Source organism: Bubalus bubalis, chromosome 11 (assembly GCF_019923935.1).
Source record: "Bubalus bubalis isolate 160015118507 breed Murrah chromosome 11, NDDB_SH_1, whole genome shotgun sequence".
NCBI lineage: Eukaryota > Metazoa > Chordata > Mammalia > Artiodactyla > Bovidae > Bubalus > Bubalus bubalis.
The window spans coordinates 21,114,900-21,181,438 of record NC_059167.1 but is presented as its reverse complement, the minus strand read 5'-3'; the positions used below and the strand labels follow the sequence as shown (position 1 = coordinate 21,181,438).

The window sequence follows — 66,539 nt, the reverse complement described above, 5'->3', positions numbered from 1 at the left end:
GGTGTGCTGCAATCCATGGGGTCCCAAAGGGTTGGACACGACTGAGTGACTGAACAACAACAAACTCACTCTCACTCTCACCTTACCCTTCCTCTGTTCCATCACACAAGCTAAACCCTCCCAACATTCCTTAGACCCAGAGGAGTATTTATAGACCTTAGCTACTGCCCACAACCCATCCTTCTACTGGCTATGCATCTCTGGAACTAGCCTTCAGACAGTATTACTCTGGCCAGTAGAAACTCAGTCTAATGTCTCATCTTACCCAGATGCATAATTTGATCCTAGGACCACAAGCTTTAAGTTAGATCATGTGGAGTCTATCTTTCTTCAGGTCCTACGAGAATGCCTAAATTTTATTCCTGTCATTCTGTCAACCCCACAACCCGGAAGCATCCTAACGAACCTAACCAAGGCTCCCATATACCCCCTCTTTTTTCAGGGCGGTCACCCGTGGGGGTATTCTGTTGGTAACATCTCCACACTGTGCAACCATACTTTCATCCTGATTTTTCCCCCAGTGAGTAAACAACATTGGAACAGCACCAACCAAACTATCCAAGCAGCAGTTAAACACAAAAAAACTAGCCCTCTGAAATATCTCAGCTTTTTGGTTTTCAAACTACAGATGCCAGACAAACCCCTCTTTAATCATAGATACCGACAGTACTTTCATTTCTACAGGATGGGTCTCACTAAACATCTCTGGTCACCCCTCACTTTTTGCACAATTACTGGTCTGGGGACAAAAAAAACCCCCACTTTTTAAAAGTCTATGCTGTTTCCAGCATCCACAGGGGCAAATTGGGACCCTCTGATCCATGTGGAGGTCGGCTGGGAGTCCCAGTAGCCAGTAACACCAAGCCCCCAATTACACTCCACTCCGACTCATATGGAGCCAGCTTACCCCCATCTCAAGGCCTCTTTTTCATGTGTGTGAGCTCAGCATACATGCGCCTGCCCCCACAGTGGAAAGGAAAATGTTCCCTGGGTTACATGCATGAAAATCTTTACCTGAAAATGTCTAATCATCTGAAGGCCTGTTAGCCCCTTTTTGTTTTTTGTTTTTTGTTTTTTCCCCAGAGCACACTGCCTAATTTCTGATTTCCACTTTGAGCTCCTTTCAGGAGGTGCTGAAGGTTAGCTGCTGCAGTGGCTATGATGTAAGTTTTGTAGAGGCAGCCAGCACGTGCCAGAGTCCAGTTGGCAGGGCCCCTTCATGGCCAAAAATTTGACCATGGTTGGGAGCATCTTATGACCATTGGTCCTATGGTGCTAGGAATGCTCGTTTGCTGGTTTGGCAGAGATTCAGCTGATAGGCAAGTCAGTGTGCTGTTACTGGATTAGGCCATGAAAGTAGCAAAAGTTCTGGACCATACCTGTCTTACTAGTAATCTCTTATGGTCCAGGAAAATATTCCCTCTGTTGCTTCTTCCCATGTCTACACTCACATTATTACAATCAGCGATCTCATGTGTGTAGTTTAATCCCTGTGTTGTGCCCACTCTTTTGTGACCCTATAGACTGTAGCCCAGCAGAGGCTCCTCTGTCTATGGCATTTCCCAGGTGGGAATACTGGAATGCATTGATATTTCCTTCTCGGGGAACTTCCCAACTGAGAATTGAACCCTCGTCTCTTGCACTGGCAGGCAGATTCTTTACCACTGAGCCACCAGGGAGGCTATTGATTTCGTATGGAACTGTATATTTATATATATACATCATCGTTTTATCAGAGGCTCAGCCACACACACTTGGTAGTGCAAGCAACAGTTTTGTAAACCAGGCAATGAAAAGAAAGGAGCCAGCAGTAGTAGTGTCAGAAGCAAGAATTTAAGAATTTTATTAGGTATAGTCCAGGATACCCTAGGTCATCTAACTTAGTCTTGTTACATAACTCTAGCCTGGTGTTAATCTCCTGGTTGTAAATGGTGAAGCATCTGCTTTTACCCGAAGGTTGATGATGAAGTTAGGCATTAGGGGGAAAAAAAAAACCCCACGACTTAGAGTATCCCTTTAATAATTTAGTTAAATATTGTTAACAGTATAACATAACAGCAAAGGACTGCCTGGGAAGTGAGTCTTAGTAGCACAGACCTTAATTAATAAAACTAGAATTTAATATTTAGTGAAACATAATTTTTTCTAAAATTATGCTCTTTTATTAAACATAGCCGACTAGTTTGTTCTAAAAATAAATTTGGTCCACTGACCATATAGGCTTTTTTTGTATTGACTCTGGCATAATCTTTCAGGAGTCTCAGACTAAATTCCCAAAGGCCTCTCAATGCCAAGAAGGTCATGCCAAAGTCCTGCCATCAGATTTTTCTCTTGTATCGGTCCCCCAAATATTTTGAGATATCTGTATTTTTTAGGAGACAGTCTTTTTATTTATTTGATGAGGTTTTTCAGAACCCAAGTGTCTCTAGTTTCTGGAGGGACAAGGCAGAGAGTAAAGGAAAATGTTTTAATTTTACCCACAGGTGTAAAATGCCAAATTGTTTTAAACCATAAGTAACTTGAGGAGAAGAGCTTTTTTATATCTGGGAAAAAAAAAAAAAAACCCCACAAAGATTAGAAGCCGGTAAAATATCAGACAAAAAGTCATGAAAGTTGCAACCATATTTAGCAGTTCATTTCAGTTCAGTTCAGTCGCTCATTCGTGTCCGACTCTGCAACCCCATGAATCACAGCACGCCAGGCCTCCCTGTCCATTACCAACTCCCAGAGTTCACCCAGACTCACGTCCATTGAGTCAGTGATGCCATCCAGCCATCTCATTCTCTGTTGCCCCCGTCTCCCCCTGCCCCCAATCCCTCCCAGCATCAGAGTCTTTTCCAATGAGTCAACTCTTCGCATAAGGTGGCCAAAGTGCTGGAGTTTCAGCTTCAGCATCATTCCTTCCAAAGAAATCCCAGGGCTGATCTCCTTCAGAATGGACTGGTTGGATCTCCTTGCAGTCCAAGGAACTCTCAAGAGTCTTCTCCAACACCACAGTTCAAAGCCATCAATTTTTCGGCGCTCAGCCTTCTTCACAGTCCAACTCTCACATCCATACATGACCACAGGAAAAACCATAGCCTTGACTAGATGCACCTTTGTTGGCAAAGTAATGTCTCTGCTTTTGAACATGGTATCTAGGTTGGTCATAACTTTCCTTCCAAGGAGTAAGTGTCTTTTAATTTCATGGCTGCAGTCACCATCTGCAGTGATTTTGGAGCCCCAAAAAATAAAGTCTGACACTGTTTCCACTGTTTCCCCTTCTATTTCCCATGAAGTGATGGGACTGGATGCCATGATCTTCGTTTTCTGAATGTTGAGCTTTAAGCCAACTTTTCCACTCTCCACTTTCACTTTCATCAACAGGCTTTTGAGTTCCTCTTCACTTTCTGCCATAAGGGTGGTGTCATCTGCACATCTGAGGTTATTGATATTTCTCCCGGCAATCTTGATTCCAGCTTGTGTTTCTTCCAGTCCAGCGTTTCTCATGATGTACTCTGCATATAAGCTAAATAAACAGGGTGACAATATACAACCTTGATGAACTCTTTTTCCTATTTGGAGCCAGTCTGTTGTTCCATGTCCAGTTCTAACTGTTGCTTCCTGACCTGCATACAAATTTCTCAAGAGGCAGATCAGGTGGTCTGGTATTCCCATCTCTTTCAGAATTCCACAGTTTATTGTGATCCACACAGTCAAAGGCTTCGGCATAGTCCATAAAGCAGAAATAGATGTTTTTCTGGAATTCTCTTGCTTTTTCCATGATCCAGGGATGTTGGCAATTTGAGCTCTGGTTCCTCTGCCTTTTCTAAAACCAGCTTGAGCATCAGGAAGTTCACGGTTCACATATTGCTGAAGCCTGGCTTGGAGAATTTTGAGCAAATCTTTACTAGCGTGTGAGATGAGTGCAATTGTGCAGTAGTTTGAGCATTCTTTGGCATTGCCTTTCTTTGGGATTGGAATGAAAACTGACCTTTTCCAGTCATGTGGCCACTGCTGAGTTTTCCAAATTTGCTGGCATATTGAGTGCAGCACTTTCACAGCATCATCTTTCAGGATTTGGAATAACTCCACTGGAATTCCATCACCTCCACTAGCTTTGCTCATAGTGATGCTTTCTAAGGCCCACTTGACTTCACATTCCAGGATGTCTGGCTCTAGGTCAGTGATCACACCATCGTGATTATCTGGGTCGTGAAGATCTTTTTTGTATAGTTCTTCTGTGTATTCTTGCCACCTCTTCTTAATATCTTCTGCTTCTGTTAGGTCCATACCGTTTCTGTCCTTTATTGTGCCCATCTTTGCATGGAATGTTCCCTTGGTCTCTCTAATTTTCTTGAAGAGATTCCTAGTCTTTCCCTTTCTGTTGTTTTCCTCTATTTCTTTGCATTGATCGCTGAAGAAGGCTTTCTTATCTCTTCTTGCTATTCTTTGGAACTCTGCATTCAGATGCTTATATCTTTCCTTTGCTTTTCACTTCTCTTCTTTTCACAGCTATTTTGTCAGACAAAAAGTCATGAAAGTTGCAACCATATTTAGCAGTTCATTTAATCCCCTGTAATTAATCTTTTTTCTGTTACCCTTGCCTGATAATTGAGGATGATAGTTTAAAGAAATTTGTAAAGTTTTTGTTAAGGCTTGTGTGATTGGTCCAGAGAAGTAGGGGCCTTGCTCACTGGCGATTATAGAAAGCATATCCCAAGTGGAAGACACATTGTTAACCATTTTTTCTGCACGAAGAGGGCATTAACCCTGTGCAGGCAAAAAAACAAAACAAAACAAAACAAAACAAAATAACCAACAATGAGGTTCGTCAGGGATCTGGGAAAAGCCAAGCAGCTGTCTTAGATTTCCCATGGCCCTGACTGTTTGATTTACCCATTTTAAATTTCCTGACTTAGGAGTAGACTGTTGCCGTGTTTTAAAGACATCAGTATGGCAAAAGTCTTAATTTTTGTAGAAGAGGAATGAACTTTATCCACATGTGCCATAGTCTTCATAGACCATTGTGAAATAATGCTTATTTACTTTACCAAAGTAACAAAAGATTTTAAAAACAAATATAAATCACTTAAAGGTAAGGAAATTCACATAGTCTGTTATCAAAAGCCACATTCCAAGAAAACTTTGTCCTCTTAGGAGAGAGAAAACCAAATTCCAGTCTGATACCAGGTTATATTCACTGTGGTACAATAGTTATTCACTTAGTCAAAGTAACAAAAGATTTCAAAGGCAGTCAACATCTTAAGAAAACTTTACCATGCACCCTACTTTTCTTAAGCAACCATGAACTGTTCTTTATATTAGCACTCTGTAGGTTGGTAAACAGAAATCACCCAGAGCTCTTCATTTTCTTTTCATTTTCTTTCCTTAAAAGTTTCTTCACGGAAAGTGACTTTCCCTGTTGACAAATTTGCAATAGATGTAAGAAGAATGTTATACTTATTGTTGATGATTCTTAAGACCTGTCCATATTAATTAGATTAGCAAACATTAATACCAGGTATTAATTTAACATTGAATATTTCCCAGTTCATGTGAACCTAAAATTCATTCAGCTTAATTTCTCTGTATTTAGAATTGTTTGATTTGTAAGCACTTTTCTTTAGGCCCGTTAAATTAGAACTCATTTACAAAATAACCTCAGCAATAGGATTCAAAGACAAAGATGCACACTGAGACATAGATTACTCCACATGGAAAGAGATCTCATAGTTTTCCACTTGAGATTTAAAATGTCTCTTTGCTTTTTATTTTCTTCCTTGGCTTGGAGTTCTACTAATTTGTCCAAGACTGAAATCTCAGGCAGTGTGGGCCGTGTATGTCAAGGATGTGATAACAGTTAACTTCAGGTTTTTTCCTAGGCATGTTTCTGAAGGTCAGAAGTCTGAAAGAAGTATTTTAACAAGCTAGCTTTCTCCAATTGCACATGCAAAAAGAACCGGTTTTGTAATTTCAAAAAGGTTTCATTTTGACCAGTTTTCTCCAGAGTCTGAAGAATATTATGACCAGTCTTTCTGCATCATGACCTCATAGCTAACATTTAAATCAGAAAGTGCTCAGATTGGTTCTGATGACAGGTGCAGACTGACTGATAAGATGTTGTCCCCGGAGAGGTTGACCCTCTGGGGAGGTGGGGTCTTCGTTTGATCAGAAGAATCGGAAGGAGTAAGAAAACTTGCAGGAGTGGGGAAAGCTTGGTTTCCCTTCCTTCCTCACCACACGCCCTGAGAGGTAGGAGAAGTTAGAAGGAGATTTTTTTAGAACGTTCAGAGAGTTTTTTCAGGCTTCTGATTACAGACAGAGTAGGGGATGGGGAGATAAGGCAGCCACAGAAAGACACATACAACATGAGTCTTTCAGATTTGGATTCTGACTTCCCGCCATGAAGGAGTTTAGTGTGCCATTAAGAGGCCATTTTTCTTTGGCCCCTCAATTTGTGTTGGGGCTAGGAAAAGAAAATGAGCCATTTCTTTTTGAGGTTTTCAGCATCAAATTTTTTTCCAGTTCCCTAGAATGTAGCTGAGAGGTGAGTCTGAGGGACTCTCCCTCCCTCTCCAAAACCCATTCTTAGCCTATATGCCATAGAATGGGGGTGCTGAGAGTCACCAGCCATAGAAAGGAATCCCTTTTGTCCCAGGGAGCCCTCCCTGAAACTGAGACACCATGTGACTAATGGCACAAATGGCCGATCACCCCAACAAGCGGGTCAAACAGTGAGAGGTAGCGCCTGAGCATGCAGCTAGGGCACAAAGTGTGAGGCTAGACACCATGCGACGCGGGCAGGAAAAGATAGGAGAGAAAGAGACTACTGGAACCAACTGGTGACTCACCCTTTGGCAATTCCCTGAAACACCGAGGCACTTTTTAGAATGACTCAGAGGTGATCCAGGGATCATTACATCAGTTTCAGAGGAGGGATCTCTAGTGCCTGCAGGATCTTGTCATGCCCTGTCAGAGTTGCCTCCCTCCTAGGCTCCTCCACCATCCCAGCAGGACAGACAACAGTAGCCACCCTTCTGTAAGGTACAGGCAGCTGGCTTTGGCAGTGTACACACTGGGCAGTCTCCATGGATGTGCAAATTCCACCCAGATTTTGAAGGATGGAGATTATTGGAGCCAAGGGCCCATTACCTTTGAGAAGCAGGGCTCCATAGAGAACACACCATAGGGCACTGCCCAGCAGAGCCATGAGGGCAGGCCACTTCAGAACCCCAGACTAGTAGAACCATTGCACATTATTTCAGCCACGGGCATTCAACTGTAGCCCATGAGAAGTACAGTGTAGGCTACGCTCTGCAAAGTGATGGGGTAGGCCTCTGGGAGTTGTGGGTGTCCAACCCAGAACTGTCACCCCAGTGTGTCTGGAAGGCAAGACCTCCACTTTAGTGGGTCAGGGAGTGGGACAAAATCCCCAGTGTGCCTGGAGGGAGGAAAGAACGTGGAACCAAAAAGGATTAATTATTCTCTTGCTTTAAGATTTTAGACATAAGTGGAAACTGTCACTCCTTTCTTCCCTCCTATTTCTCCCTTTTGGAATGGGATTGTCTATCTTATGCCTGTCCCACCATTGTATTTTTGAAGCATATAACTTTGGTGACTTTTTACAAAAATTATTCAGGAAGTTCCCTGGTAGTCTAGTGGTTAGGATTCTAGGCTTTCACCGATGTGCCCAGGGTTCAATCCCTGATCAGGGAACTAAGATCCTACAAGCCATGCAGAGTGGCCAAGAAAAAATTATTCAGGAATATCCATATATAGTTGAAAGATAAAGATTGAGGCTTTGACAGAAGGTGGTTTGAATTTATCTGGGCCATTATGTGACTGACGTCATCTTTTAATCAGCTTTTCTTCCTATTTGTTCCCGTTAGGATCTCCTAGTGTCCAGTATAGCATCTCACTTATTTTTGAGTGATATAACGTTCTGGAGGCTTAGAAGTCTGAGATAAGGATGCCATCATGTTTTGGGTTCTGACGCATGCTGTCTTCAGGGCTGCAGGCTGCTGAATCCTCCTTGTATCTCTGCATGGCTTAAAGAGATGTGTGTGTGTGTGTCCCATAATTTATTGCACCTTGAAGATCCTACAATGTAGACTCCTCTCACAGGGAAGCGTCTTTCAGAGAGAGAACCATTATCCACATGACTTGTTCATTTCCATTAACAGCTGGACTCCTCCTCTTGGATTTCCCGCTCTTGACTTCCCACGTGTACATGTGATAAAACACTGTACATGGTGACGTGATATGAGGGCTAGACACCCAAGAGCCGTATAGCACATTGAGGCTGCCCTTGTTAAAACACTGCAGGAAGCATGCTGTGGGAAAAGGCCACAAGGTCATAACATGACGCATCCCCATCAGATTTCCAAACTGGCAGTGACTCGGGCACATACTCACTACAGTCATGGGAAATCACCCACAGTTTTTTAAAATATTTTCTTTTCCACTTCCAAGGTAATCAAGGGAGGAAAAAGAGAAGCTACTATGTTATCAGAGAGTGGAAGGTATTTTGTTGAATAATATAAAGAATTTACAGTTTGGCACTTTGTTACCTTATATATGACAGGTTGTTGTAATGAGACATATTGAATATTCCAATAAAACTGTTGTGATTATAGCCTCTTTCTCCTAATAGACCCCCACATTTTTTTCAAATAAAAACTAACAGTATTTGAATATTGATATTTTTATTCCCATTTTGCCAAAAAGAGAAAATAGAACACGAAAAATCTACCTGGTCAGAAAAAAATGTTTATAACCAAAAAAAAAAAAAAAAAAAAAAACCCACAAAAGAAAACAATAAATCTTTATTCACCAAGAGCTGCTGCTGCTGCTGCGTCGCTTCAGTCATGTCCGACTCATAGACGGCAGCCCACCAGGCTCCCCAGTCCCTGGGATTCTCAAGGCAAGAACACTGGAGTTGGTTGCCATTTCCTTCTCCGGTGCATGAAAATGAAAAATGAAAGTGAAGTCACTCAGTCGTGTCCGACCCTCAGGGACTCTTAGCGACCCCATGGACTGTAGCCCACCAGGCTCCTCCATCCATGGGATTTTCCAGGCAAGAGTACTGGAGTGGGGTGCCATTGCCTTCTCTGTCACCAAGAACTGTTGACTGCTAAAATCACTTAAATTGGATATGTCAGTGGATTTTACCAATAAAGTAATTCCTACAGTTACAGAATATTAAAAACATACAAAAGTGCTGTTTTTATACACAGTGTAACTGAAATATAGTTTAACCAATGGTTTACAAGGTAGTCAAATACCACAACAGCAAACCATGGAAGGAGTCATAAATTATGTATTTTCTACATGTCTGAAAAGCTTTCAGCTGGGACCAATCTTGTGTTTTTATCTTTGAAGGATGACTGTTGTAAAATGACAATATTCATTAGCCTGCCCTCTAAAAAGCAATAAGCTTAATTTATAGAATGAACAAAGGAACAAATTTTCTATTGTTCTTAAAGTATAATACGATTCCTTTATTTAAGTGGAGGGTATAGGAAGTGAAAACCCATTGTGTGGATCTACCTCTTACTTCAGGGATGAGGGTACTGAGGCCCAGAGAAGGGCAGTAACTTGGCCAAGGTCAACACAGCACGGTCTCTGATTCCCAGTTCAGAGAGACCTGGGGCTCTGGGATGGTCCTTTCCCCCTGAGTCATAACATTGTAACAGACTTGATCTGGATGAGTATGTAGAAGTTTGGAACTCTTGGATCCTATCTATACCTCAGGTACAGTTTCTCTTCTTTTCCAGGAGATAAGGGTCACTTGTGTTGAATGGCTTCCCAGGGAGTTGATCTCTGTACAGCAACTCTGAGATGCACTCTTTGTACCTTCACCAAAAATCTCCCTGCACTGTTCATCATGGCTATTGCAGCTCTTTTGATAGAAGTAGGCTACCACTATAGGGAATCCCATTCTGCACATGGACATCTTCTGGGCACTGATGAAATCTCCCATTGTACCCCTCTGGAAGGTCACATTCATTGATCTGAGGTCTACAGAGCTCCCCTGATGGCATGAACTTGCAGTCTTTGCAACAAAGCCCGAAAGCACAAGCAGCCCCAGGTCTTAGAGTGCAGTTCAACAGACAACAGGGATCTTGTTCACACTGCTTTATAGATCCACAGTCACACTTCTCTTCTTCAATCACACCATTCCCACAGTGCTTCAGCATGAAGACTGTCCCTGGAATTGGAGGATTGTGCAGACATGATCCCTGGTTTAAAGTGGTCTTTGTAAATTCTGCATAGCTACAATTCGTGAATCTCTATGCTGGCAACCTGATAGCATTCATGATGCAAGCACTTTGTCCACACACACAGAATTCTTCTTCATGCTGCATACCAAGTTCAGTTCAGTTCAGTTCAGTCACTCAGTGGTGTCCGACTCTTTGCAACCCCATGAATTGCAGCACGCCAGGCCTCCCTGTCCATCACCAACTCCTGGAGTTCACTCAAGCTCACATCCATTGAGTCAGTGATGCCATCCAGCCATCTCACCCTCTGTTGTCCCCTTCTCCTCCTGCCCCCAATCCCTCCCAGCATCAGAGTCTTTTCCAATGAGTCAACTCTTCGCATGAGGTGGCCAAAGTATTCGAGTTTCAGCTTCAGCATCAGTCCTTCCAAAGAACACCCAGGACCAATCTCCTTTAGAATGGACTGGTTGGATCTCCTTGCAGTCCAAGGGACTCTCAAGGCTCTTCTCCAACACCACAGTTCAAAAGCATCAATTCTTCGGCACTCAGCTTTCTTCACAGTTCAACTCTCACATCCATACATGACCACTGGAAAAACCATAGCCTAACTCATGAGCTACAGTGAGAGCAAAAACACACCAGGGGTCTCCTTTGAAATTATTGACTCTACAGTTGAGAAAAGGACAACATATTCCTGCCATATATGCTATAGCAAGGACACTTAGAAGTGAACCTTTAACAAAAATATGTACAGCATCATACTGTAGTTGGGAAAGACTGCTTTGTTTTCTCTGTCTTTATTTGTAATTTGTGTCATCTTTCTCAATTTTTAGTGTGGAAAGTTTATAAGTTTCACTGATATTTTCAAAGGACCAGATTTGGTTTCATTGATTTTTCTCTATTAATTTTCAGTTTCATTATTTTCTGCTTTATTTAATTTCTTCTCTTCTGCTCACTTTGGGTTAAATTAGGTACCAGATTAGTACAGACCTTCTTTCTAATATATGCAATCAGTTTTATAAATTTTCATAAATACTAAATACTGCTTTCACAGCACCCCATTAATTTTGAAAAGCTGTGGGATTTCCATCTTTGGAATTTGTTATGTTTCAGAATGTGTTCTACTTGGTAAATGTTACATATGGGTTTCGGAAGAATGTGTTCTGCTGTTGTTGAATGAAATATTTATAAATGTCAATTATATCCAGTTGACTGATGGAGTTGAGTTCATCTATATCCTTCCTTCCTAATTCTCTGCTTGCTGGGTCTGTTGTTGTTGTTGTTTTTCACTTGCCCAGTGCTGTCTGACTCTTTGTGACCCCATGGACTGCAGCACGCCAGGCCTCCCTGTCCCTCACCATCTCCCAAAGTTTTACCAAGTTTGTGTTCATTGCATTGGTGATACTATCCAGCCATCTCATCCTCTTACGCCTCAGTCTTTCCTAGCATCAGGGACTTTTTCAATGAATCATCTTTTCGTGTCAGATGACCAAAATACTGGTGCTTCAGCTTCAGCATCAGTCCTTCCTGGTTTGATTCTTTGCTGTCCAAGGGACTTTCAGGAGTCTTCTCCAGCATCACAGTTCGAAGGTATCAGTTCTTTGATGTTCTGCCTTCTTTATGGTCCAGCTCTCACAACCATACGTGGCCACTGGGAAGACCAGAGCCTTGACTATACGGACCTTCATCGGAAGAGTGATGTCTCTGCTTTTCACCACACTGTCTAGGTTTGTCATCACTTTTCTGTCAAGAAGCAATTGTCTTCTGATTTCACGGATGCAGTCACTGTCTGCAGTGATTTTGGAGCCCAAGAAGAGGAAATCTGTCACTACTTCTACCTTTTCCCCTTTAATCTGCCATGCAGTAATGGGGACAGATGCCATGATCTTAATTTTTTTTAATATTTAATCTTAAGCCAGCTCTTTCATTCTCCTGCTTCACCCTCATCAAGAGGATCTTTTGCTGGGTTTACCAATCACTAATAGAGAGTTGTTGACATCTCCAAATATAATAATGCATTTGTCAGTTTCTTCTTGCACGTTTATCATTTTTTTTCATCTAAGTATTTTGCTGCCCTGTTAGGGATATACACATTAAGGATTGTCATGCCTTTTGGAGAACTGACCACTTTATCATTATTTGGTGCTCCTTTGTATACCTTATCATTTTCCCTGCTCTGAATTCTGCTCTGTTTGAAATTAGTATAGCTATTCCAGCATAGTTTTGATTAGTGTTAGCATAGTATCATTCTTCATCCTTTTACTCTTTATCAGTGTCTTAAAGTATGTTTCTTGTAGACAACATATAGCTGGGTCTTGTCTGGGTCTTGTATTTACTCTGATAGCTTCTTTCTTTTAAAATGTATATTCACATTTAAAGTGATTATTGATATATTTGGCTAATATCTACCATATTTATGTTTTCTGTTTATTGCTCTTGTTCTGTTTTTTGTCTTCTATTCTTTCTCTTTTTTTGCCTTTTGTGGTTTTAATTCTGAAAAATTTTCTCATTCAAATGAAACCTACAAAACTAGTTCCCTTGAGCCATTTTCCATCCCCTTTACAGTATAATTGTGTTAAATATTTCTTCTCTGTATATTGAGAACTACATTAGACAATATTATATTTGCCTTAGCTACTAAATATAATTTATAAAATTCAGGAGGAAAAAGAAAGTCCATTGTATTTACCCATATTTTAACTCTTCCATTACCCTTCTTCCTTCTTGATATTAAAAGATTCCTTGTTTTATAATTTCTTTTCTATTTCAAAAATTTTCTTTAGCTATTTTTTCAAGCAGGTCTGCTAGTGACAAATTCTCTTAGTTTTCCTTCATCTGAGTATGTCTTGGTTTCCTCAGCATACCTGATGAGTATTTTCAGTGGATATAAAATTCTGTATCGATAATTTAATTCTTGTGAAATATTTTGCTATTTCCTTCTGGCCTATGTGGTTTCTAACAAGAAATCTGCTATTTTTCAAATTGTCTCCCCCCTTAGAAGTAAGATTAGGCAATATAAAGTTTCTCTCAAATTACTTTCAAGATTTTTTCTTTCTTTTAGTTTTCACAGTATGATTATGATGTGTCCCAGCATGTTCCTTGAGTATATTCTGCTTGTGATTCTGAGTTTCTTAAATCTGTAGGCTATGACTCTTGCCAACTTTTAGAAATCTTCAGTCATTATTTGAGTACTTGGAATCCCTGCCCTATTCTTCTCTCCTTCTGTAACTGGGATAACATGAATCTTATATCTTTTGTTATAGTCCTAGAGGTTACATATTTTTTTCCACTTTATTTTTTCCTCTCTGCTTTTCAGATTTAGTAGTAATTCTTTCTCTGTGTTCAGTTTCACTACTTATTTCCTCTGTTAACTCTGTTTTATTTTCCAGCCCATCCATTGACTTTCTGCCTTCAGATTTTGTATTTTTCAGTTATAAATTTCCATTATTTTCTTTTAAAAAATATCCTACACTTCTTTGGTAGGACTTTATTTTCATGAAATTTTCTACTTTTTCCAATTGTTTTGATCATCCTTGTCATTGTTCATTGGAGCATTTTTATGTTGGCTACTTTAAAATTCTTACCAGATAATACCAACATCTGCATCATCTCAGAGTTGGCATCTGTTGATCGTCTTTTCTCCTTCAAGTTGCAACTTCTATACTTCTTTATATGACAGGTGAATTTTCATTGTATTCTGAACATTTTGGCTGTTATATTTTGAGGCTTTAGATCTTATATACACACCAGGACCCCTCTGACAGTGTACTAGCAGAGGAAGAGAAGTATTTCATTGTTGTCGCTATGATGGTGCATGCTTAGGTCTCCACTCTGTTTCTGTTGATGTGCTGAGGAGAAGGGGAACCTCATATTGTTAAAGTATGGAGCACATTAATTTCCTCTCTTGGTCTCTGCTGACAGCACCCTGACTGGGAAATTTAAGAATTCCACTGCCCAAGTGGCCTCCAAAAGCACTGTAATATGAGAGCCTCATTACTACATGGTGAGAATGAAAGTCCCAAAAGTCTATTTGACCTTCCCTGACACCACCCCAATGAAGGGGTGGCTAAGGCACGTCATGAGCTGGGTGACATTGGATATCTAATCTCCTCACCTGGACTTTGCCTGTGAGGATTCATGTGGGACAACAACTTTTCCCATGACATTTGGCTGGAGTAGGATGGTTATTTTCTATTAATGAAAGGTTTCTGTCTTTCCAGGCTGCTCATTTCTTGTTTCTTTGGCTAGTGAGAACAAACTTGCTTGGGCCTTTTGTTTGTTTGTATCTATTGCATTTTAGCATTTAACAGCCTTTTCCATACTACAATGAGGGTGAAAGAAAATAGAAAGAAATCATCACCATGCTGTTCTTAGGTTCCAGTGTCACTAACTGGTCTATAATTTTTGCTCCACCTTTCTGAACCTTCTTATGTTTGTTTTATATGTAAAGTACAGTACTTTAACCAGTACTGAGCATAAGCAATATGGAGACAAGTGTTTATCCTACCTTTTCAGGAACCAGAAGTCCTTAATGCTATTTTTAAAAAGCATTGCTCCCTGTTAAAGCAAGCAAGACCAAGTCAAAACTACTTTGGGAGATTTGAATTCTTTCTCACCTCTCAATCTCCTGGGTATTTTCTATTTGAAGCAGGTGCTCTAGTCTTCTTTCCTGAGTTGAATTTCCTTGCTCTGCTTACAGGTCCTACTTGTTTGTTACTAAAACTTTTCCATGATTGACTGTCTATAGTTTGCTACTTTCTTATCTCTTGGTTATATTTTCTTCATTGTTAATTACCTCATGCACAGGAGCAGACTTAATCCACTGAATTTAGCTGTAGACAAACTCTTTTTTTAAATCTTCCCTTCCTAAGAAAGGGATATCTCCAGTTCTGCGTGGTTGAATGAAACAGTTTATGAAAAGAAAAATCTCAAACAGATTTCTGAGGAAATCAGCATGGCTAGAAAGAACTTTTCCTGAGAGTAAACAGAAGAGGACTGTCACTGAAAATGCTTCTAATTGATAATTATTTCATAGAGCTCTGAATCCAGTTAAATTAGGAGGTGACAAGACTCATTTAGCCAATAATCCTTTTAAAATAGGATCTACCCAGATTTAGTATTTTATTGACTCAGTTTTTTTCTATGCAATATTTATAGAGTTGAAATCATTTTAGAGGTGATCTATTTTGTCAAATATTATACTCTAAATTATCTACCAAATCATTTTGAGTGTGTTTTTTGTCAAAATATTACAGTTTAATAGGAGATGCAACTTTTAAAACTTGTATACAAAACAAAATAGCAAAGTTATAAATTATATAATACAAAAATGTGTTGAATATGGCAATTATAAGGAGAATTATAGAATATCAGTGTTGTCTATATTATTTAGGAAATATGTAATATCTTGACCTACAATGTTAGTATAATTAAACCCAACAGTGAAAAGTGATTAGACAATCTGGCCAATACAATAGCATGGGTAAAATGATGAAGCAGAAATGAATCTACACAAATTGGAGGTGAAGAGGCTATCAAATTTCAATTATAGTGAAGTCAGACATAAATTTGTATAGAAATGGTGGAGCCAGAGCAAGACATTCTTGAGAGCCAGTTGTTTCTGGAGAAGTGAAAAATCCTTGTTGCTAAGCAGCTAAATCTAGAACTTTGTCACCTGAGAGACAAGAGCAGCAAAGCTTAAGTTTCCCTTTGTTATGTGAGGTCTCAACTACCCATCTTGGTTCACTGATAAGTGTGGTACAAATTATCTCGAAGGAAAAAGCATGGAAGCTACTGTTACTTCTGTTGGTAAGTCATTTATCAAATTTGCCTCTATGTGTAATTTGGTAATCAGAATAATATGTCGAATAATGGAAAGATTCTTAACTTTGGTTGTTTTTCCTTTTAAAAGATGCGAGAGACTTTAGCATGAGAAGGTGGAGCTATGTTGCAGCTAGGGTTTGCCTAAAACTGAGGGGGTTGCTGTGATGTGGGACTTTCAGTTTATAAACAAGATAGTACTGGGCAAAGCAAGATAAGTTGATTACCCAAACTGCTAGTAAAGAACAGGAAAATAGGAAAAAGTAAAGTTGAGAGTAGGAAAAATTTATAGACTTGGTGCTTTAGTAGATAGGAGATATGATCTGGAATAGAAGATAAGGGCTAATACCTGAATCTCAGGCAGGATCACTCTTCCATTATGACTGGAATATGGAGTAGGGTAGCGAAGTAAAAGAAATGGGCATACATTCATATAGGTTTGTAACAGTGAAAATCCTAAAAACCATTTGGTCTTTGAATTTGGCATCAGTATGAATATTTTTTTTCAGTCTGTTCTGGAGTAAAAATTCATTTTGTATTATGACCCAGTGGCCACACATACACAAATACCCACAAAATTTGTGCATCATTCACGTATGAGTTGCTAAGGAACTTCTAGGGATGTCCTCTGATACTTTAATTCAATTTTCTAAAAGATAAAAACTGCACGTCTGCCGGGGTCCAGCCCCGGTGGATCCAGGGAAACTCGAAGGAGAGACGGCATCGGCTTTGATCAGGAAACAACTGCTAGATTAAATATTAACTAGAGGGTTATAGAGTGGTAAAGTGAAGATAGCTCAGCAGGGAAATTCAGTGGAGAAAAGAGGCTGAATAACTTGGTTTACGCGGAAAACCAATAAAACTTCAAGACAAGAAGTTTGCACCACCCATGTAGGCCACAGGTGTCTTCCCATTCTCCCGAGGGAGAGGAGACACTAAGGCCTCCCCGGTCAGATCTAAGAAGCCCAGGCAAAATTAGTAGGCTTGGCGGGCCTCCGCACTCCAGATGGGAATTCAGCCAGAAGGTGAAAGAAAGAATGACATGAGGAGACCAGTCTTTCAAGGAACTGATCCCATTCTTTATTTTCCAGGGTCCACTTTTATACACTGAGATGTTATACAAAAGTCAAGCGGGATCAGCAGCCCTGACTTTTATTAAAGTCAGGTGCTTCATACAAATGTATACAAAGGTATTAGGGGTGTTACATCATCTTCTGGCCAGGGGGCCTGCTAACAATTTATGACCCTCTCCTTGTGACAGCGGTCAGTCAACCAGAACACTTATTTATCCAGGGGTAATTATTCTTAAAACAGACGCCACCTTCCGAAGGTACCAGATAAAGTTACATTCCTATAGGGTGAGGATGCAGTGGGTTTTAATTAAGGAAAGAATTTGCTTAGCCTAAGGTCTAACATGACTAATATCAAAGGTTAATACTTTTTTCTTCTATATATTCATCAATGTGTATAAGGGCAGGGAATGTGGAGACTTAGGAGCAAACATTGGCTCAACAAATGAAAAAACCCTTCACCAGTACAATTTCTAATCAGCCCACTATACTACACTAATAATTTCCTAACTTCTCAAAAGAATCTGTTTTTAGAAGGTTTAAAGCATCTCGTGCCTCTCATGGTTGGGAGGCTGTGAACAATCACATGTGGCTGGACAAGCCTGTCAGGCAGGCTAGAGAATTCTCAGAGGAATTTGTAGGTTGAAACACTCCTGTCACGCCTAGGAATTATTATTAACTGGAGCTCTAAGTTAACTCTTTTTCAGAGAGAGGTGGTGGAGGACAGCCCCTGTAAAGTCAGAGGTGTAGGTGAGAGCACAAAGCAGTAAAGTAGGCAGACTCTGGTTTTGGGGGTAGATGCTTGAGAATTTCCAGGGGGACTCCTGAGGCTCGATCCCGCCTTTGCGTATGTCAAGCCTCCTTTCTCATGACCTTTGCCACGGGCGGAGTTCCTCATGCTGGCTCCTGGCACATGTCAAGAACCATTTAATTGACTTCATGACTCTAATGAATCAGTGACAGACTGTGTATTCAAGCATAACAGAGTAAGAGAAGTGATGGGTAGGTAAAGGTTTTCAGAAATTTGAAATAGCTGTGGGGAAAAATTAAAAGTTGAAAAAAATATATGGAGGAGGGCTATTGTCTACTCCAAGTTTCCAATAATTATAGAGAATATGGATTTTTAATGGCACCACTTCACAGTATTAAACATTTAGAATGATGTTCTTTTAGGAGTTTGGGTCTCTGGGGTCCTAGAAATAATGAGGACAAGGATTATGACAAAGATACTTTGAAGCGTTTTCCTATTCCCTGCTCTCAAGATGAGCAGAATATGACATAGGTTGTTTGTTTGGCCTCAGGGCAGCTCAATATAAAAAAAAATTACAATAAAAAATGAGTGGAAGATCTAAACAGATACTTCTCTAAAGAAGACATACAAATGGCCAAGAAGTATATGAAAAGATGGTAAAAGTGAACGTCGCTAAGTCATGTCTGACTCTTTGTGACCCCATGTAGGGAATTCTTCAGGCCAGAATACTGGAGTGGGTGGCCTTTCCCTTCTCTGGCAAATCCTCCCAACCCACGGATCGAACCCAGTCTGATCATGCACATGCACTTCAATGTTCATTGCAGCACTATTTACAATAGCCAAGACATGGAAGTAGCCTAAATGTTCATCAAGAGAGAAGTGGCTGGATCATACCGTAGCTCTATTTTTAGGTTTTTAATGAACTTCTGTATTGTTCTCCATAGTGTCTGTACCAATTTACATTTCTACCAACAGTGTAGGAGGATTCCCTTTTCTCTGTCTCACTGTCTCCAGCATTTACAGTTTGTAGACAGGGAGGCGGGGGATGATTTGGGAGAATGGCATTGAAACATGTATAATATCATATAAGAAATGAATCGCCAGTCCAGGTTCGTTGCAGGATACAGGAACCTTGGGGCTGGTACACTGGGATGACCCAGAGGGATGGTATGGGGAGGGAGGTGGGAGGGGGGTTCAGGATGGGGAATATGTGTACACCCATGGCGGATGCATGTTGATGTATGGCAAAACCAATACAATATTGTAAAGTAAAAAAAATAATAATTAAAAAATTTTTAAAAAGAAGATGTAGTGTGGGTATACACACACACACACACACACACACACACACACATAATGGGCTATTACTTGGCCATAAAAAAGAATGAAACAATGCCATTTGCAGCAACAAAGATGGACCTAGAGATCATCATACTAAGTGAAGTAAGTCAGATAGAGAAAGACAAAAATCATATAATATCACTTATATGTGGAATCTAAAAAGTGGTTAAAATGAACTTATTTACAAAACAGAAATAGACTCATAGATTTTGAAAACAAACTTATAGTTATCAAAGAGAAAACATGGCAGGGCTGTAAATTAGAGTTTGGGATTAATATATATACACTATTATACATAAGGGCTTCCCTCATAGCTCAGTTGGTAAAGAATCCGTCTGCAATGAAGGAGACCCCAATTTGATTCCTGGGTCAGGAAGATCCACTGGAGAATTCTTGTGGATTCTTGGGCTTCCCTTGTGGCTCAGCTGGTAAAGAATCCACCTGCAATGTGGGAGACCTGGGTTCAATCCCTGGGTTGGGAAGATCCCCTGGAAAAGAGAAAGGATACCTACTCCAGTATTCTGGCCTGGAGAATTCGTCCCAAAGAGTCAGACACAACTGAGTAACCTTCACTTTCACTTACTATATATAAAATAGACAACTAAAAGGACCTATTGTATAGTATAGGAAACTCTACTCAATCTTCTGTAATAACCTATATGGGAAAAGAATCTGAAAAAGAATGGATACGTGTGTGTGTGTATATATATATATATATATATATATATATGAATGAATCACTTTGCTGTACATCTGTAACTAACACCGCCTTGTATATCAACTATACTCTATTATACAATTAAAATTAAATTAAGCAAAACCAAAAATACAACCTACTGAATAGGTGACAATATTTGCAAATGATATGACCAATAAGGGATTAATACCCAAAGTATATAAACAACTCATACAACTCAACATCAAAGAAATAAACAACTTTATTTAAAAATGGGCAGAGAACTAAACAGACGTATTTCCAAAGAGGAAAGGCAGATGGCCACAGGCACATGAAAAGATGCTTAACATTGCTAATGATTAAGAAATGAAAATCAAAACCACAGTGACATCACACTAGTTTGACCAGCTATCATCAACAAAAGACAAATAACTAATGTTGGTGAGCATGTGGATAAAAGGGAACCCTCATACACTGTTGGTAGGAATGTAAATTGGTGCAACTATTATGAAAACAGCATGAAGGTTTCTCAAAAACTAAAAAATAGAACTTCCATATGACCCAGGAATGTACTCCTGGGTGTATACCTTTAAAAACCACAACCATTAATTTGAAAAGATACATGCACTCTATTGTTAATAGCAGCACATGGGAACAACAGAAGTGTCCATTGACGGATGAATGGATAAAGAAGATGTGCTATATACATATAATGTAATATCACTCAAGTATAAAAAAGAATGAAATTTTGCCATTTGCAGCAACATGCATGGACTTTGAGTGCTTTATGCTATGTGAAGTCAATCAGAAAGAGAAAGATATATATTGCATGATATCACTTGTAAGTAGAATCTAAGAAAACACCAAACTAGTTACTATAAAACAAACAGACTCACAGATATCGAGAACAAATGGGTGGTTATGAGTGTTGGATGGAAAGGATGGATTTATAGGAACAAGGATGTGTGAAGTACAAACTATTTAGTGTAAGACAGGTTCAAAGATGCCTTGTACAACCCAGGGAATATAGCCAATATTTTGCAATAACGTTAAATGAAAAGTAACCTTTTAAAATTATATAAAAATAAAAAATATTAATCCAATGACCCTTGATTCAAACTGATATTTGCTCAAACTCTTAAAATTTAACAAAACAGATAATTCAATGTCTAAAATAAATAAATAGCAGATTAAGTGATAAAAAAGAACACATAAGTGATCTGGAAGATAGAATAATGGAAATCACCCAATCAGAACAGCAGACAGAAAGAACACAAAACAAAAGCAATCTATGACATCGTTGTTTGAAGCATCACTACCAACAAAGCTAGTGGAGATGATGGAATTCCAGTGGAGCTATTCCAAATCCTGAAAGATGATGCTGTGAAAGTGCTGCACTCAATATGCCAGCAAATTTGGAAAATTCAGCAGTGGCCACAGGACTGGAAAAGGTCAGTTTTCATTCCAATCCCAAAGAAGGACAATGCCAAAGAATGCTCAAACTACTGCACAATTGCACTCATCCCACACGCTAGTAAAGTAATGCTCAAAGTTCTCCAAACCAGGCTTCAGCAATATGTGAACCATGAACTTCCTGATGTTCAAGCTGGATTTAGAAAAGGCGGAGGAATCAGAGATCATATTGCCAACATCCAATGGATCATCGAAAAAGCAAGAGAGTTCCAGAAAAACATCTATTTCTGGTACATTGACTATGCTAAAGCCTTTGACTGTGTGGATCACAATAAACTGTGGAAAATTTTTAAAGAGATGGGAATACCAGATCACCTGACCTGCCTCCTGAAAAACCTGTATGCAGGTCAAGAAGCAACAGTTAGAACTGGACATGGAACAACAGACTGGTTCCAAACTGGGAAAAGAATACGTCAAGGCTGTATATTTCCACCTTGCTTATTTTACTTACATGCAGAATACATCATGCAAAATGCCGGGCTGGATGAAGCATAAGCTGGAATCAAGACTGCTGGGAGACATATCAATAACCTCAGATATGCAGATGATACCACCCTTAGAACTAAAGAGCCTCTTGATGCAAGTGAAAGAGAAGAGTGAAAAAGCTGGCTTCAAACTCAACATTCAAAAAACTAAGATCATGGCATCTGGTCTCATCACTTGATGGCAAACAGATGGAAACAATGGAAAGAGTGACAGACTTTATTTTGGGGGGCTCCAAGATCAGTGGGGACGGTGACTACAGTCATGAAATTAAAAGACGCTTGCTCCTTGGAAGAAAAGCTAAGACCAACCTAGTCAGCTCAGCTCAGTCACTCAGTCATGTCCAACTCTTTGAGACCCCATGGACTGCAGCATGCCAGGTCTCCCTGTCCATTAGCAACTCCCAGAGTTTACTCAAACTCATGTCCATTGAGTCGGTGATGCCATCCAACCATCTCATCCTCTGTCATCCCCTTCTCTTCCCGCCATCAATCTTTCCCAGCATCAGGGTCTTCTCCAGTGAGTCAGTTTTTCACATCAGGTGGCCAAAGTATTGGAGTTTCAGCTTCATCATCAGTCCTTCCAATGAATATTCAGGACTGATTTCTTTTAGGATGGACTAGTTGGATCTTGTAGTCCAAGGGACTCTCAAGAGTCTCCTCCAACACCACAGTTCAAAAGCAGCAATTCTTCGGCGCTCAGTTTTCTTTATAGTCCAACTCTCACATCCATACATGACCACTGGAAAAACCATAGCTTTGACTAGATGGACTTCATCAACAGGTTCTTTAGTTCCTCTTTGCTTTCTGCCGTTAGAGTGGTATCATCTGCATATCTGAGGTTGTTGATATTTCTCCTGGCAATGTTGATTCCAGCTTGTGATTCATCCAGCCTGGCATTTTGCATGATGTACTCTGCATCTAAGTTAAATACGCGGTGTGACAATATACAGCTTTGCAAAGTATAGAGAAATACAAATGAAAACCACAATGAAGTATCACTTCACACCAGTCAGAATGGTTATTATCAAAAAGTCTACAGATAAAAAAATTCTAGAGAGGCTGTGAAGAAAAGGGAACACTCCTATACTGTTGATGGGAATGTAAAGTGGTTCAGCCACTATGGAAAACAGTATGGTGTTTCTTAAAAAAACTAAAAATAGAACTACCATGTTATCCTGCAATCCCACTCCTAAGTATATATCCTGAAACACCAATTCAAAAAGATACATGCACCCCAATGTTCATAGCAGCAGTATTTACCATAGATAAGACATGGAAACAACCTGAGGACCCATCAACAGATGGCTGGCTTAAGAGGATGTTTTATATATATATATATATATATATATACACACACACATGCATGCATGTGTGTGTACACCCACACACAATGGAACACCACTCAAGCATAAAAAGAATGAAATATTGCCATTTGTAGCAACATGGATAAACCTAGAGAATATTTAGTGAAGTAAAGCAGACAGACAAATACTGTATATTACTTGTAAGTGGAATCTAAAAAACAGTATAAACGAATCTATGTACAAAATGGAAACAGACTCACAGAAATGGTAAACAAACTTATGGTTACCAAAGGGGAATGCAAGTGGAGAAGGATAAGTCAGGAATATAGGATTAATAGATACAAACTACTATACATAAAACAGATAAGCAACAATGATCTAGTGTATAGTACAGGGAACAATATTCACTATTCACTGGTAAACTACAATGGAAAATAAGAAAATAATCTTAAATATCCATCTATCTATCTAAATCATTTTGCTGTACACCTGAAACTAACACAATGTTGTAAATCAACTCTACTTCAATTTAAAAAGCTTGACTTAAATAACAAATACAAAAACAAAAAACCACATTGAAAAACCCTCCTGGTTTTCAGATGGGTTGTCTATATGCTTGCAAGCATTAGTTATGATGAAGGTAGGGTTTTTGATGCAGAATAATTATATCAGTCGGGTGTCAAAGTCTTGGAGTTTGTGCAAGAATGATAGGGACTGGTTGACGGAAGAGTGAGAAAGAAAGGTTAAAACTTTTTTTTTTTTTAAACTTTACATAACTGTATTAGTTTTGCCAAATATCAAAATGAATCCGCCACAGGTTGCCCACAGCTCACCAAGTCAAATCCAAACCATTTATCCAACTGCTTCCGACTACAGTAAGTTTTAACTTACTGTAGTCGGAAGCAGTTGGATAAATGGTTTGGATTTGACTTGGTGAGCTGTGGGCAACAGGAACCCAGCCTATGGACCATAAAGACATATGACTTCTATGATATGGGTTTCTCTAGAGTGAGCTTTAGGGCAAGCAGTAAACTGTGAGGAAGCTTAAGTTTAAGCAGGTAAGTATATGTAAGGAGTTTTGTGAAGAGGTGAGGGTTGATTTGGGTTGTCTTTCTCTGTCTGTCTGCCTGTCTCTTTCAACAAATGAAAACTCAGAAGTAATAGGGAAAATTGTATGTAGGGATGATATAGAGGAATCTGAATTAAAGTAAAAGAAGTATTGACTAGGAATGGATTTAGAATCCAGGAGATGATTGGTACTGGGTCAGGCATCTTCATTTTAATACCAGCTATGAAAGACTTCTTGGAATACAGAATGAAGCAGGGCAAAGACTAATAGAGTTTTGCCAAGAAAATGCACTGATCATAACAAACACCCTCTTCCAACAACACAAGAGAAGACTCTACACATGGACATCACCAGATGGTCAACACCAAAATCAGATTGATTATATTCTTTGCTGCCAAAGATAGAGAAGCTCTATACAGTCAGCAAAAACAAGACCAGGAGCTGACTGTGGCTCAGACCATGAATTCCTTATTGCCAAATTCAGACTTAAATTGAGAAAGTAGGGAAAACCACTAGACCATTCAGGTATGACCTAAATCAAATCCCTTATGATTATACAGTAGAAGTGAGAAATAGATTTAAGGGCCTAGATCTGATAGATAGAGTGCCTGATGAACTACGGACTGAGGTTCATGACATTGTACAGGAGACAGGGATCAAGACCATTCCCATAGAAAAGAAATGCAAAAAAGCAAAATGGCTGTCTGGGGAGGCCTTACAAATAGCTGTGAAAAGAAGAGAAGCGAAAAGCAAAGGAGAAAAGGAAAGATATAAACATCTGAATGCAGAGTTCCAAAGAATAGCAAGAAGAGATAAGAAAGCTTTCTTCAGCAATCAATGCAAAGAAATAGAGGAAAACAACAGAAAGGGAAAGACTAGAGATCTCTTCAAGAAAATCAGAGATACCAAAGGAACATTTCATGCAAAGATGGGCTCGATAAAGGACAGAAATGGTATGGACCTAACAGAGGCAGAAGATATTAAGAAGAGATGGCAAGAATACACAGAAGAACTGTACAAAAAAGATCTTCACGACCCAGATAATCACAATGGTGTGATCACTGACCTAGAGCCAGACATCCTGGAATGTGAAGTCAAGTGAGCCTTAGGAAGCATCACTACGAACAAAGCTAGTGGAGGTGATGGAATTCCAGTGGAGGTATTCCAAATCCTGAAAGATGATGCTGTGAAAGTTCTGCACTCAATATGCCAGCAAATTTGGAAAACTCAGCAGTGGCCACAGGACTGGAAAAGGTCACTTTTCATTCCAATCCCAAAGAAAGGCAATGCCAAAGAATGCTCAAACTACTGCACAATTGCACTCATCTCACACGCTAGTAAAGTAATGCTCAAAATTCTCCAAGCCAGGCTTCAGCAATATGTGAACCGTGAACTTCCTGATGTTCAAGCTGGTTTTAGAAAAGGCAGAGGAACCAAAGATCAAATTGCCAACATCTGCTGGATCATCGAAAAAGCAAGAGAGTTCCAGAAAAACATCTATTTCTGCTTTATTGACTATGCCAAAGCCTTTGACTGTGTAGATCAAAATAAACTGTGGAAAATTCTGAAAGAGATGGGAATACCAGACCACCTGATCTGCCTCTTGAGAAATTTGTATGCAAGTCAGGAAGCAACAGTTAGAACTGGACATGGAATAACAGATTGGTTCCAAATAGGAAAAGGAGTATGTCAAGGCTGTATATTGTCACCCTGTTTATTTAACTTATATGCAGAGTACATCATGAGAAATGCTGGACTGGAAGAAACACAAGCTGGAATCAAGATTGCCGGGAGAAATATCAATAACCTCAGATATGCAGATGACACCACCCTTATGGCAGAAAGTGAAGAGGAACTAAAAAGCCTGTTGATGAAAGTAAAAGTGGAGAGTGAAAAAGTTGGCTTAAAGCTCAACATTCAGAAAACAAAGATCATGGCATCCGGTCCCATCACTTCATGGGAAATAGATGGGTAAACAGTGGAAACAGTGTCAGACTTTATTTTGGGGGGCTCCAAAATCACTACAGATGGTGACTGCAGCCATGAAATTAAAAGACGCTTACTCCTTGGAAGGAAAGTTATGACCAACCTAGATACCATGTTCAAAAGCAGAGACATTACTTTGCCAACAAAGGTGCATCTAGTCAAGGCTATGGTTTTTCCTGTGGTCATGTATGGATGTGAGAGTTGGACTGTGAAGAAGGCTGAGCGCCAAAGAATTGATGCTTTTGAACTGTGGTGTTGGAGAAGACTCTTGAGAGTCCCTTGGACTGCAGGGAGATCCAACCAGTCCATTCTGAAGGAGATCAGCCCTGGGATTTCTTTGGAAGGAATGATGCTGAAGCTGAAACTCCAGCACTTTGGCCACCTTATGCGAAGAGTTGACTCATTGGAAAAGACTCTGATGCTGGGAGGGATTGGGGCCAGGAGGAGAAGGGGACGACAGAGGATGAGATGGCCGGATGGCATCACTGACTCGATGGACGTGAGTTTGAGTGAACTCCGGGAGTTGGTGATGGACAGGGAGGCCTGGCGTGCTGCGATTCATGGGGTCGCAAAGAGTCGGACACGACTGAGCGACTGATCTGATCTGATCTGATCTGATGAAAGACTTCTTAGTTTAGCTTGGCCTAGTTGCTCTTCATAAGAAATTGAACTTACTTTGGCAGTACATTAATCACAGTCATGGATGAAATCAGATTTTTGAGCCTGAAGCATCTACAAGAGGAGAGGCCACTTTAAGAAAAAGAATAGAAAATTACAATAAGGATAAAAATGAACATTTATTTGGCATGGGAAGAAATCACAACAAACAATAACTTTCAAAAGTTTGAAAATACCATAAACATCACAAAAAATTTCAAAAACCCAATACTTGCATTAACTTCCTAACACACTTCTATGTTTCCCTACAGTTTTATAATCACTTCCTCTTGAGCTGCCTCCCTCATGAGAATTATTTTGTTATATTTTATCTGGAGAGGACAGAAAGTAATTGCCTGTCCCTAGTGTATTCAACCAAAATTTATTTTTTATTATTGATATTTAGAACATTCAGCTTTACAACTTGTTACTGGTAAAACAATAAAAATTACCGAAGTTATTAAATTTCAGGAAACATTTATCAAGTCTTTAATATATGAACCATTTTATTTCAGGGCACTCCAAATTTTCTTGTGTAGTAACTAATTTTGAACACTCTTACATGGATGACTCTCATAAACTGCATTACTAAGCACCTCCTAGGGGTTTATGGAGGTCTATACAATGAGGGTCCCTGAATTATTAACTTTATTACTCAGATTAATGTGATTCAGATCCTATTATAATAATTTAATTATTTGTCTTTTTTCCACAGGCTCAGTGCTTCTTAGCCTCTTTTTTGTCACTTAACTGAGACTATGATGATGTCTATGGACACTCTCCTCAGCCATAGAAAAGGGCACATAATATATAAAATATTGAATACAATGTTATAGAGCCTTCTAAAGTTATTCTTGCTCCTGCCATATATTTCTGCACTTAATTGATAATCTGCTTAATGCACTGTATTTTAATTTTATTTCCCTAGTATCTAGCACAAGGTCCTACAGTTTGTATGCTCCAGACATAAATTAAAGAAATTTATGAGTGTTGCCAGGCAGATTGTATGCCAGGTAATACAGAAATTCCTCACTTTCAAAAACTGTTGGTAAATACATTTTAGCAGACATTGGGAATTTTCCCCTGCAGTCCTAAAATACCAGGCACTCTGATGCCTTTGCCCCTAGAAGAGAGAATTCCTTTTCTCAGACTTCTAAATTTCATGAATTCGTATTAATCCCTTCTGAAGTTATTTCCTCTTGTATTTCATATTCTCCTACAGGTAACCAGGGAGAACAACCTTGTTTTCCTCATTCCTTTAGAAGATGTCAGTGTTCATGATTTTTTTCTCTTATAAAAATTATATTCAAATATGAATACATTTTAAGTGGCATTCACCTATAACCCAAGTACTTCACCACCCCTCCCCGTCACCACCCACCGTTTCCATTTTTCACTGTATGGAGGGCTATACTAGGTATTATAGACCTTATACTATAGGGGATATTAAAATGAGTTAAAATCATAAACCTTGCACTAAATGACTCAATGAGTGAAGGAAAATATCACAAGGAGACAAGCAAATGACTTGAGATAAATAGTCTAAAGTAAGTCATAAGACTGATGCAAATTGACATAAGGATTGTGATGGCCTCTGACCTCTCCAGTTTTGACAGGAGAAAGTAACAAGAGTTATGCAAGGGCAACAGGCACAAACCAACAGTTTTGGACAAATTGAGATACAGTGTTACTGTACTCTGAAGTTTCTTTAGTTTTGCTTTAACATTATATTGAGGAGATTTTTATACCACCTATAGGTGTTTGAGATAATTGTATAATGAAAACCCAAGTGCCTAGCATCCAGTTCCAACAACTATCCACTGTCGATAGGGCCAATATTGTTTTATCTTTGTCCCCTCTAACTTTACATCCCCAGTTATTGAAAGCAAATCCAAAGCTTTTTGCTGCATTAATCATTCTTGACACATTCAAATTCTTTCTCCTATTTTCCTTACCCAATCCCACCACCATCCCCCACCCTTCTTTTTATTTTCACTTTTCAGCACTGCCCGCTCTGATGGTCACACTCTGACAGGACACAGATCCTTAAAGTTCAGCTCAGAGGGAGGAGCCAGGTCAGCAGTGCCTGATAAGTTCTTCTCTGGACAGATGGCTCCATAGTGGCTGCTCCATCATGGTGACTGGTGAGGCGAGAGTGTCCATGCAGGTTGTTGGACTGCTCTGGCTTGAGGTGTCTCTGTTCTCTTCTGGCCTGTCCCAGGAAAGGCGCTCTCAAAGCCTCAACTCCCCAGATGTGGTGATTCCCTTGAAGGTTACCAACGGGGGCAGAGGTCCAAATGCTCCAGGCTGGCTTTCCTACAGCCTGCAGTTTGGGGGTCAGAGACGTGTTGTCTACATAAGAGCTAAGAAGATCTTGGTTTCCAAAGCCCTCCCAGTGTTCACCTACACGGACCAGCACGCCCTTCAGCAGGATCAGCCTTTTGTCCCTAATGACTGCTTTTATCATGGTTATGTGGAGGGGGTCCCCGAGTCCCTTGTTGCCCTCAGTACTTGTGCTGGGGGCTTTCAAGGAATGCTGCGGATAAATGACTTTACCTATGAAATCAAGCCCATCAGGCACTCTACTACATTTGAACACCTGGTATATAAGATAAACACTAAAGAGACACAGTTCTCACCAATGAGATGTGGCTTAACAAATAAAGCAGCACACCAGCAGCTGGAATTCGAAGAGGCTGAGAAATTAACTCTGAAACAAAATTCTGCTTATAACCGGTGGGCCCATTTGTGGTTTCTGGAGCTGGTTGTGGTGGTAGATCACAATTTCTTCATTTATTCTCAAAGTAATTTCTCGAAGGTGCAGGAGAATGTATTTGTTGTTGTCAACATAGTGGATTCCATTTATCAGCAGTTGGGTACCTATGTGATTTTGATGGGGATTGAGATTTGGAATTATGGAAATGTTTTTCCACTGATAAGCATAGAACAGGTTCTGGAGGACTTCTCTCAGTGGAAACAAATCAGTCTTTCCCAACTACAGTATGATGCTGCCCATATTTTCATTGAAAATTCACTTATAAGTGTCCTTGGTATAGCCTATGTGGCAGGAATATGTCACCCTCCTCTCGACTGTGGAGTTAATAATTTCAAAGGAGACCCCTGGTCTGTTTTTGCTCTCACTGTAGCTCATGAGTTAGGTCATACTCTGGGTATGAAGCATGATGAAGAATTCTGTGTGTGTGGACAAAGTGCTTGCATCATGAATGCTATCAGGTTGCCAGCAGAGAGATTCACGAATTGTAGCTATGCAGAATTTACAAAGACCACTTTAAACCAGGGATCATGTCTGCACAATCTGCCAATTCCAGGGGCAGTCTTCATGCTGAAGCACTGTGGAAATGGTGTGATTGAAGGAGAAGAGAAGTGTGACTGTGGATCTATAAAGCAGTGTGAACAAGATCCCTGTTGTCTGTTGAACTGCACTCTAAGACCTGGGGCTGCTTGTGCTTTCGGGCTTTGTTGCAAAGACTGCAAGTTCATGCCATCAGGGGAGCTCTGTAGACCTCAGATCAATGAATGTGACCTTCCAGAGTGGTGCAATGGGACATCTCATCAGTGTCCAGAAGATGTCCACGTGCAGGACGGGATTCCCTGTAGTGACACTGCCTTTTGCTATCAAAAGAGCTGCAATAGCCATGATGAACAGTGCAGGGAGATTTTTGGTGAAGGTGCAAAGAGCGCATCTCAGAGATGCTATAAAGAAATCAACTCCCAGGGAAGCCGTTTTGGCCACTGTGGTGTAAATGGCACAACATACCTAAAATGCCCTATTTCAGATAGCTTTTGTGGGAGAGTTCATTGTGAGAATGTAGGGAACATCCCCCACCTGAGAGATCACTCCAATTTGCAATACACTCACATCAATGGTGTCACCTGCTGGAGTATAGACGATCACTTAGAGATGAGTACACCTGGCGCTGGTGAAGTGAGAGATGGCACCATGTGTGGTCCAGGAAAGATCTGCATACGCAAGAAGTGTGTCAGCCTGTCTCTTCTGTCACAGGCCTGCTTGCCTGAGACCTGTAACATGAAGGGGCTGTGCAATAACAAACACCACTGCCACTGCGGCTACGGGTGGTCCCCGCCCTACTGCCTACACAGAGGCACTGGGGGTAGTGTTGACAGCGGCCCAGCATCTGCCAGAAGAGCTTTCTTGCCAACAGTTGTGCCTCTTGGTTTGTTTGTTTTGCTTTTACCTTTAATTGCTGTATTTATGTATCTTCAAAAACGTTTTAGACCCAAGAAGACTAAGACTCACTCTCCCAATTAAGAATATGACTGTAACCTAATAGCCTATACATTAAGTTTTAGTCTAGGGCAGTAGAAATATTCCAACATGCCTGTTCAGGAACACATTTCTGACAGTTTGCAGAAAAATGCGGACACCTTGCCTTCTGCCAGTATTAAAGATATTGCCATCAAGCAAAGGTAATTCCTAACGTTTTCCTATCTACTATTCATGGTTGTAAAAGGCAAATAAAATTCATTTCCCTGCAAGTGAGTCCTCTTTGTGTTTTTTGAGCACAGATATGACTCAGGAAAGGCAGGAGATAGACATCTGGGGACCCAGGGATGAGTCTCGCCTCTTTTCATTTCTTCCCAAAGTAACTTCTCAAAGTTACATAGGATGTATTTGCTGTTGTCAGCCTAGTGGATTCCATTTATCAACAGTTGGGTACTGATGTGATTTTGACTGGGACTGAGATTTAGAATCATGGAAATGTTTTCCCATTGAAATGCACAGAACAAGCAAAGACTGCAATGCAATTCGTGCCATCAGTGGGACTTTGTAGATATAAGGTCAATAAGAGTGACTTTCCAGAGTGCTGCAACGGGACATCTCATCAGTGCCAGAAGGTGTACATGCGCAGGACAGGTTTTCCCTGCAGTGACGGTGCCTGCTGTTACCAAAAGTGAAATAATAAAGTTGAACAATTACTTAATTTTCTAACACTGTGATCCAAAATCTGAAAAGAAGGGTAACAATAATGCTTTCCCATCCAACCTCTAGGGGTTATTAGGTAAACAAAAGAGAGAAAGGAATGGTTTCTTATTAAAGTATAAACAAATTGTTTTTAACAAAAACTCCTGACACTGTTCCTTCTGCTTCCTAGCCAAGCTTATCTGCTCTAACACTTTGTCTTAATTTGGCAGTTTGCATATCCTCTTGGAGGATTTTCTTTGAATACCAGAATATAGTCTTCACGAGGGCAGAGTTGTTTTAACTGTTTTCTGCTCACTGTTGTGTCCCAGTACCTAGAACAGTGCCAGATACACAATAAATATTTAAATGGACTATTAATTGCATAAAATTAATTAGGAAATGAAAAAAATACTTTGGTCCTCTTTTAAAAACTACTATAGCTCTTCTTCAAAATTGAACTTTGAATATTTAAAATGTGTATTTATAACGCTCTTTTTGTACTTGTCCTTCACTATCATTTAGTCCCCAGTTTATGATCTATCTCCTCAGTCTATTCTCAGTATAGCTGGAAGTCTTGTCTCTTGAAAACACATTTCTATATCAGATACCCTCTGTATATGGTCCAGACAACTTGTAAATGCCTCTTTGTCAACTGAATTAAACTTTTTGATATCATTTTCCACTATCCTTTGCACATTTTACATCCTCCAGCTATTTCCTGTTTTAAATATACTTAGCTGAGTCAGACCTCTGCACATCTGTACATCAATTCCCGTTCCCCAAATTCTGTTTACCACCCTCTCCAACCCCCTTGCCTTGGAAAACTCCCATTTTCCTCTCAACAGAGGTTAAACAAAACATCTTTGGAAAAGCATTTCCTTGTGAAATGCTTGTTCTACTTGTGTGCTTGTCACTTTGTGCTCATCGTTTGGAGGCATTCTAGGAACAGATGAGGAATAGACGGTAACAATGGATCACCCAGAAACAGAAAGAAGAAATGGATGTTTAGTGGACTCACAGAAACAGGGAAGCAAGAACCAAGGAGACAAGCTGATTAAATTTAGATTTAGAACATAAATCAGAGATTTACCCACGCGTTTTCAGTATACACAATCATATGGAGACAAAAGGCAGCTGCTCCAATTTATTGTTTCTCTTTTGAAATTATTTTGTGTATGTTGTCATTGTTCAGTTGCTAGGTCATATCCAACTCTTGCAACCCCAAGGAGCCCATTAGGCTCCTCTGTCCATGGGATTTTCCAGGTAAAAATACTGGAGTGGGTTGCCATTTCCTTCTCCAGGGGATCTTCCCAACCAGTGATGGAACATACGTCTCCTACATTGGCAAGTGGATTCTTTACCACTGAACCACAGGTAAGCTCCTGTTTTTGTATAAAAATATTAAATTTGGTTACAGTCAAATTTATCAATCTAATATTATTTTACATTCACTGGGTTTTACATTTTTCACTTGTGGTAACTTTGAGATAATCCTTTTTATTTTCTGGGATTATGCTGACTTTGGTTTTCATGCTCAAATTTGGACTTTATTTTGCTATAAGAAATGAAATCTTCAATTATTTACTAAGAAAAAAAACCCTCAAATTGTCAGAGAGCAAAGAGAACCATCAAGAAGTAAAATTCCTTAAATATATTAAAAAATTAAACACATATCCATTGTAGCAGTGGACATGCAAAATATAATTTGCATAATTGAGAGTTTCTTTCTATAGATGAGAACTGAAAAGTAGAAACAATGAGAAAAAACAGAGTGCTCAATTATTTCTCCTTTAAACTCCTTTATGACTTAGCATGGCTGGATTAGGGAATTAGAAAACAAAACATATCCTCACCTAGGAGTGCCGCCAGGGTTAGCAGAATCTCAGTGTGTCTCATTCCTTTTCTTTTATGGAAATACAGGAGAATGCAGAAAACTAATATTTCTAAAACCTAACAGGGGAAAAGATAGGAAGAGTAAAGTGTAAATTATTCTACACAAAGTCTTCAGAATGCCACACTTCTCTTTTTTGATTTTGCAACGATTATCATATGAGGGTTGAGGGTGACTAGAGTTCCCAAGAACAATTCTAAATATATGAGAACAACATAAGGAGCCTCAAGCCATCCAGACTCAGAGTTCTAATATCACCTGCAGGGTAATGACACCTAGCTCTAGATCTCCAGTTCTTCCTGCAACTCCACTCTCATTTAACCAGTTGTCTACCAGACATTCCCACATGCATGTTCAAAAACCATATCATATGAATATGGGCAACACTTAACTCTTTTTGAGGGGGAGGGGCTGTACCATGCAGCATGTGGGATCTCGGTTCCCTGACCAGGGCTGGAACTTGTGTACCCTTCTCTTGAAGTGTGGAGTCTTAACCACTGGACTACCAGAGAAGTCCCAACACTTAACTCTTTCTCCTCCCCCTCTCCATCAGCAAGGTTTAATTGTTATGGCTCATTCCAGTGATAAAAATAAAGAATCAATGGTACAACAACAATGACAAAAAAAGAAATGAAATAGAAACCCAACCATATTTTTTTTTTCAAATGGCTATCCAGTTGTTCCAATGTTTTACCAACAAATTAAGATTCTGTATTATATTTTAATTTGTTAGAGTCATATTATCTTCCTTGCCAAGTTTTTTCAAGAAGTTGCAATGTTTACAATATTTCTAATTTTAGGAAAAGCTGCATTGTTATTTTATGTTGGCTGAGTTAATTAGGGCTGAATCTGTCAATTATATCAAGATTAGTGGTTAAAACTAACCTCCTCATAATGAACATAGAGTCCTAATTGGAGTTCCCTAAAAAGTATGCACTGAGATCAGGGTTTAGGTGGAGTTAATTTACATGGGAAGCACAAAGTTGAGTATATTATGAGCAAATTTCCACTGTGGGCTACTGGAGCCATTCCCTGTAAACTCTCTAAGTCATGTGAAACACACCTTAGAATACCCCTCCATGTCGTAGGAGAAAGCTGTCAGAAAAAGAAGTGAAATGCAGCATTTGAAGTAGGAAGCTGCCACAGGATGGAAAATTGTCACAGCAGGAAACTGCCTCCTGCACAGTGAACTTAGGTGGAACGGGGAGGCGCAGGTGGGCCATCAGCTACTGCACCCAGGTTCCCTAGAAAATAGATGCTGAGCCAAGGATTACATGCATCTGACCTTTTGTAGTATGATGACAATTCCTATACAGACTAGTGGCTTCTGACTTTACAGCAGTGTATTTGGCCCATCCACGGAGCAGGCTAGAAGCAAAAAGGAGTTAATACATCTGGAAGCAACTCTTAATCAATGAGAAAGCTTTTGCGAATAAATCTCACCGTTTCCCGAGTCCTCATGGAACAATTCTGAGGTGTCTGACAGTGTCTCTCAGAGAATCCACAGTAGAACTGTGTCCTAGTTGCTCACGTGGTCACTCACTAATGTATGCTTGATTTACTTTTATCCCTTCCCTGTCTTAGTTGTAAAGTTGGGCATGGTATTAAAGTCCCAAGACCTCTAAATGTTTACAGAGAATCTCAGCCTACAGACTGTGCTGAAAATAATACCCAAGATTTGTCACACATCTGCAAAATTATAAAGATTTAGATCCCTGGTATGTTTCCTACGTAAAAATTAAAGGTCCTCTTAGGAAAGAAGTGTTACCTTAAGATTTGGGATGAGAACATTTGAGGGGATGCATTTGAAAACTTGAATCGGGAGATTTTCTTGAACACTCTGGGCCAGCATAACTCATTCCTTAATGCTTGCTATAAGAGAGCAGCCTCTCATTACCTGGAGACCAGGCTTCACCAAAGATTATGCTTACACTCCTGAAGATCTGTCCTTAATTTTCCCTCATAGCATCTAGACCAATAACTAGCATCAGTCCTCAAAATGGTCCAAGTGGGGCTGTACAGTTCTTGGTATGAGACGAACTGGATCATTGCTACAAAGAACTACGGGAAGTGGCTAATATATGACCTTAGGAGTCAGGTAGAGTGCCTGAAGAACTATGGATGGAGGTTCGTAACATTGTACAAGAGGAATTGATCAAAACTATTCCCCAAACCAGACACTGAAGAGACCAGCAAACAGAAGAAGCTATAACAGAGGGAAATGCCTTGGAAGCTACAGGCCATAGATTAAAACCCTGTGGTTACTACGGATTACATAGGAAGGGGCCTATAGATCTTGAGAAATATAAGTCGGACTAAGGAACTGCCAAAAATGAACTGAACCCACAATACTCACAACAAAACCAGAGAAAGACCTAGATATATTTTTACTATTTTTACGATCAATCTTTCTTTCTTTTTTTTTTTAATTAAAAAAAAAATTTTTTTAAGTCCTCTATTGTCCTTTAATTTTCACTTTTATAACTATTACTTTGCAAAAAAAAAAAAAAAAAAAGACCCTATTTTTTTTTTCTTCTTCAGCAAACTTCATATATATATTTTATAATTTTTTGACCGTGGTTTTTTTTTTTTTCTTTTTTCTTTTCTTCTTTTCTTTAACATTGTATTTTTGAAATTCCAAACTCTACTCTAGATTTTTAATTTTAGCCTTTTGATATATGTTATCAATTTTGTACCTATAGTTTTTTTCATAATTTCTGTGACTTTTTTTTCCCTCTGTTTCTTTCTCTTCTTCTTTTATATAACATCGTATATCTGCAATTCCAAACTCTACTCAAGATTTTTAATTTATGCTTTTTGGTATTTGATATCAATTTTGTACCTGTATTTTCTTTATAATTTTTGCGACATTGTTTTTGTTGGTTTGTTTGTTTTCTCTCTTTATTTTTCTTCTTCTTCTTCTTCTTCTTTTTTTTTTTTTTTAACGTTGTATTTTTGAAATTCCAAACTCTACTCTAGATTTTTAATTTTTGCTTTTTGGTATTAGTTATCAATTTTGTACCTGTAGTTTCTTTATTACTTTCACGACCTTGTTTGTTTTTCTTTGTTAGTTTTTTCTCTCTTTCCTTTTCCTTCTTCTTTTCATTAACATCGCATTTTTGAAATTCCAAACTCTACTCTAGATTTCTAATTTTTGTTTTTATGTATTTGTTACCAATTTTGTACCTTTAAGAACCCAATCTTCAGGACCCATTTTTCACTAGTGTACGAGATTACTGGCTTGACTGCTCTCTCTCCCTTTGGACTCTCCATTTTCTCCACCAGGTCACCTGTATCTCCTCCCTAACCCCTCTCTACTCTACCCAACTCTGTGAATTTCTGTGTGTTCCAGACGGTGGAGAACACTTAAGGAACTGATTACTGGCTGGATCTGTCTCCCTCCTTTTCATTTCCCCCTTTTATCCTTCTGGCCACCTCTGTCTCCTGCCTCCTTCTTCTCTTCCCTGTATAACTCCGTGAACATCTCTGAGCGGTCCAGTTGTGGAGTGCACATAAGGAAGTGACTACTGGCTAGCCCACTCTCTCCACTATTGATTCCACCTCATCTCATTTGGGTCACCTCTAACTCCCTCCTCCCTCTTCTCTTCTCCATATAACGCTGTGAACCTCTCTGAGTGACCCTCACAGTAGAGAAACTTTTCATCTTTAACGTAGATGTTTTATCAGTGGTGCTGTATAGAAGGAGAAGTTTTGAAACTACTGTAAAATTAAGGCCGATAACTGGAAGTAGGAGGCTTAAGTCCAAACCCTGACTCCAGGGAACTCTTGACTCCAAGGAACATTAATTGACAGGAGCTCATCAAACGCCTCCATACCGACACTGAAACCAAGCACCACACAAGGGCCAACAAGTTCCAGGGCAAGACATACCAAGTAAATTCTCCAGCAACAAAGGAACACAGCCCTGAGCTTCAAGATACAGGCTGCCCAAAGTCACCCCAAAACCATAGACATCTCATAACTCATTACTGGACATTTCATTACACTCCAGAGAGAAGAAATACAGCTCCATCCACCAGAACATCGACACAAGCTTCCCTAACCAGGAAACCTTGACAAGCCACCTGTACAAACCCACACACAGCGAGGAAACGCCACAATAAAGAGAACTCCACAAACTGCCAGAATACAGAAAGGACACCCCAAACTCAGCAATTTAAACAAGATGAAGAGACAGAGGAATACCCAGCAGATAAAGGAACAGGATAAATGCCCACCAAACCAAACCAAAGAGGAAGAGATAGGGAATCTACCTGATAAAGAATTCCGAATAATGATAGTGAAATTGATCCAAAATCTTGAAATTAAAATGGAATCACAGATAAATAGCCTGGAGGCAAGCATTGAGAAGATGCAAGAAAGGTTTAACAAGGACTTAGAAAAATAAAAAAGAGTCAATATATAATGAATAATGCAATAAGTGAAATTAAAAACACTCTGGAGGCAACAAATAGTAGAATAACAGAGGCAGAAGATAGGATTAGTGAATTAGAAGATAGAATGGTAGAAATAAATGAATCAGGATAAAAGAAAAACGAATTAAAAGAAATGAGGACAATCTCAGAGACCTCCAGGACAATATTAAACGCTACAACATTCGAATCATAGGGATCCCAGAAGAAGAAGACAAAAAGAAAGACCATGAGAAAATACTTGAGGAGATAATAGTTGAAAACTTCCCTAAAATGGGGAAGGAAATAATCACCCAAGTCCAAGAAACCCAGAGAGTCCCAAACAGGATAAACCCAAGGCGAAACACCCCAAGACACATAGTAATCAAATTAACAAAGATCAAACACAAAGAACAAATATTAAAAGCAGCAAGGGAAAAACAACAAATAACACACAAGGGAATGCCCATAAGGATAACAGCTGATCTTTCAGTAGAAACTCTTCAAGCCAGGAGGGAATGGCAAGACATACTTAAAATGATGAAAGAAAATAACCTACAGCCCAGATTATTGTACCCAGCAAGGATCTCATTCAAGTATGAAGGAGAAATCAAAAGCTTTTCAGACAAGCAAAAGCTGAGAGAATTCTGCACCACCAAACCAGCTCTCCAACAAATACTAAAGGATATTCTCTAGACAGGAAACACAAAAATTGTGTATAAATTCGAACCCAAAACAATAAAGTAAATGGCAACGGGGTCATACTTTTCAGTAATTACCTTAAACGTAAATGGGTTGAATGCCCCAACCAAAAGACAAAGACTGGCTGAATGGATACAAAAACAAGACCCCTGCATATGTTGTCTACAAGAGACCCACCTCAAAACAGGGGACACATACAGACTGAAAGTGAAGGGCTGGAAAAAGATTTTCCATGCAAATAGGGACCAAAAGAAAGCAGGAGTAGCAATACTCATATCAGATAAAATAGACTTTAAAACAAAGACTGTGAAAAGAGACAAAGATGGTCACTACATAATGATCAAAGGATCAATCCAAGAAGAAGATATAACAATTATAAATATATATGCACCCAACACGGGAGCACCGCAGTATGTAAGACAAACGCTAACAAGTATGAAAGAAGAAATTAACAATAACACAATAACAGTGGGAGACTTTAATACCCCACTCACACCTATGGATAGATCAACTAAACAGAAAATTAACAAGGAAACACAAACTTTAAACGATACAATAGACCAGTTAGACCTAATTGATATCTATAGGACATTTCATCCCAAAACAATGAATTTCACCTTCTTCTCAAGCGCACATGGAACCTTCTCCAGGATAGATCACATCCTGGGCCATAAAGCTAGCCTTGGTAAATTCAAAAAAATAGAAATCATTCCAAGCATCTTTTCTGACCACAATGCAGTAAGATTAGATCTCAATTACAGGAGAAAAACTATTAAAAAATCCAACATATGGAGGCTGAACAACACGCTGCTGAATAACCAACAAATCACAGAAGAAATCAAAAAAGAAATCAAAATTTGCATAGAAATGAATGAAAATGAAAACACAACAACCCAAAACCTGTGGGACACGGTAAAAGCAGTCCTAAGGGGAAAGTTCATAGCAATACAGGCACACGTCAAGAAACAAGAAAAAAGTCAAATAAATAACCTAACTATACACCTAAAGCAACTAGAAAAGGAAGAAATGAAGAACCCCAGGGTTAGTAGAAGGAAAGAAATCTTAAAAATTAGAGCAGAAATAAATGCAAAAGAAACAAAAGAGACCATAGCAAAAATCAACAAAACCAAAAGCTGGTTCTTTGAAAGGATAAATAAAATTGACAAACCATTAGCCAGACTCATCAAGAAACAAAGGGAGAAAAATCAAATCAATAAAATTAGAAATGAAAATGGAGAGATCACAACAGACAACACAGAAATACAAAGGATCATAAGAGAGTACTATCAACAATTATATGCCAATAAAATGGACAACGTGGAAGAAATGGAGAAATTCTTAGAAAAGTACAACTTTCCAAAACTCGATCAGGAAGAAATAGAAAAGCTTAACAGACCCATCACAAGCACGGAGATTGAAACTGTAATAAAAAATCTTCCAGCAAACAAAAGCTCAGGTCCAGATGGCTTCACAGCTGAATTCTACCAAAAATTTAGAGAAGAGCTAACACCTATCTTGCTCAAACTCTTCCAGAAAATTGCAGAGGATGGTAAACTTCCAAACTCATTCTATGAGGCCACCATCACCCTAATACCAAAACCTGACAAAGATCCCACAAAAAAGAAAACTACAGGCCAATATCACTGATGAACATAGATGCAAAAATCCTTAACAAAATTCTAGCAATCAGAATCCAACAACACATTAAAAAGATCATACACCATGACCAAGTGGGCTTTATCCCAGGGATGCAAGGATTCTTCAATATCCGCAAATCAATCAATGTAATACACCACATTAACAAATTGAAAAATAAAAACCATATGATTATCTCAATAGATGCAGAGAAAGCCTTTGACAAAATTCAACATCCATTTATGATAAAAACTCTCCAGAAAGCAGGAATAGAAGGAACATACCTCAACATAATCAAAGCTATATATGACAAACCCACAGCAAACATTATCCTCAATGGTGAAAAATTGAAAGCATTTCCTCTAAAGTCAGGAACAAGACAAGGGTGCCCACTTTCACCATTACTATTCAACATAGTTTTGGAAGTTTTGGCCACAGCAATCAGAACAGAAAAAGAAATAAAAGGAATCCAAATTGGAAAAGAAGAAGTAAAGCTCTCACTGTTTGCAGATGACATGATCCTCTACATAGAAAACCCTAAAGACTCCACCAGAAAATTACTAGAACTAATCAATGACTATAGTAAAGTTGCAGGATATAAAATCAACACACAGAAATCCCTTGCATTCCTATACACTAATAATGAGAAAACAGAAAGAGAAATTAAGGAAACAATTCCATTCACCATTGCAACGGAAAGAATAAAATACTTAGGAATATATCTACCTAAAGAATCTAAAGACCTATATATAGAAAACTATAAAACACTAGTGAAAGAAATCAAAGAGGACACTAACAGATGGAGAAATATACCATGTTCATGGATTGGAAGAATCAATGTAGTGAAAATGAGTATACTACCCAAAGCAATCTATAGATTCAATGCAATCCCTATCAAGCTACCAACAGCATTCTTCACAGAGCTAGAACAAATAATTTCACAATTTGTATGGAAAAACAAAAAACCTCGAATAGCCAAAGCGATCTTGAGAAAGAAGAATGGAACTGGAGGAATCAACCTACCTGACTTCAGGCTCTACTACAAAGCCACAGTTATCAAGACAGTATGGTACTGGCACAAAGACAGAAATATAGATCAATGGAACAAAATAGAAAGCCCAGAGATAAATCCACGCACATATGGACACCTTATCTTCGACAAAGGAGGCAAGAATATACAATGGATTAAAGACAATCTCTTTAACAAGTGGTGCTGGGAACTCTGGTCAACCACTTGTAAAAGAATGAAACTAGAACACTTTCTAACACCATACACAAAAATAAACTCAAAATGGATTAAAGATCTAAACGTAAGACCAGAAACTATAAAACTCCTAGAGGAGAACATAGGCAAAACACTCTCTGACATACATCACAGCAGGATCCTCTATGACCCACCTCCCAGAATATTGGAAATAAAAGCAAAAATAAACAAATGGGACCTAATTAACCTTAAAAGCTTCTGCACATCAAAGGAAACTATTAGCAAGGTGAAAAGACAGCCTTCAGAATGGGAGAAGATAATAGCAAATGAAGCAACTGACAAACAACTAATCTCGAGAATATACAAGCAACTCCTACAGCTCAACTCCAGAAAAATAAATGACCCAATCAAAAAATGGGCCAAAGAACTAAATAGACATTTCTCCAAAGAAGACATACAGATGGCTAACAAACACATGAAAAGATGCTCAACATCACTCATTATCAGAGAAATGCAAATCAAAACCACTATGAGGTACCATTTCACACCAGTCAGAATGGCTGCAATCCAAAAGTCTACAAGTAATAAATGCTGGAGAGGGTGTGGAGAAAAGGGAACCCTCTTACACTGTTGGTGGGAATGCAAACTAGTACAGCCACTATGGAGAACAGTGTGGAGATTCCTTAAAAAACTGGAAATAGACATGCCTTATGATCCAGCAATCCCACTGCTGGGCATACACACTGAGAAAACCAGAAGGGAAAGAGACACGTGTACCCCAATGTTCATCGCAGCACTGTTTATAATAGCCAGGACATGGAAGCAACCTAGATGTCCATCAGCAGATGAATGGATAAGAAAGCTGTGGTACATATACACAATGGAGTATTATTCAGCCATTAAAAAGAATACATTTGAATCAGTTCTAATGAGGTGGATGAAACTGGAGCCTATTATACAGAGTGAAGTAAGCCAGAAAGAAAAACACCAATACAGTATACTAACGCATATATATGGAATTTAGAAAGATGGTAACAATAACCCTGTGTACGAGACAGCAAAAGAGACACTGATGTATAGAACAGTCTTATGGACTCTGTGGGAGGGAGAGGGTGGGAAGATTTGGGAGAATGGCATTGAAACATGTAAAATATCATGTATGAAATGAGTTGCCAGTCCAGGTTCGATGCACGATACTGGATGCTTGGGGCTGGTGCACTGGGAGGACCCAGAGGGATGGAATGGGGAGGGAGGAGGGAGGAGGGTTCAGGATGGGGAACACATGTATACTTGTGGTGGATTCATTTTGATATTTGGCAAATCTAATACAGTTATGTAAAGTTTAAAAATAAAATAAAATTAAAAAAAAAAAAAAAAACTATTCCCAAGAAAAAGAAATGCAAAAGGGCAAAATGGTTATCTAAGAAGGCTTTGATGGAGCAAGGTGGCACTCCATCAAATCGATGGAGCAAGATGGCAGAGTAGAAGGACATGTGCTCATCTTCTCCTGCAAGAACTTCAAAATTGCAACTTGCTGATGAACAACCATTGAGGAGAATGTTGGATCCCACCAAAAAAAGATGCCCCACATCCAAGGGCAAAGGAGAAGCCCCAGCAGGATGGTAGGAGGGGCAAAATCATGTCTAGAATCAAACCCCATACTCACCAGAGATGCTTGGAGGGCTGAAACAAAATCTTGTGCACACTACACCCACAGACCCCACAGAGACTGAGCCAGACCAACCTTGGGGTGTTTGAGTATCTCCTGTGGAGGCACAGGTCAGCGGTGGCCTGCCACAGGGGCAGTGGCTCTTGCTGCAGCAGACCTAGGCCACACAGTGTGTGGCATAAGCCCTCTTGGAGGAAGTCACCATTAGCCCCACCATAGAGCCACCAAGCAGACAACCCACAAACTGCAGAACAATTATACCAAATAAATTCTCACACTGTTAAGAAAGTTCTAGGAACCACAACAGATTTCCCAACCTGGGGGTCTGGCAAAGGGACTGAGAACCCTTGGGGAATTTGACTTTGGAGGCCAGTAGGATTTGATTACAGAACTTACACAGGACTCGGGAAACAGACTCTTGGAGGACACAAACAAAACCTTGTGTGCACCAGGACCCAGGAGAAAAAGAGCAGTCCAAAAGAGACTGACCCAGACTTGCCTGTGAGTCTCAAGGAGACTCTAGCGGAGGCATGGGTCAACAGTGGCCTGCTGCAGGGTCAGGGACACTGAATACGACAGTGCATGCAGAAGACCTTTTGAAGGAGGTTTCCATTATCTTCATTCAGTTCAGTTCAGTCACCCAGTTGTGTCCAACTCTTTGCAACCCCATGGACTGCAGCACACCAGGCTTCCCTGTCCATCACCAACTCCCAGAGCTCACTCAAATTCATGTCCATCGAGTCGGCGATGCCATCCAACCATCTAATCCTCTGTCGTCCCCTTCTCTTGCCTTCAATCTCTCCCATCACTGGGGTCTTTTCCAATGAGTCAGTTCTTTACATCAGGTGGCCAAAGTATTGGAGTTTCAGCTTCAGCATCAGTCCTTCCAAAGAATATTCAGGACTGATTTCCTTTAGGATTGACTGGTTGAATCTTCTTGCTGTCCAAGGGACTCTCAAGAGTCTTCTCCAACACCACAGTTCAAAAGCATCAATTCTTTGGCCCTCAGCTTTCTTTATAGTCCAACCCTCACATCCATACATGACTACTGGAAAAACCATAGCTTTGACTAGATGTACCTTTGTCAGCAAAGTAATGTCTTTGTTTTTTAATATGCTGTCTAGGTTGGTCATAGCTTTTCTTCCAAGGAGTAGGCATCTTTTAATTTCATGGCTGCAGTCACCATCTGCAGTGATTTTGGAGCCCCCAAAAATAAAGTCTGACACTGTTTCCACTGTTTACCCATCTATATGCCATCAAGTGATGATCAGATGCCATGATCTTAGTTTTTTGAGTGTTGAGTTTTAAGCCAGGTTTTTCACTCTCCTCTTTCACTTGCATAAAGAGGCTCTTTAGTTCTTCTTAGATTTCTGCCATAAGGGTGGTGTCATCTGCATATCTGAGGTTATTGATATTTCTCCCTGCAATCTTGATTCCCATTTGTACTTCATCCAGCCTGGCATTTTGCATGATGTACTCTGCATCTAAGTTAAATAAACAGGGTGAACATATACAGTCTTGATGTACTCCTTTCCCAATTTGGAACCAGTCTGTTGTTCCATGTCCATTCTAACTGTTGCTTCTTGACCTGTATACACAGTTTGCAGCAGGAAGGTAAAGTGGTTTGGTATTCCCATCTCTTGAAGAATTTTCCACAGTTTGTTGTGATCCATACAGTCTAAGGCTTTAGCATAGAGCAGAAATAGATATTTTTCCAGAATTCTCTTGCTTTCTCATACTTTTTTCCATGATCCAATGGATGTTGGCAATTTGATCTTTGGTTCCTCCACCTTTTCTAAATCCAGCTTGAACATCTGGAAGTTCTAGTTCACGTACTGCTGAAGCTTAACTTGAAGGATTTTGAGCATGACCTTGTTAGCATCTGAAATGAGTGCAATTGTATTGTAGTTGGAACATTCTTTGGCATTGCCCCTCTTTGCAATTGGAATGAAAACTGACCTTTTCCAGTCCTGTGAGTTTCCCAAATTTGCTGGCATATTGAGTGCTGCACTTTAACTGCATTATCTTTCAGGATTTGAAATAGCTCAGCTGGAATTCCATCACCTCCACTAGTTCTGTTCGTAGTGATGCTTCCTAAGGCCCACTTGACTTCACACTTCAGGATGTCCGGCTCTAGGTGAGTGCACACCATTTTGGTTATTTGGGTAGTTAAAATCTTTTTGTACAGTTCTTCTGTGTATTCTTGCCAGCTCTTCTTAATTTCTTCTGCTTCTGTTAGGTCCATACCATTTCTGTCCTTTATTGTGCCCAACTTTGCATGAAATGTTCCCTTGGTATCTCTAATTTTCTTGAAGAGATCTCTAGTCTCCTCCATTCTATTGCTTTCCTGTATTTCTTTGCACTGATCACTTAAAAAGGCTTTCATTTATCCCTGCTATTCTTTGGAACTCTGCATTAAGATGGGTTTATCTTTCCTTTTCTCTTTTGCCTTTTCACTTCTCTTCTTTTCTCAGCTATTTGTAAGCCCTCCTCAGACAACCATTTTGCCTTTTTGCATTTCTTTTCCTTGGGGATGGTTTGATCACTGCCTCCTGTACAATGTTACAAACCTCAGTCCATAGTTCATTGGCACTCTGTCTATCAGATCTAATCCTTTGAATCTATTTCTCACTTCCACTGAATCATAAAGGGATTTGATTTAGGTCATACCTGAATGTTCTAGTGGTTTTCCCTAATTTCTTCAATTTAAGTCTGAATGTTGCAATAAGTAGTTCATCACAGTCAGTTCCCTGTTTTGTTTTTGCTGACTATATAGAGCTTCTCCATCTTTGGATGCAAAGAATATAATCAATCAGATTTCAGTATTGACCATATGGTGATGTCCATGTGTAGAGTTGTCTCTTGTGTTGTTGCAAGAAGGTGTTTGCTGTGAAAAGTGTGTTCTCTTGGCAAAACTATCAGCCTTTGCCCTTCATTTTTTAGTCCAAGGCCAAACTTGCCTATTACTCCAGGTATCTCTTGACTTCCTACTTTTGCATTCCAGTCCCCTATGATGAAAAGGACCTCCTTTTTCAGTGTTAGTTCTAGAAGGTCTTGAAGGTCTTCATAGAACTGTTCAACTTCAGCTTCTTCAGCTTTAGTGGTTGGGGCATAGACTTGGATTACTGTGATATTGAATGGTTTGCCTTGGAAACAAACTGAGATCATTCTGTCATTTTTGAGATTGCATCCAAGTACTACATTTCAGAGCCTTGTGTTGACTATGAGGGCTACTCCATTTCTTCTAAGGGATTCTTGCCCACAATAGTAGATATAATGGTCATCTGAATTAAATTTGCCCATTCCTTTCCATTTTAGTTCACTGATTCCTAAAATGTTGATGTTCAATCTTGCCATCTCCTGTTTTGACAATATTTCAACATAAATTAACATGCCTTAAAATAACTTTCAGGTAACAGGACAAATCATGAGAGATATTAGAAAATATTTCAACTGCATGAAAATAAACGTACTACATGTCAAATTTATATATTTATTCAAATAAAATATGTAATATGCAATTACTATAGAATATTGCCTATTCTAGGATCTCACATAAATATCAATAGTATGCATTCTTTTGAGAAGTGCTTCTTTCACTTAGTATATTTTCAGAGATTCATCCATGCTACCTATTCATGAAGTCTCGATAGTATTGGCATAAGAAAAGATATATAGATCAATGGGACAGAATAGGGAGTCCAGAAAGAGTTTTTCTTGCTTTGTTTTCATGATAGTTCATTATTAATGTGTAGAAAAGCAATAGATTTCTGTGTATTACTCTTGTATCCTACAACTCTATTGAACTTTTTAATTAGTTTCAATCATTTTTTGCTGGAGACCTCAGGATTTTCTCCATATATTACCACATCATCTGCAAATAGTGACAGGTTACTCTTTCTTGGATAACTTTTATTTCTTTTTCTCATCTGACTGCTATGGCAAGGACTTGCAATGATGTGTTAAATATAAATGGTTAGAGTGGGTATCCCTGTCTTGTTCCTGATTTTAGAGAAAAAGTTTCAACATTGAGTATGACATTAGTGTGGGTCTGTCATAATGGCCTTTATTATGTTGAGATACGTTCCTTTTGTACCCATTTGGATGAAAGTTTTTATCCTGAATGAGGTTGAATTTTGTCAAATGCTTTTCCTGTGTCTATGGAGATGATTATGTGCTTTTTATCCTTCCTTTTGTTAATGTGGTATATGACATTGATTTTTTTCAAATGTTGACTCATCCTCACATCTCTGGACTAAATCCCACTTGATCATGGTATTTAATCCTTTCTACATATTGTTGAATTTTCTTTTTTTTTTAACTTTATTAACACATTTTCAATTAGAATAGGCATAAACCAAGAGAGGGAAAAAAATCAGGATGATGTACCGCTGTCACTCTGTGAGCAGGGAGGAGGCAGGAAATGGAACAGATGAGCAGAACAGTGTCCTGAGACTATGCTACATAACGTGTAAGTGCCTTGATCAAGTCTTAGCCAACTTAATCTACACTTGAAAACAGGAGCCAAGGTTCATCTTATTTAGTTCAAGAATTTTTACACTGAATATATAGTGCTTCATTTCTCAGAAAGTGATACTAGTTATTATTATAAGGAAGAAGTTCCCATTACACAAGGACTGCTGCTGCTGCTGCTAGAAAACCTCAAATGCAAGTAGGTAGCCGTGCTTGCTCAGGATGCACCGTCGGACTGCGCAGCTTGTGTACATCTCCTTTGAATGCAGATCTGCATCTGGGTTTAGAAAGGCAGCAATCATTACGTCTTGGCTTTTATTCTGGATGCTTAACTTAGTTAAGGTGAAAATTCAAGCGCATTAAGTAGTTAAAATGTAATGATAATCAATACAGTCTCTTACAGCTACACACATTCTCTAATAATGCTTACATGGAATAAAACCAGTGTTACTTAATTGGTGTGTGACACACACAGAACTGAAGAAAAGTAATTCTACATGTACTACAGTGACACGGTAAAAATGCAAATACACCACAGAACTACAGCGATCTGACAGCACTGCTTGATACCCAGGGTGCAGGTGAGGGGTCTAACACACAGCTGAGCCTGTATCAGTCATTCCACTCACAAAGCTTGTGAAAGATTCAGTTTAGTTCAGTTCAATTGCTCAGTCATGTCCAACTCTTTGCGACCCCATGGACTGCACCATGCCAGGCTTTCCCGTCCATCACCAACTCCCGGAGCTCGCTCAAACTCATATCCATCCAGTTGGTGATGCCATCCAACCATCTCATCCTCTGTCATCCCCTTCTCCTCGTGTCTTCATTCTTTCCGAGCATCAGGGTCTTTTCCAATGAGTCAGTTCTTCACATCAGGGTGGCCAAAATATTGGAGCTTCAGCATCAATCCTTCCAATGAATATTCAGGACTGATTTCCTTTAGGATTGACTGGTTTGATCTCCTTGCAGTTCAAGGAACTCGCAAGAGTCTTCTCCAACACCACAGTTCAAAAGCATCAGTTCTTCAGCGCTCAGCTTTCTTTACAGTCCAACTCTCACATCCATACCTGACCACTGGAAAAACCATAGCTTTAACTAGTTGGACCTTTGTCGGGAAAGTAATGTCTATGCTTTTTAATATGCTGTCTAGGTTGGTCATAGCTTGTCTTCCAAGGAGCAAGCATCTTTTAATTTCATGGCTGCAGTCACCATCTGCAGTTATTTTGGAGCCCAGTGATTTTGATCCTGGGATCAGGATCCCAGGAAAGCATCAGGTTCCCAGGAAAGAAACTAGTCTGTGAAAGTCTTTTCAACTGTAAAACCAGGATACGATTACAACTATCTTGATGTCTGAACAAGATACCAGATCGAACAGTAAGATCCCCAGCCCTACTGGAAGACATGAAGGTCCTCACACAGCAAATGCTCACTGGCTCCTGGAAGGCTTCATGTGCATGATATAAAGGCAAGTTGCTGAAGACTTACAGGCAAACTTCTAGGAAGTTTCCACTGTGCCCTGAATTCTAAACCCCAGGAATGTTGTGACCCAGCAAGCTTTTCATTATGCTTGGAGGAATGGTGTGATCCAGCAAGCTTTTCATTATGCTTGGCACCATCTGTTTAATAATGTGTCCAAAGATAAAAGCAGACATGATTATAATAGTAACTATATTTAACTATATTTCCAGCTGTGGACAGTACATCTGCGATTCGAGAGTCCTTCAGTCCAATGACGTGCTGTCCATTGACCTCACAGGTGTTGTGTTCTGTGAGAAGACCATTTCTAGCTGCAGAACTGTCTTTCACGATGGAAGTGATTTTTCCATTTTTTAAAGACAAAGTCGACGTGTCCAGTACTATCTTTATTCAAGGTAATTGTCCGTTCAAAGGGCCTGTCACAAATGGTCATGGTGATCTTCTCCCCAAAAGCCTGTGTGAGCACCCTGAGTGCCTGATCCGAGCTCCAGCCCACACAGTTCTCCTTGATCTGCAGCACCTGGTTCCCAAACCACAGACCCACCAGGGAGGACCAAGACTAGGCCTGGATGAGCTGAATAAACACACCATTGTCTATGGATTTCAGCCTGAGCCCGATTTTTTTTTTCTGTCCTAATCTTTACACAAGATGACTTCCCAGATTCCTTACTTAATCTCTGCTCTGCAGATTCCCATGTCACCAGCAGTGACTGGAAGGAAGTTCATGCCAACCAACTGCCCCCGACTTGGTGCTCCAGGAACCATGGCCCTATTTGCACATATTTATTCTTCATTTAAACTCAGTCCCATGTACTGAGAGAACTCTGGATATAGTTTAGGGCAGAGATTTCCATATGGAGAGACAGGAGCAGAGGCTTCGGATAAAATCACTGGGTTGGCAGGGTTTGCGGTAAAGGCAGCCTGAGCCTGAATCTCCTTGTCTACCTTCAGGTCTTCAGGCGATGGGTACAGACACAGAGCAACTGGTCTAATGTGTCATTTAAGGCCACTGTTTCCTTATTAATTTTCTGTCTGGATAATCTGTTCTTAGATTTAAAGGCGGCCATTAAAGTCTCTTACCATTAATGTACTATTGTCAATTTCTCCATCTATGCCTTTGAAAGTTTGCTTTATATATTTGGGTGCTCTCATTTAGTTGCACATATGTTAACGAATGTTATATCCTCTTCTTGTACTGATTTATCATTATATAATGCTATTCTTTGATTTTATAATAGACTTTGCTTTAAAGTCAACTTTGTCTGATATGAATATACTTACCCAGGTTTCTTTTCATCTCTATTTGCATGAAATATCTTTTTCCATCTCCTCACATTTAGTCTGTGTCTTTAGATCTGAAGTGTGTCTCTTGTAGGCAGCATATAGATGCTCCTTGTTTGTTTTTTTTAATCCAATTAGCCACCTCTGTATTTTTTTTTTAAGATTTACTTATTTGGAGCTGTGCTGAGTCTTTACTGCTGTGCATGGGCTTCCTCTAATTTCAGTGAGCAGGAGCTACACTCGATTTGTGGTGTGTGAACTTCTCATTGTGGTGGCTTCTCTTGTTGTGGAGCTTGGGTTTAGGCATGTGGGCTTCAGTAGTTCTGGTGTATGGGCTTAGTAGTTGTCGCTCATGGGCTCTAGAACACTGGCTCTTCAGTTGTGGCCATAGCAGGTGGGATCTTCCTGAACCAGGGATTGAACCTGTGTCCCTGCAATGGCAGGTAGATTCTTAACTACTGGGCTACCAGGGAAGCCCAACCCTATGTCTTTTGATTGAAGCATTTAATCCATTGGCACTTAAAGAGATTATTGATAGGTATGTACATGTTGCCAATTTGTTGCTTAATGGTTCTTTTTGTAGTTTTTCTTTGTTCTTTTTTCCTTGTCATTTGGTTTTCTTGAGTAAAAAAGTTGTGTTTTTTTCTCTTTAGTTTTATGTATCTATTGTGTATAGATTTGGGTTTTTTTTTTTTCCAGTTAAGTACAGTTGATTTATAATGCTGTATTAGTTTGTATTACAAAGTGATTTGGATATACACACACACACACATATACACACACATGGAAGTTCCCCTGGAGAAGGGCATGGCAACCCACTCCAGTATTCTTGCCTGGAAAATCCAACAGAAAGAGGAGCCTGGCAGGTTACAGTCCACTGGGTCACAAAGAGTTGGACATGACTAACGTGATTTAACAGCAAAGGTGAAATACAATGAGTAACCCATGAAGATGTGTACTACACTCCAAAGGAACTATCTGAGTTTTCTAATTTATAGAAGCAGACATCAAGTGAACATGTGTGAGAATGAACACTGAGTATGTAGGATAATGGTAGAGGGATCATAAAGTTGGATTGGTCTGAATTTATTGACATGGGCTCACTAAGCTGAGATTCTGCATTAAATGCTGCAGGTTGGGGTTTCAAAAAGGGCTCTAACAATTTGTTGGTTGGTTCTCTGAAACATGGACCAAAAGAAGGCCTACTGTGAGCCAACTGGAAATGCTGAACCTCTTTTGCTTTAATGTAGAAGAAGGGATTCAGAGGCTTAGGGAGACTGAAATATTAGAGTGAAGTCATTTAAGACTTGCTCACCTACACTGGGAGGGTCCAGAGGACATACCTTTCACTTAATATTTTGAGAAATAAATTTGTGAGAGGAGCCCAAAATCCTTGAAGAGCTCAATGATGGCTCTTCTCTGGAGGACAGATCTTGGAGTGGAAACCATGGCTACTCAATTGGGAAACTTCATGCAATAGGAATATGTGGATCCTAGGGTGGCAGGGGCCAAGTGATGGCACTCAACCAAAAAAGCCAAGGGAGGCATGGTTACCATAATGAACAGTAGAGCCAAAGTAGCAATCAGAATAGTCAGGCTCATGCAAACCTACGGTCTTGGTGAGTTAATCATGATGTTCCTACAAGTGAAACAGAAATTCTCTCTTGAGCTAAATAAGCAGAAAAGTTCAAAGTCAAGTGAACAAAGTCACTTGACTCAAATCAGGAAATGAGTCACAGCCACTCAATCAATTCCCAGAGTTGAGCCAGTTTAGAGACCCGAAACCCTTTGAATGAATGGGAGGTTAGGTCCCCTTGAGGAAGGACCCTGGCAGACTAATGGAGATTTATACAGTAAACTTTTCTCCCAGCCTTCCCCAGAGGAACCTGTGGCCTTTTAACAAGGCAAATGAACATTGAGGGAAGGAAATAATCCTACCTTCTGGAGATTACCAGACAGTGGCTCCAAACTGACACTGATTCCAGAAGACTCAAAACATCACTGCAGCCCTCCAGAGAGAGCGGGTGCTTTCAGAGGTCAGGTAGTCAAGGGAGCTTTATCTCAAGCCCATCTCACAGTAGGTCCAGGGCCTCTCTGCACCCACCCTGTAGTTTCTTCCCTAGTTGCAGAATGCGTAACTGGAACAGACATAGTTAGCAGCTGGAATCCTCACATTGGTTCCCCACTTGTGCAGTGAGGGCTATTATGGTAGAAAAGCCCAAGGGGAAGCCATTTGTACTGTCTCTGCCTAGGAAAATAATAAACCAAAAGTAACACCACATCCCTGGAAGAACTGCAGATACTGCTGCCACCATCAAGGACTTGAAGGACGCAGTCCTTCACACCACATTCTCATTCATCTCTAGCTGACCTGTGCAGAAGACATGTGGATCTTGGAGAATGACAGTGGATTACTTCATTCTAAGCTTAAAGAAGTCGTGACTCCAATTGCAGCTGCTGAACCAGATATGATTTTGTTGCTTGAGCAGATTCACACATCCCCTGGTACCTGGTATGTAGCTACTGATGTGGCAAATGGCTTTTTCTCCATTGCTGTCCATGAGGCCCACCAGAGGCAGTTCCTTTCACTGGCAAGGCCAGCAATGCACATGCACTGTTCTCCCTCTCAGACCTATCAACCACCCAGCTCTATGTCATAATTTAGTTTGCAGGGATCTCAATCACTTTTCCCTCCACAAGATATCATACTGGCCCACTATATTGATGATACTATGTTGATTGCATCTAGTGAGTGAGTTACAGTAACTACCCTAGGCTCACTGGCAAGACATTTGTATATCAGAGCGTGGGAAATAAATCTAACCAAAATTCATTCCTACCTCATGGAAATTTTTAGGGAATCTGTGGTCTGGATCATGTCATCACTTCTAAGATAAAAAGTAAATGGTATCTGGCTCTCGTACAACCAAGAAAGCAGATCAATCCCCAAGGGGACTCTGGATTTGGGAGGCAACATATTCCTCATTTGGTGTGTTGCTCCAAACCATTTACCAAGTGGCCTGAAAAGGTGCTACTTTTGAGGAGGCCCAGAAGATGAGAAGGTTCTGCCCCAGATCCGCCAGCTGTGCAAACTTCTCGGCAACTTGGGCCTTATGATCCAGCACGTGGAGTGGTGCTTCAAAGTCTCTGCCGCAGGTGGGGACAGCATTTGGAGACTTTGTCAGGCTCCTATACGTGAATCGCACTGTGGTCCTTTAAGAATTTGATGCAAGGCTATGCCATCACCTTTGGATAACTACTCTCTTTATGAGAAACAGGTCTTGGTAGATTATAGGGCCATAGTAGATAATGAATGCTTGATGATGGGCTTACCCAGTTGCCCATCATGAATTGGGTATTATCTGAGCCACCACACCATAACGTGGGCCTGCATAGTAACATTCCATCATCAAATAGAAGTGATATATACAAGTCAGGCCTGAGCAGGAGAGCCTCATGGGGAGTTCCCTGTAATCAGATGACAGGGGAATAGAACATCCGGGCCTGGTTTACAGATGGTTCTGCACGATATGCATGGACCACCTGTATGTGAAGAGCTGCAACACTATGACCCTTTGCGGGGACATTCCTGAAGCACAGTGAAGAAGGGAAATTCTCCTGGTGCACAGAAATTTGGGGAGTGCACTCCACTGTACACACTGCTTGCAAGGAGAAACGGTCAGATCTGTGATTATATACCTATTCATGGGCTGTGGCCAATGGTTTAGGGACATGTGAAGAACATGACGTGAAAATTGGTGACAAAGAAATATGGGAAAGAGGTATGTGGACGGGCTTATCTGGTCAAAAAACATGAAAGTATGTGTGTCACACATGAATGCTCACCAAAGGGTTCCCTCAGCAGAGGATTCTAATAACGAAGTGGATAGGATGACTCATTCTGTGGATACCGGTTGGCCTGTTTCCCTAGCTACCTATCATCACCCAATGGGCTCATTAACAAAGTAGCCATGGTGGCAGGGCAGAGTTGACAGTTATATGTGGGCTCAGCAACACTGACTTCCACTCACCAAGAATGACCAGGCTATAGCCACCACTAACTGCCCAATCTTCAGTGGCAGAGACCAACACTGAGCCTCCAATATGGCAATATTCCCTGGGGTGATCAGACAGCTTCCTAGTGTGTGCATCAGAAGGTGGTTCATTACCTCCCTGGACTGCTTCCAATATACAAGGTGAAGCATTTTATTCCTACAAGAGTAGACACTCTGGATGTAATCTGCGCCCCCCCACCCCACCCCACGCCCAGTACTTCTGCCAAAGATACCATCCATGGACCTAAAGAATGCCTTATCCGTCAGCATGGTATTCCACACAGTATTACTTTTGATCAAGAAATGCACTGCACAGAAAAAGAAATGTGGCAATGGGTCCATGCTTATAGAATTTACTGGTCTTATCATGTTCCCCACCATCCTGAAGCAGCTGTCTTGACACAACAGCCTTTTGAAGACTCAGTTATAGTGCTAGCTAGGTGGCCATACCTTGCAGGATTGAAGCAAGGGTCTTCAGAAGGCTGCTTATGCCCAGAATCAATGTCGAATATATGGTGCTATTTCTCCATACTCAGGATTCAAGGGTCCAGGAATCAATGTGGAAATGGAATTGACCATATTCATTATTAACCTTGGTGACCTACTAGCAAAATTTTGGCTTCCTCTTCTCATGATTTTACACTTTGCTAGCTTCGAAGTCTTAGTCCTAGATGGCAAAATGCTTCCACCAGGAGACCCTAGATTGATTTTATTAACAGAAAGTTAAGACTGCCACCTGGACAATTTGGTTTGCCATGCCTCTGAATCAATGAATGGAACTATGGTGACGACTCAATATGCCAGCAAATTTGGAAAACTCAGCGGTGGCCACAGGACTGGAAAAGGTCAGTTTTCATTCCAATCCTAAGAAAGGAAATGCCAAAGAATGCTCAAACTGGAAAATTCTGAAAGAGATGGGAATACCAGACCATCTGATCTGCCTCTTGAGAAATTTGTATGCAGGTCAGGAAGCAACAGTTAGAACTGGACATGGAACAACAGACTGGTTCCAAATAGGAAAAAGAGTACGTCAAGGCTGTATATTGTCACCCTGTTTATTTAACTTATATGCAGAGTACATCATGAGAAATGCTGGACTGGAAGAAACACAAACTGGAATCAAGATTGCCAGGAGAAATATCAATAACCTCAGATGTGCAGATGACACCACCCTTATGGCAGAAAGTGAAGAGGAACTCAAAAGCCTCTTGATGAAGGTGAAAGTGGACAGTGAAAAAGTTGGCTTAAAGCTCAACATTCAGAAAACGAAGATCATGGCATCCGGTCCAATCACTTCATGGGAAATAGATGGGGAAACCATGGAAACAGTGTCAGACTTTATTTTTGGGGGCTCCAAAATCACTGCAGATGGTGACTGAAGCCATGAAATTAAAAGACGCTTACTCCTTGGAAGGAAAGTTATGACCAACCTAGATAGCATATTCAAAAGCAGAGACATTACTTTGCCAACAAAGGTTCGGCTAGTCAAGGCTATGGTTTTTCCTGTGGTCATGTATGAATGTGAGAGTTGGACTGTGAAGAAGGCTGAGCACTGAAGAATTGATGCTTTTGAACTGTGGTGTTGGAGAAGACTCTTGGACTGTAAGGAGATCCAACCAGTCCATTCTAAAGGAGATCAGCCCTGGGATTTCTTTGGAAGGAATGATGCTAAAGCTGAAACTCCAGTACTTTGGGCACCTCATGCGAAGAGTTGACTCATTGGAAAAGACTCTGATGCTGGGAGGGATTGGGGGCAAGAGGAGAAGGGGACGACAGAGGATGAGATGGCTGGATGGCCTCACTGACTCGATGGACATGAAGTCTGAGTGAACTCCGGGAGTTGGTGATGGACAGGGAGGCCTGGCGTGCTGCGATTCATGGGGTGGCAAAGAGTTGGGCACGACTGAGCGACTGATCTGATCTGATGGTGATGACTGGGGTGATGAGGGGAAATTGGACTACTATTCCACAGTAAAGGTAAAGAAGAGAAGGTCTGGAACACAGGAAATATCTTAGGGATTCTCCAGTATTACCATGCCGTGTGATTAAGGTCAATGGCAGGTTGGATTGGCACAGACCCTCCAGGAATAAAGGTTTGGATTACCCCCATCAGATAAAGAACATGATTAGATACAGTACTTGCTGAAGACAAAGGAACAAAATGGGTAGTAAAAGAAGATGGTCATAAATACCAGCTGCAACCATATGAGCAGTTACAGAAACAAGGATTGGAATGTGTCATGAGTATGTCCTGCTTATTTTGGTATATTTTTATATTCATATTTCTTGTCTTTTCTTGTTATTTCCTCTTATTCTACCGTGTAGCATAAGGCGTATTGAATTTATATCATAATATCTCAGGATTAATTTCCCATTATACTATTAAAGTTACCAGATTTCAAGAAGAATCAATATCACCCAAGGACTTTACTTCCTCTTCTGCTGCTGCTGCTAAGTCGCTTCATTCGTGTCCGACTCTGTGCGACCCCATAGACGGCAGCCCACCAGGCTTCCCCGCCCCAGGGATTCTCCAGGCAAGAACACTGGAGTGGGTTGCCATTTCCTTCTCCAGTGCATGAAAGTAAAAAGTGAAAGTGAAGTCGCTTAGTCGTGTCTGACTCAGCGATCCCATGGACTGCAGCCTACCAGTCTCCTCCATTCATGCGATTTTCCAGGCAAGAGTACTGGAGTGGGGTGCAACCGCCTTCTCCGACTTCCTCTTCTGAGGAAAGGGTAAATCTACAAATCTGCACAGCCTCTTGGTTCTGTCTCCCTGGGGAACTCTCACTCAGGAGCATCCCAGGAGGGACTGTACGCACTAAGCCAGGACCTTGACAAGGGTCTGGCAGCCAGGGGCTGGAAGTAGCAGTGGTACCGCTTACACTCACTCCCTGACTCACTGCTGTGTTTTGTACTTCCTGTCCCCTGCAACTCTGGCTCCGCAGAGTCACCTAATGGGTCATATTTTTGCCTTGGGACAAAGCTAAAGTCCCAGTGGAAATAAAGGCTGCCACCTGGGCATTTGGGGATCCTTGGATCCCTGTAGTAGCAAGAAGAGGTCACAGTCTTGACAGGCATAGCTGAGCCTAATCATAGGAGGTAGGGCAGGGGTGTGGAAGCCAGGAGGTCTCGGGTGCCTCTTCTTATCCTCCTGCTCTACTGTGACTGTGACTGGATAGATTCAGCAATCCCAGCCTGAGAAAGGCAACGTGATCAGACGTTAGGGGATTTTAAAGATACGGACCTGGGTAAGGACACAGGGTGAATATCCCACCCAAACCATCAGAATGCTCTCTAGAGATGAGGGAAACTAGAAGGCATAGTGGAGAGAGGCAGTAACAATCAACTTCAGCTCCAAAACCAACACAGTAGTAGGGTCTGTGCTTCATCCCACTAACTTCCCTCTTCTGTGGTTCCCCACAGGCAGAGGTGCCTGCCAGAATCCAAAAGTTGTTTCAAAATATAAAAAGAGGGATGGTATGGGGAGGGAGGAGGGTTCAGGATGGGGAACACATGTATACCTGTAGTGGATTCATTTTGATATATGGCAAAACCAATATAATATTGTAAAGTTAAAAAATAAAATTAAAAAAATATATACTAAGAAAAGCTGATCAGAGCACTGTAAAGGTCAGATTGTGGAATTTCCATATCAGGCACCTTCATCCTCCTTCCAGGGAAGTCTTGCTGACCAGCTGCTGGAATTATCAGCATAGAGCCTCCAGATATTGGCTCTTTGGGGTCAGCCTCAGTTGCTGAGGTGCACGGCCAAGCTCTTAGTCTTCTTGGAGCACCCATATCCAGTGAATGGGCAAGGGGAAAGTGTGAAGACAGGCCATTTTAGCCCAATTCAAGACTAGTCTGTCAGGTAATATTCATTCCAGAGCTTGCTGCCAGGTTGGCCAAGGCTCAAAGGGTAGTATAATTTCTCATCTGTACAGCTAACTTCTTCCACCCTTTCTCTCTAAACTCTAATTCAGTGTCTGCTGCTGGACAATTCAAACTATCACAATGAACTAACTACTGAAAGTACCTTGCAGCCGCAGGGCCAAGGGAACAAAAGAAAGAAGTTGGTTCATTCAAGTACTGGTGATTTCAGGAGGTCCTCTGCAGAGCAGGGACCAAGACTTCTAAGGAGGGCAAGTGACCAGCTGCTGCTGGTGCTCCAGCAACTCCGAGGAGAACCACACTGCTAACCCCAGAGCTACAACAGTGATCTTTCAAAGCATCACTGGTCAACTGGTGCTTGTACTTCTAATGAAGAATGAGGGTGATTCTAACAGAGTCAACAAAACCGGAATCCAAAACCAAGCTTGGCTACCAAAATGACAGAGTAACTTTTGGCACACAGGAAGGTAAACTCCCTTCTCTCTTCATCCATCATTCCAGGCTACTTTTACTGGCCCCTCTTTGGCACAGATCCCCAGAAAAGAGCAGGCCAAACAGCAATAGGGTATATAGTGGCACATCTTGGATATGACATTTTAAGAATACAAAGGTGGGAGGATGTTTACAACTGATAGACATTAGGTTACAAATGAGACTTTTCCGTGCCTTTGCTCAGGAAACAAAGAGATGACTTCCAGAAGGAAAAAATGAACTTTTAATATTGCTTAGCACACTGAAGAGTAAGTTAAGAACACGATAAGAATCCTTCAGTGAAATATTACTGCTTATGATCCTGCCATAAGAGATCCTTAAATTTTTCTTGAAGCAGTCAGACATGCCCTAATGCTCCTCTACTATTTAAAAGAAAAGCCAGGGATTTTTTTTTCTTTGCGAATGAAGCAGGAGCCTTAGTCACTTTCTTCCTCCGTCTCCTCTTTTTCAGTATCCTCTTCCTCCATCATTTCTGGCTCCTTTTTCTTTTTATGGTTCTTACAAAGCACAAGGAAGCAACATACAAATAAACAAATCAAAGGAATAAGCCACAGTAAGATGTGAGTGTTCTTTTCCATTTTTGTGTCTTCCGCCTCTTCTTCCTCATCTCCTTGGGGATTACCAGATGGGCCACTACTATTACTACCTCCACTGCCTTCATCCTTGCAGTAGGGAGGTGCCCATCCAGGGTGGCAGTGGCACTCTTGCTTATTATTGCAGACACCCTTCATGTGGCAGGTCTCGGGCTGACAGGCTTGTGGCTCAGGAACCATAGTGACACACCTGCTGTGAACACAGATCTTTTTTTGACCACACATTGTGCCCTCCTTCACCTGGCCGATATCAGGTATGGACATTCCGACATGATAGTCGGTGCCCCAGCAAGTGGTGCCATTGACTTGAAACTGATGCACTGTGGAATGTTCCATCAGATTCGGAATTACTCCCACATTTTCACACTGAACTCTCCCACACAGGATATCAGGGACTTCACATTTTATGTACTCTGTGTTGCTGATACCACAGTGACCAAATCGATTTCCTTGGGTGTTGATTTCTTTGTAGCAACTCTGAGATGCACTCCTTGCATCTTTGCCAAAAATCTCCCTGCACTGTTCATCATGGTTAGCACAGTTCTTTTTATAGCAGTAGGCACTGTCACGACAGGGAATCCCATCCTGCACATATACATCTTCTGGGCACTGATGCGATGTCCCATTGCACCACTCTGGAAGGTCACATTCATTGATCTGTTTTCTGCACAAGGTCCCTGCTGACATGACCTTGCAGTTTTTACAGCAAGACCCAGAAGCACAAGCAGCTCCAGGCTTCAGAGCGCAATTCGGCAGACAGCAGGGATCACGTGCACACTGCCCTATGGTTCCACAGTCACACTCCTCTCCTTCTTCGACCACTAGGTTCCCACAATACTTTATCCTAAAGATATTCGCTGGATTTGGAGGAGAGAAGAGACAAAGTCCATTCCTCATCACATTGTCCCAAAACTCGGCAAAACTGCAGTTGCTGAATTTACTCGTTACCGATCTGGCGGGATACATTATGCAAAACTGAAGTTCACACACACAAAATTCAGTATCATGCAGCATACCTAAATTATGACCAAGTTCATGGGTAACAATAAGCCCAAAATCATACAGACTCTCATCTTGGAAAACCATAACTCCACTATTAAAAGGATTCTGGCATACTCCAGCAACATAGGCAACTCCAAGTGTAGGGTCAAATGATTTCTTTATGAAAAGATGGGCTGCATCATGTGGCAGTCGGTTATCAAGGTTAAAAAACTTCCAAAGAGCAAAATCCTCCAACATTTTATCTATGTTATCAGTGGCAATTTGGTTTCCTTCAGTCCAGATTTCAAGCCCAGTTAAAGTTACATCAACTGCCAAAGGGCGATACAGGCTATTTATTATGTTGACAGCATTAGCTATATCATTTTGTACTATTGACACATTGCTTCCCGAGAAAACATATCGAAGATTGTCCACAATCACTACCAGCTCAAGAAACCGCAAGTGGGTCCACCAGCCTGTGTAAGAACTTTGCTTCAGAGTGAAATTATGCAACTCCAATTGGCGTGCTATTTCCTCTTCTGTTAACCCACATCTCATACGTGGGAACTGAGTATCATCGATATCTATTCTATACACCCAGTGTTCAAATGTGGCAGAAGACCTAACTGGTTCAATTTCATAAGCAAGATCATTTATCTGTAGTATTCCTCGAAAACCTCCAGAACAGGTACTGAGGGCAACCAGGGACTTGGGAGCACCCTCCACATAACCATGATAGTAGCAGTCATCAGGAACAAAAGGCTGATCCTGGTGCAGGGAACGCTGGTCTGTGTAGGTGAACACTGGGAGGGGCCTGGAAACCAAGAACTTCTTGACCTTCATGTGGGTGATGTGTCTTTGGCCCCCAAATCGCAGGCTATAGGAGAGCCAGCCTGGAACCTTTGCATTTCTGCCCCAGCCAGTCACCTTCAAGGGGATCACCAACTCTGGGGAAGAGAAGTGCTGGGAGGGCCTGGCCTGAGAGTGACCAGAAATGAACAGACACACCCCAAACCAGAGCAGCAGGGGAGTGACTCTGAAGTGTACCAGGGCCTCACCCACTGTCATTATGGAGCCACCTGCTTAGGACAGAAGAGGGCAGGGCATCAGGCACTGCTGGTCTGGCTCTTCCCTCTCAGCTGTTGAGGGTGCAGGGATGACCTTTATGGATCTGTGTCCTGGAAGAACTGGCCCATCAAAGCCGCAACGCTGAAGTGAAAATACAAAGAAGATCTAGGAGAGGGTGGTTGGGGCAGAGAGGGTAGGGGAGAGAGGGAGAGAGAGGGAGAGAAAGAAAGTGATTTCAATTGGGACAAGGCTTGAATCAATAAAATTCTGGAGATTGTCTCATATATGTAAGGGCAAGGGATAAGGGAAGAGCAGGTTTACAGGGAAAGAAATGAAGGAAATTCATCATAGATGGGTAATTGTTGAATCCTGTTGTAATATAAGGACTCATTAATATACTATTCTCTAAGCATGAACACTGGCATGACATTTCTCATTTTAGAAAGACTGACGTCTGACTCCCAATTTACTCCCCACCCAAAGTCGATTGGTACTCTGCTAGCTTCAGTAAGCATGCGGACAGCCCATCCAAAACTCACCATTTTTTGGTTTCTTTATTCAGACAGTTTGCTCCATCTCCCCTTCTCTTCTACAGACATCTTATCTAGCTCCCATTCTGTTTGAGGTGAGCAGTCCAAGTAAGTCTCACTTAAGGGACTCATTAGTTTTGGGAGCCCAATCCAGACAAACATGTAATTTGTAACACACTTTCATCTGCAGAAAACCCCTGGACCTTCCAAGGAAGGCAGCTACGTTGACAGAGCAATAGGAATGAGGCTGTTATCTGGGGACACGTCAACAACCCAGCTGCCTCTAATCAGGGCATGGAAGCAGCAGCCTTCTCTGCACCTAGCCCACCTGCATCATGTTCTCAATCGTAAGAGACTCACCTTGGCTGTGTTTAGATATATTCCATTCTATATTTTACATGCATGGTGAGTTAGCTGAATTCTCTAGAGAACCTTAGACCGAAGAATTTAAATCTAGAGTGAGTTCACTAAAAGATTCAGAGATCACAATTTGAATGGACTTACTTCATACCTGTTGAAAACACAAATTTTAACTCAAGTAAAAGCTAATTTTCTTCATTTGCTGACTTTCAGTTAAAAGTATCAATAATTTCCTTAACATTTGAAAACAACAGATTTCAAAAAATTGGAGACACATCAGAACATACACTGGTTGGTGGCTGAATATTCTAAACACGGACACAAATGGGGCTGACAGTAGAGAGCATAAAAATACTCTCAGCAGTACAATGTCAAGAACACCTGGGCAGTCCTAGCTACTTTGCCAGAACTAATGGATAGCTCCTGGAAGCCAAGGATACTAGATGAAACTTCTAAGGGAAAGCATCTCTGATATAGGTCAAATCCTAATGACCAGATTTCCTTTCCATGTCTCCCTTCATGATATCCTTGGTATCTGCTACAGATCTGGGGATATTAAGATGGAAATGTGTGAGGTGAAAGAGGACTATTAGAAACAAATCATTATAAAGAGGAAAATAACTTATATTATGTTATTTCATCAGAAATAGGATGTGGTAACAAGAGAAAATCTCATTGTCAAGGGTCTTTAAGTCATGCCCGTCTTCGTCACTATTGCACCATTACATACGTTGAACTGCTGCCACTCCAAAGCCCTTCCTCTCCATCATTACCTGCATTTCAAGTAGTGTCAGAATCTTCCTTGGCATCAGTAATTAACTCTTTCTTCCATCCCAGCAGCTACTTCAACTCCTCAAAACCTCTATCTTACCTTGTCTCCACTCACTTTTAGTCACAGCTAATTCAGGGTTTCTTACACTTAGGTCACAAACCATTCAGGGTCATGAGAAGAATGTAGTGAGCCACAACTAAATAAAACAACAGAAAATATGAGACAGCATCACACAAATCATTTATCACCTCCTATATATCACCTGGCACCACAGAACTATTAGCAGAACTCTGCTGACATAGCTTATACTGATTATCAACTATTCTCTGAGTCCTAATGCTAAAGTTTATACTTTGTCTATGGAGCTAGAGATGGGAACTGGCACATTATATTTCCCCATTTCTAGCTGGATTCCTGAAAAGTGCTGTCAAGAAAAGCCTGAGAGGGAGAATAAAAAGCAAAAGGGAAGGACAAGGGGCTCTTCCTGTTTGATTGCTTTTACTGTCAGTGACCTTCCCCCTACGCCCAGAATGGTCTCTTGCTCTGGTGCTGAGAGTCAGTTACCACATTCTAGAACCAGCTCCATCAATCCTACCAAAGGCACCTAGTGTCAATGCCCCCTGCCAGAGGGCTCAGAACCAGATGTACAGAGCCATCTTCCAGTACTGTGGGCAACCCATACCAGCCAGCCAGTACCTCTTTCTCAGATGTTTCAGGCTATACCACAAAGCTCCCTGATATGGGTTTGATATGCTCCATGAGAGGAGTAACCCTCTGTCTCTGAGATCTGTGTCAGAGTCCTGGCGGACCTTCTTCCAAGTCCCTAAGGAACCAGTACCAGCTCAATCTTACCTAATAGGAAGTACAGCTATCAACTCTACACTACTTTTCTGAGTTCCTAAACTACCAGCATCACCTGGGCTGGTAGTGCTCTATCTTCTATTGTCCAGGTCCAGACCTATGAGGCCACTGTGAGAGCTTCTAGGTTATGAAAACCCCCATCTCTTCCCTTCGTTCCCACAATCTCAGGGGTGCAACTCTCTGTGGTAATTCATACTTCTCTGTACCTCCATGTTCCCTTTTTACCTTTTTGGCTCTCTAATACCTTTCCAAGAATGTTTATAGTAATTACTCTTGGTGGATTTTTCTTTTCTGGACTAGATCTTGACAGATACATACAGCACTTGGTACCAAGAGTGCTGCCAAGAGAGACAGATAAATGGGTCTCTGGGATTCGCTTAGGTATGTCCATGGCCTTAACACACTGCTGAACTCCTGTTGAATGGGGGATGGGCTCATAATAACATCACAATTAAGTTAAATTTCTCCTCACTGTTGATTGTGATGAAGTGCCCTATTGAAGCAAATGTGTGGGGGACCAAGGGAAGGCTGTGATGTTGCCTAGAAATATCTCAAAGACTGAGGGTGGAATGGGTGTACTAAATTCTAACGGACACTTCGCACAATGAGGCTCAAGGCTCTAAGGTCTCAGCTCAGATTGCTGATAATAGGAGACTTAAAAAAAAAAATCTCTCCTTTAGCCACAGAGCGAACTTCAAAGAAAACCAGAATTTAACTGTGGAGTTTCAGAATCACAGCGTAAGTTGAATACCGAGATTTGCCAAGACTGTAGCGGGAAATCTGATTGAGACAAAAAACAAAAAAACCAAAAAACTTTGACCTTGATAATGGGAGTTCCAGGTGGACTGGATTGGTTCTGAGTATCTAGATCCTCCCAAGACACCTGACGTTCCTCTACCAGGGAAGGTGCCTAGACTCCTCTTGTCTGAGAAGCCTAGCCACCTTTAGCTAGAGACCCTGTGATTATCTCAGCTGGGGAAGTTATCCCACCAGGGCATGTCTAGTATCCTCAAGACATACTCCTACTGCCCTTTAATGGCTCTAAATGCAAACCAGAATCTAATTCAATATGCTGCAGAGGAAAAGGTTCTTTCCTCTGAATTGAGAGGAAAGAACTTCTACTCAAAATAATGACAATAGTTTACTAATTTATATTGACAAAAGAAAGGAAACAAACCATATTAATAGCAGAAACTATGAAGTCATTACAGAGATAAAGATGTTGGGGGCCAGCATGAGGTACTCTGCCCATGGCAAAGGTCATGAGGAAGGAGGATCGACATACGCAAAGGCGGGATCGAGCCTCAGGAGTCCCCCTGGAAATCCTTGAGCATCTACCCCCAAAACCAGTGTCTGCCTACTTTACTGCTTTGTGCTCTCACCTACACCTCTGACTTTACGGGGGGCTGTCCCCCACCACCTCTTTCGGAGGAGTTAACTTAGAGCTCCAGTTAATAATAATTCCTGGGCGTGACAGGAGTGTTTCAACTTACAAACTCCTCTGAAGGTTCTCTAGCCTGCCTGACAGGCTTGTCCGGCCACATGTGATTGCTCACAGCCTCCCAACCGTGAAAGGCACGAGATGCTTTAAACCTTCTAAAAACAGGTTCTTTAGAGAAGTTAGAAAACTATTAGTATAAGTATAATGGGCTGATTAGAAATTGTATTGGTGAAGGGGTTTTCATTTGTTAAGCCAATGTTTACTGCTAGGTCTTCACATCCCCTGCCCTTACACACATTAATGAATATATAGAGGAAATAAGTATTAACCTTTGATATAAATCACGTTAGACCTTAGGCCAAGTAAATTCTTTCCTTAACTAAAACCCACTACACCCTCACCCTATAGGAAAGTAACTTTATTTGAGTGACGTCTGTTTTAAGAATAATCACCCTTGGAGAAAAAAGTGTTCTGGTTGACTGACCACTGTCACAAGGAGAGGGTCATAAATTGTCAGCAGGCCCCCTGGCCAGAAGATGATGTAACACCCCTAAGACCTCTGTATACATTTGTATGAAGCACCTGACTTTAATAAAAGTCAGGACTGCTGTCCCCGCATGACTTTTGTATAACATCTCAGTGTATAAAAACAGACTCTGGAAAATAAAGAATTGGGATCAGTTCCTCAAAATACTGGTCTCCCCATGTCTTTCTCCCTCTCAAACTCTGGCTGAGTCTCCATCTGGAGCGCGGAACCCACCAAGCTTACTAATTTTGCCTGGGCTTCTAAGATCCGACCGGGGAGGCCTCAGTGTCTCCTCTCCTTCGGGAGAACGGAAGGACGCCTGCGGCCTACGTAAGTGGTGCAAGCTTCTTGTCTTGAAGTTTTATTGGTCTCCTGCGTAAACCAAGCTACTCAGCCTCTTTTCTCCACTGAATTTTCCTACTGAGCTATCCTCATTCTATTACTCTTTAT

General features: G+C 40.6%; 2 protein-coding genes and 1 pseudogene across 3 annotated transcripts; 1 reads left to right on the top strand and 2 right to left on the bottom strand.

Moving 5' to 3' along the window:
* Positions 1-28,602: 28,602 nt before the first annotated feature.
* Positions 28,603-31,198, top strand: ADAM21 (ADAM metallopeptidase domain 21). The gene has a single exon (XM_025295279.3). It carries the CDS (start codon positions 28,969-28,971, stop codon positions 31,123-31,125), a length of 2,157 nt encoding a protein of 718 aa, XP_025151064.3. The 5' UTR covers positions 28,603-28,968; the 3' UTR covers positions 31,126-31,198.
* A 17,716-nt stretch (positions 31,199-48,914) lies between these two features.
* LOC102398545 lies at positions 48,915-54,495 on the bottom strand (annotated as a pseudogene).
* A 4,531-nt stretch (positions 54,496-59,026) lies between these two features.
* On the bottom strand, positions 59,027-65,478 carry ADAM20 (ADAM metallopeptidase domain 20). Of its 2 annotated transcripts, none has more exons than XM_044924796.2 (2): positions 62,139-65,478; positions 59,027-61,764 (listed from the first exon to the last, which is right to left on the bottom strand). In XM_044924796.2, exon 2 carries the CDS (start codon positions 61,597-61,599, stop codon positions 59,374-59,376), a length of 2,226 nt encoding a protein of 741 aa, XP_044780731.1. In that variant the 5' UTR covers positions 61,600-61,764; positions 62,139-65,478; the 3' UTR covers positions 59,027-59,373. The 2 variants fall into 2 exon arrangements, with proteins under 2 accessions (XP_044780731.1, XP_044780732.1); XM_044924797.2 differs by having other exon boundaries at positions 59,027-61,740.
* Positions 65,479-66,539: the final 1,061 nt, after the last annotated feature.

Coding starts and splice junctions, on each gene's coding strand:
- ADAM21 (XM_025295279.3), top strand. CDS start 28,969: ATGGTGACTGGTGAGGCGAGAGTGTCCATGCAGGTTGTTGGACTGCTC.
- ADAM20 (XM_044924796.2), bottom strand. CDS start 61,599: ATGACAGTGGGTGAGGCCCTGGTACACTTCAGAGTCACTCCCCTGCTG.